The sequence below is a fragment of the Camellia sinensis genome, chromosome 2 (genome assembly GCF_055761805.1).
Source record: "Camellia sinensis isolate YWXY chromosome 2, ASM5576180v1, whole genome shotgun sequence".
NCBI classification, from domain to species: domain Eukaryota; kingdom Viridiplantae; phylum Streptophyta; class Magnoliopsida; order Ericales; family Theaceae; genus Camellia; species Camellia sinensis.
Genome location: NC_138962.1, coordinates 103,730,382 through 103,802,470, shown reverse-complemented (window position 1 = coordinate 103,802,470; position 72,089 = coordinate 103,730,382). Strand labels below are relative to the sequence as shown.

The window sequence follows — 72,089 nt, the reverse complement described above, 5'->3', positions numbered from 1 at the left end:
TGTTCAGATTCAAACGAAAAGTTTTCAATGGCAACCCTTTGCCATTGTTGCACTAGTTTGGACCTTTCCGAACAGGTTCCTAACAGCCTATATAAAGGCAACCCATTTCCAGAATTTATTAATTCAATTCCATCCTGTTTTTTTGTCCTCTCTTGCATTATTCTTCATATTAGTTTTTGAGAGAATTAAGAGAGTTACAGAACATAGGTTCTGATTCACTGTGCAGAATTGAGTGTAGTGCTGCTTCAATATCGCAAAGATCATTGTATCTTGAGAGATAGATGCCATCATACCGTAAGCACTTGTACGGTGGCGAATCTATCTTAAAGACAGAGTGTCATACACTCGACTTGATCATCAACTTTGTTAAATATGTTTTCGGTAAATAAATTCTGTAAGAAAATTTATTTTATTTGTTTGACTTGTTTCTGTTTTTCTTATTATACACAGAAGATTGTTCTAACAGTTTCCAATTGTAAAATATATTTTTATGTATTTTCTAAGTGTTTTGTGAAGAAAATAATAGAAAGGATATGTGGACAGTTTAAATAGCGAAATCAACTAACTATTTTTGTTATTACCTTTTTGTTCTAAAGGGCTTTATTGTTGTGGAAACAAACTTTTGGATGTATTCATAATCATTGTCTACACTACATTGCAAGATTTTGTGCTCTTCTCAAGGTACTTTGGATGTTCTGATTTAAATTAAGGCTTCCTGTCTTTGTAGAAAACTACAACTTTAAATGGAATGGGTTGTTATTTTACGAATTATAGAAATGTCATGAGGTTTTTTATTAAATATATTGATTTACTTTTATCCAGTCATAGTGAAAAATCTCGTATATGATAAAGGAATAAGAGATATATCAAGCAAATTGACAACGAATTTCTTTCCACAGACCACAATTGAAAATCTTCCCTAAGACACACACTTAGGCAAGACTTTTGATAATTTAGACTTCCACGCCTTTGCAAGAAGCAAAACTTTGTATAATTTCACGTTGTGTTTTTAAACCTTTCTCCTTGTATGCTAGACAACATTTGACAATTATGAAGCCACCTAGTTTTGCCTACAACACACTTTTTGTTTAATATATTCTTATAGAGTTTTTTTTTTCTTCTTCAAAATTACATGTTGATCTGTTTAAACTTGTTGGGGAGTGGGCGACATGACAAAGAATGAGAAGAAATCAAAAGGGGAAATTCATTTAATAGTAATAAATGGTCTCTTGATAAAAATGGTTTTCTTTTCCAGATAATGGGGTTGACCAAAGACCAACATCTTAAACACTGAAGAGAAATCCCTGGTTGCTTTGTCCCTCCAGAATTCTTTTGGCAAACTCCAAAACATGACATGGTAAAAATGTTTGAAATGAGAGACTTTCCCTTTGGATACATTTATTCTACTAGATTGTTAGATATTATATATATATATATAAATTGAAGTCATTGTCATTTACCATTTACTAGCTTGGTGCCAAATTAGGAAGCCATTGCTCGTTGTTTGTATTCGTCTAAATTCTATGCCTATATTTGCCATTCATTGATGGAAGAATCAATTTTTGTGCTAAAAATGCAAGGTAGAATATCAACTTCCAAATCTTATTGTAGCTGCAATTACAAAGAAACCTTGTATAATGCTTTCAAAAACGGCATTATGGCAAAACAGGAAAGTATCGATGCCAAGTTGTGTAACACTTCGTATTCCTTGGACTAGTAGGATAGCTCTTGACACTCTTATTATTGTACTTGGGGCCTCTTTGGTTCATTTTGGAATATTGATTGAGGTGGTATCATAATGGTAAAGTATGATTAATCCAAAAACATTGATTCGGATAATTACTCTTTTGCCTTTTTTTCTTTCCACACTTTGAATCTGGATGTAAGGCTAGAACCATTGGAAATCTCGTTTCCGGGGCTTCGATTTAGACACAAGAATGACCCAAAATGGAGTCCAGATGAAGAAGTTTTGCCCATTTGAAATTTGAGAAACTGTGTTAGAAGCAAGTCCACGCGAGCAAACTTTTGATTACTCAAGCGGTTTTTGCGAATTTCAAAGATTCTGGGAGCTTTCTTTCTTTGCTCGAGCCAAGTTTTGACTGCTCGAGTGGTCAGTTTGAAATCTGGCACTTTAAAGTCACTTTTTGGCCTAAACTCTTCATTCTTTTTTCCTTTCTTCTCTCCCTTTCCTCCATACCTGAAACCCTAGACCTCCAAATCTTGATTTCATCCATTTTTCACCAAGAATCGACCATAGATCTTATATTAAAGGTGAATAACAAGAGAAGATCAACATTTTGACTGATTAGATTGCGATTTCTTCGAGGTGTTTCTTTGGGTTTGCATCTTCTTGTCTTCATTCTTGAGGTAGGGGTACTTTTAACTTGATATATTTATGATTTGAGATATATATGTGATATTTTCTTAGTTATAATAATGTATGAGATGATTTTGTGATATAAAGTGGGATTGTTGAATAAAAAGTGGTTTTCCTCCATATTTTGGAAAAGTTTATGCATATCCTTGATTATTGTTAGAAATGGTGAATATTGACTCTTTATGTGTAAAGGAGGGAAAGCCTCAATTTTTTTTCCAAACACCCTAGTCTTCAAATTTTATTTAATAATGGGTTTGGCCAAATTGACTCTTAAATCTTGAAATTGGGTGAAGAATTATGGAAATGGTGTTAAGATATGATATTTTTGAAGCTCTTTGAGTATATGTATTGAGATTGATAAATGTTGAGATTGGAGAAATCTTTTCGTTGTTGATATTATTAATGTTGTTGTGGATTGAACAAATCTTAGGGAAAATTTATTTGAAAACTCATGCATCATGTGCATCATAATTTCTCTTGTGATCCTAAAATTATGTGGATGATTGGAAAGTATTAGAAAGGGCGGTGAATAGCATATGAGTCTAGGTAGTTGAGTCGGGGTTTTGGTAATGGGTTGTGTGTTGTATTTGGTACCCGCTCTAGGAGTTAAGGTGCCCAATTGCCCTGTCTTGTGCATATCACTGGACAAATGTGGGAAAGGTTTTTGGGTGTCCACGAGCCTGCCATTTATAGAGTTGGCGAATGTGGAAAAACTTCATTTTGGTTGTCCACAAGCCCACCATTTCAGGAATCGGCGAAAGTGGAGAGGGAAGGTTTTGGGTACCTATCGCCCCGCCATTTTTAGAGTTGGCAAATGTGGGAATATTTTATGTATATAAATCAATAGATGTATGTATGGTTTTGCAGCTCTTGCTTAGGATGTCATAGCGTATTTACCACCCCATGTTTGTAGACGAGACTTTGAATGTAAATCATGCATTGAACATTTTTGGTTTTAAAAGAGAAAATATGGATTTCATCCTAACAAGTGCATGGCATGATCATATGCATCTCAATTATTTATATGTCTTGTTAATAGTATTTCCTATTGGGCATTAGCTCACCCCCACTAACAACATTTCAGGAATTAATGGTGTGACTCCGCCCAAGTGACAAGGCAGTGAAAATTTTGAATGGAGCACGTGGGCATATTGGATGTTATTTGTTGAAGCTTCGAGCTTATGTGTGCTGGGACTGAATGTCCACCCTTTTGTGTAACCAAGTGGCTTCCCTTGAAACTTGTACGCCATTAGGGCATCTTTATTTTTGTGAACTATAACTTGTATCGTGAACATAAGTTGTAATAGTTTAATATAGTTCAATGAGAACGAGATTTACTTAATGAGAGATAATATTTTTCTTAAAGCATTATCTTACGAGAAATGGATTTATTTGATGGAAACCGGTGAATAATTAATTAAAAATTGACTATATAAAGGTTTACAATTTTTGGGGCGTTACAAGTTGTCTATAACTTCATGTTATCTTTTGAGACCTTTTAAGAAATTATGTCATCTTTTAACAGATAGAGTAGCTAAGACTTTATAGTAATAGCTAATGAAATCATAAACTTTGGTCCTTTACTTGTGTTTTTCTTTAAAAGAGCTTGAGTTTGTTTGCTAATTTTATTTATTTTTTATTAACCAAATTCTCTTGCCTTTTTTGGATTTTTTTCATAGGACATAACTATGCCCTTGCAAGTGCATGGGACTCTCTTTCTTGCGGCCTTGGTTGCTTTGAAAAGTTAGCAGGTATGTTTTGTTCAAAATAGGAAATGGGTATGCTCTAAGAAGCACATACACGGATACATGACATGACACTGACACGTGAACATACAAATTTTCAAAAACTCCAGGACACAGCACATTGGGGATACATGTAAAACATATAATTTTATACATTTGTTATATGTTATATTTTTAAATATTTAATATGTATTTTATGTCAAATATTTAATTTATCCAATTTATCAACCTTAGATATATTTTTTTAATAAACAAAATTATTATATTTTTTTGTTGAAAAAAATAGTCCTCAACGTGTTCTTAGAGTGTCCTCAGCGTGTCCCTAACGTGTTCTCAGAGTGTTCCTAACATGTACTTAGCGTGTCCCAACGTGTTTGCACCGTGTCCCAAGTGTCCCAGTATGTCCGACTCTTTCCAGCGTGTCAGACACCTGTATATGACCTCAGAAGAGGTGTCTGTGCTTCATAGTATGCTTTATTTGTTTTGTATTCTTTTTTTGATAAATAGTTTTCTTTTCTTTTCTTTTTTTTATTTGGGTGGTTTTTGTTTTTTGTTTTCTTGGTAAGTATGTTTGCATATGTGTGTGGATATGTGTGAGGTGGGAGTAGTTGATAATAAATAGAGTTTTTAAAGTTATAATTAATGGTGAAATCTTGCTCCTTTTCTTTTGTTGATCAATGTGAAATCTTGCTTTCTTTGAAAGCCCTGAATGGGATGCTCTAACCTGCTAGAATGTGGATGACTTGGATGGCTACATAGGACTAACTTTACGACTTATATGTAATATGTCAATATTACTGCTCAAATACCATGTGTTCTACCAAATATATTTTTACATTTTCTATATTCTCTAAGGTGTAGAACGGAAGTATAAATGTAGCCCAATTTTTGTTCTTATATAAATCTAGCCATAATTTTTTCGTTATTTACAGGGGCCAAAAAAAAAAAAAGATTTGTTTGTTTGTTTATTGGTTTGTTTGTTCTATTAGAATATAATTTGCTTCTTTGAAATTTGACCCTTTGTATTTTTAGATAATTTATTTTCTTCTTGTTAGGTTTTTATTCTTGGCAATCCCGTTTGACAAAACTCTTTTCAGTTGTAATTTTATTCAGTCTTTTATTTCAGTGAGGCTAAGAGTTTTAGATGTGAATCCAACCCGAATTATGCCCTGCAGAGATGTTTCAGAAGTTAATTCTTTCATGTTTGCCACTTCGCTGACTATGGCAGGGATTGAGCGGCCATTTGTGCACTCGAGTGGAGAATGTTTGGTTCCAGAAGTTTAACCTGTCTGTAAAAGTACTGGAAGTTTGGATTTTACACTCAAGTGAACTTTTCTGCGCTCGAGCGGCCATCCCTACGCTCGAGTAGAGAACATAATTCAGTTTTCTATAAATATGTGTTTTAGTCAGATTTTAGGGTACGGCTTCCAGATCTTCTTTGAGGGTTCTAGGGTTTTCCTCTGGGGCTATTTTGCTAGTTTTTTTTTTTATGTTTAATTAAGTATTTAACTCATGGTTTAAAAAGTATACATCAAAGGATTGTTTGTTTATTCTATACAAAAGAGAGAGTTGTTCCTCGGTGGATTCCGTGGAATTTGGGCCTGAAGCTTTGGTGGATTCTGGAGTGGCTCATCGTTGTGGATTCGACATTGGCGTTGTGGATTCAACGTTGGGCAAGACGATTCCAAGGTGAAGACCGTGGTGGAAGAGGCATATAGGGGTCGGTTTAATTCGGACGTGGATTCGCTAGGTAATTAAGAGTACACTTGTGTAATTCCTTTTGTCTTCTTAGTGGATTGTTTTGTGGCTTTGGCCCGTGATCTTTTTATCACAATTGGAGGCGCTCCAATTGTGATTTTTCCACGTTAAAATCGTTGTGTTGATTTGTCTTGATTGATTGATTGGGATTGTTATTTACTGCTTAAAATTGATACATAATCACAAATCAATATCTAGGGGATTTCTAAATTTTTCAATTGGTATCAGAGCAGGTCGCTCTATCTTTTTTTAAAAATCTTTTAGAACAAGATCTTGTTTGATTTGTGATAATGGATTCAATTCGTGAGGGAAATTCTATGGTTCGACCACCTCTACTTGACGGATCCAATTATTCGTTTTGGAAAGCTCGAATGAGATCATTTTTAAAATCTGTTGATGAAAAAGTTTGGCAATCTGTCATTTATGGGTGGACCGAACCGACGATCACCGTTGATGGAATAACTTTTCCCAAACCAATTGATAAGTGGGACACAATTGATTACCAAAATAGTAGCTGGAATAGTAAAGCTATCAATTCTCTCTTTTGCGCCGTCACACTTGAAGAGTTTAGTTGTATTTACAATTGTGAAGTCACAAAAGAGGCTTGGGATATCTTACAAACTATTCATGAGGGCACTCCTTCGGTTAAACGCTCAAAACTTCAAAGGCTCACGTCTAGTTTCAAAAACCTTTCAATGAAAAATAGTGAGACCTTTGATGAATTTTATGCGAAGTTGAGTGACATTGTAAATTCCAGCTTCAATTTAAATGAAAAAATACATGAATCCAAGGTTGTGGGAAAAATTTTGAGGCCCTTGCCCGATCGGTTCCAACCAAAAGTTACAGCTATTGAGGAGGCTCAAGATGTTGACAACCTCATGCTGGATCATTTGGTTGGAAATCTCCAAACTTATGAGGCACATAGAAATTTCAAAAAGAAACAAAAAGACGATATTACTTTGAGTAGGGCTCATACAGTTGGAAAGGATTCTGATGAGGATTGTGAGATTGACTCCAAGATTATGGATGCTGACTCCAAGATTACGGATGCTTTTGTAAAACAATTTGAAAAGTCTTTTCTGAAAAAGAATCCTAATCTTTTGGAGTCAATTCATAAATCCAAAGGCAAAGATAAATTCAAAATTAATTCTATAACCCAAAAAAAGAAAGGAAAGATACAAGGGAACTCTAAAAGAGTCCAATGCTATGAATACCAAGGATTTGGCCACTTTGCTCAAGAATACCCTACTCGCTTGAGGAAGAAGAAAGCCCTCGCTATCACCTGGGATGATGAATCAAAAACTGATAAAGATGAAAGTGACAACAAAGATCAAGGTGAAGAGGGACATGAACAATTTCTTGCTTTCATGGCAGCTTCCGAAACTGAAGGACGAATAGAGTATTCAAAGAGGCCGGTTGAGAATGCCACTGATAATGAATCCTCGGAGAATGATGACGAAGAGCTTCAGCAATCTTATGAAAAGTTGTATAAGGAATTTCTTAACTTATCCAAATTAAATGACAAGCTCACTACTAATAATGAGTGGTTCCATTTCACTTGGAATGCTGATATTGTTTTTCATCTGCTTCATGAGTACATTCGCCTACTCCACCAAATACAGATACACCTCCATGAGCTTCGACAATATTGTTAACCCTAAAGAGGACAACTTCCTCAGTCTGTTACAAACCTGCAGTTGCAGCTTGTAAAACTGTGCTTTTCAATATTTCTTCAATGATTTGTTGAAAATTTAAATAGAAAAATGTACTAACTATTGTATTTGATTCTTTGTTCTCAGGGCTTTCTTGTTGTGGAAAAAACTTTAGGATGTATGCATGGTCATCGTCTAAACTGCATTGCGAGTTTTTGTGCCTCTTCTCAAGGTATGCCAGAAATTTGCTTTAGTACTTTGGATGCTCTATTCTAAAATAATGTTGTATCCATTAATGTTGAAAACTCTCATGGGTGATAAAGGAATAAGAGATAGAAAAAAAAAAAAAGGATAAAAGGAGTAAGAGATATATCAAGATAATTGAGAAGTCCTTTCCATAATTAAAAAAAAACCTCCCTCCAGCACACTCTTAGGAAAGACTTTTGACCATTTAAATTTCCAGACCTTGCAAAAAATCACATTGTGTTTTCAGGCCTTACTCCTTGCATGCTATTCTACATTTGACAATTAGTAAGCCACCTCGTCTAGTCAAAATCCATGTGGGCAATCCATAGTTACTTTGCCACTCCAAAAATGACAATATGGAAGAATAATTGAAAAGCCTAGCCCACACTTTTCCTTAAAACTCAGGTATGAAGGAGAGGGAAACTAGAGTCTTATAACCAGCATAGATGGGGCAACTTCAGGCGATATGGGACACATTCCAACACCTCCCTAGACCATAACATACAGTAACTGGACAAACGGCATACCAGTTACAGGCCCAGCCAAGCTCTGATACCAAATTGAAAAGTCCAACCCACACTTTTTAAAACCCAGGTATCAAGGAGAGAGAAACTAGAGCCTTATAACCAACATAGATGGGGCAACTCCAAGCGATATGGGACATATTCCAATAAGAATTGGTCATTTCATCTTTTACTTGATAGAGTAGCTAAGACTTTACAATAATAGTTAATAAAATGATGAAGTTTTTGGGATAAGGTAGGATATTTGGCTTCGCTTTGGGCTTTTGTGTCTAGACCTTTCAAAATAAATAGATAAATAAAATGATGAAGTTTGGTCCTTTTTCCTTTAAGTGAACTTGAGTTTGGTTGCTAATTTCAATTTATTTGTTATTAAGCAAATTCGCTAGCCTTCTCATCTCCACTACAATTGTGTTCATGTATATTACTTTGAACCTCTTGTCAACTTATGGTTTTGTTTCCTTATCTTGCTGGTAGCTTTTGAGGATGCTTGAGACTCTACACAAGAGTATGGAGGTTTGTTATAGGAAGACTAAAAATAAAATGGTAGTGCAGGCAGAAATACCCATGCACATCTGAGAATTCCCTTGTCGTCAAAGGCAATAGATTCTGTGTGCAATCTGCAAGAAACTAATTGAAGGGATTTGAATGTCTGGTTTGTGATGGTATGGAAAGTTAGATGGATTCCATACTGATGTTAAAGTTTGCTCTCTTGCTGACGAAAGCACTGGTGTCTGGAATGGAATGAAGTTATCATCAGATAGTGCTTTTTGGATTTTGAAGCTGAGTTGATATGTAAAATCCCTTTTTTCCCAAGCCTTTGTAACGCCCTCAAAATAATAACATTAAACCCAACAAATAAGACATGCATTGATATTCAAAAGTTCCACATTCTTTCATTTCTCAGAGTTTCATTACAAAATGTATTACATGTTAGCATCAAAACAAAATGCCCTACGGGCTTAAACACATTAAGCCCTTGGCTTGAAGTTACATGTAATACATCAAAAGTTAAGCGACAAAAGTATGTCCGCCTCTAGCCTCCCAGCTATGTCCTTGGAGGTGGCATGCTACCTGCACCTGAAAATGATATTCCCATATAGGGTGAGCCACAGCCCAGTAGAAATACACTAAACCAACCATGAACAATGACTAAAAGATTAGCAATTGATAGATGGCTAACACAGATACATTCACATAAATTCCACATTTATGTCATACAACTTATGAGTCTAAGTTACCTTTCATTTTCCCTTTTTCAACAGATAAGCATGCTAGCTCTATCATCATTTCCACAGATATGTATAAAAACTATATCCCACATTCAGATAAGCATATAAGCTATATCCACATTCTCAACAGATATGTATAACAACAATATCCCACATTCACAGATAAGCATATAAGCTGTATCCACACATCACAAAGATAAGCATATAAGCTCTATCTTCACTTCTAGACAAGCATAAGAGCTGTATCTACGGAGTTCATCCCCTATCTTCTCCCAACACTATCCGGTTTAGAGGTACATCCCCTATCTTCCCCTAAACCGCGGAGTACATCCCCTATCTCCTCCTCTACACATAACGTATATAAACACATTGGTTCTATATACAATCACCCAATACATACAGTTAATGTATTCTATCAACCGTCAAGTTCCATGACACATTTCATTGATTAGTTTCGGTTTGCCTAATCATCATGCATTGTCTACAACAATCACGACTATCCTCCACCGATAGCCCAAGCAGTTATTTCTAAACAGAAAATAAATGCACAAATGGATATTCAATCAACATTTCATTTCCTCATTTCTCACCATTAGTTATCCCAATTAATCAAACAATGTAATTAGGCCATTTTCCATAATTACCATTTCAACCCTTAGGTCCCATTTTCATCAATGATTTAACATTTATTCCATTTCTCTTTTCCAAACATGCATCTAGGTTTATTATGAATAAAACCCCAACTTTTGTAAAATTACACAAAAGCCCCAAACTTTCACAAAATTACCAAACCAACCCCAACATCTCAAAATACCAAAATATAAAGACAAAATCCATAGAGAGGAGTAGGATATCCCTACCTCGAAGTTTGAGCCGAAAAGGAGATGAAGACTCGAAGATCAACTTGCTCCAAATCCAAACTTTTTCAGATTAAAACAAAGCTCTCAATGCCCTCTATCTTTTTAACAAAGGCCCTAGGTTAGATTCACACTCTAGGGAGATCAATTCTTAGAGAGAGTAAAAGTGTAGAGAGAGAGGGTCTCGGATCTAGGGTTTGATAAAAAGAAAAGGTGAAAAAGTGATGTTCAAAATCGCTACTGTCCACTGATATAAAACACTCTCGCTCGAGCGAAGACTTGGTCGCTCGAGCGACCAGACACAGAAACTCTTGCTCGAGCCAAGAAGCTCTTGCTCGAGCCAAAAACTCAAAAGTACGCTCGAGCGAAGGAATGCTCGCTCGATCCAACAACTCAAACCCTCAGGTCTGCAACCACAAGCACGCTCGAGCGACAGACCTCTCGCTCGAGCGAAGAACAAACCAGACCGCTCGAGCCAAGAAAAGCTCGCTCGAGCCAAGAAAGGCAACTCTCAGGTCCAGAACCAGACGCAACACTCGCTCGAGCGAAGCCACCCTGGCTCGACCCACCAGACACGAACCTCACTCTCGCTCGAGCGACCAACTCCTCGCTCGAGCGAAGGACCAAAAATCTGGGCAGCAACACTAGGCTCCCAAACACAACCAACCTGAAGCAAACATGCCCAACACATCCTATAACTTAATAAGAAGCAAAAAGGATGCAAACAAGATAATAAACAACTACCAACATCCACGGACACATGTCCGGATCACTGTACAACAAGGGTAAACCCGGGATCGCTATAACCTCCCCTGGTTTGGCACTTTACTAAAAATGGCCTTCTTTTTTCTATTAATCGGCATATCATTGGGAGATAGATTTGCAAAGAACAGAAACATGGGTCAGCTCTTCAGATGGTGAGCAGCAGCTCGTAGACCACCTAAAAAGGAATGAGTTTGAAAGGGCATTTGGGAAGAATATTTGGCTGCTGAAAGTTCTGAATAAAGGGAAAATCTGTTCGAATATCCTTCATGTTCAGTGAAACTTGAGAGGTGCAAAGTAATTCAACTTGATGACTGCTAACTTGTACATTAGCAGAAAATTAGTGTTGTTTTTGGTGATTTGAGTCAGCTTACAATGTGATTGACAGTGTTAGCACTGTAGTCATTCACTTCCACACCCAACACAACTTGTGGATCAATGCAGTTCTGGACCCTTTTTAAGTCTCTTGACACATCTTCATTTGTAGCTCTGCTTAGATGGCTGATTTATTATAATTTAACTTTCTTCTAGTCTATGCCACGGAGGCCTAATTTAGTGTTAACATGTATTCACTTTCCAAGAGCATTCTTGAGAGAGGGTATGCTTTGTTAATTGCTTATATAAATGATGTAGAAGCACAATTACTTGAACAAAGTTCTGATCCTGTATTCAATTTAGTTGATGTTCTAAGGCAACATGCTAGCTTGGCACTTGGAACATAAAAAATAAAAAACCCTATTGAGTCAAGTATAAAATTGTCTAAAGGAAAAAATAAAATTGTCAAGTACAAAATTAGAAAATAAAAAATCCTATTGAGTCAAGTATAAAATTGTCTAAAGGAAAAAGATGAAATACATATATGTAGACATACATAATATATCTGTACCATTTATATATATGTATATACCAAGCCTTAATCTCATATATCTCTCTAATTTCTTCCCATTATTGTCATAATGGCTGATAATATTATTCCTCATTCTATGGCTATCAACTTTAATCTTATTCTAGCATTGTAGTTGTGGAATGATTCTTTTGCTACATATAGATTAATATAATGTTGAAGAGCCTCTTGTTTCTTTATGGTAAAACACGAGACAGAAACCTCTTCTATACTGTTGGATTTCTCGTCTCAAGACTTATCTAGGCACTTTTTGTTTTACCAAGGAATGATATGCGTCTTGTCAAGAGGCTTAGAGTGGGCCTCATTGCCCTTTTGTCACGCCCTCAAATTAAACCCATAATCATACATTCATGAAACAAGAAAGAGATATCATATTCCCAATATCAAAGTATTCTTACAAGAGATATTGCATGTTGACAACAAAAGTAAATGCCCTATAGGCTTATAACTTTCCAAGTCAACACTTGGGTTCAACAAAAAATAGAGTTCTAACTCTTTAGACAGAATAAGCACTTGGCTTGATATACATGTAATACAAAAAGGGTAATCACAAAAGATCTCTCAGCCACTAAGCCTCCTAAGCTACGTCCTTGGAGGTGGCATGTCACCTGTACCTGAAAATGATGTCCCATATAGGGTGAGCCAATGCTCAGTAGAGATATGCTAAACATAATATGAGCAATAACTAAAACATTAGCATTTGATAAATGTTTAACTCATATAAACCAACTTATAACACAATCCAGTTCCATGACAAATATGTTCATGTTTCATTCCACTTTTCTTTACTTAACCAATTTCATTTCATAAACATGGCTCAGAACCTGACCAAACAATTAAATGAGACCACGTCCCATATTAAAAAACTTCCATACTTCACAATTCACATGAGATTGCAACTCATATTAAAACACTTCCATACTTCAAATAATACACATATTTGTTGTATTAATGGAGTCCATCCTCTATCTCCTCCCAAACGGGTTTAAGAGTCCATCCTCATCTCCTCTCAAACCATGGAGTACATCCTCTATCTCATCCCAAACAAGTTTGAGAGTCCATCCCCTATCTCCTCTCAAACCATAAACATATACAAAGTATTTAAACACTTATCATATACAATGATCAAGTAAGCACGTATTCACTGTGTTATTCCATCCGTCATGTTCAATGACATTTCCAGTTGATTAGTTTTAATTCACCTAATCATCATGTAGTGTCTACAACAATCAAGACTATCCTCCACCGATAGCCCAAAGCAATTATTTCTAAACAGATAATAAATGCATCAACAGATAAATTATCAACATTTTCGAAGGTGAGTGATTAATCAATCCAATTCCACCATTTATTCTCATAACTTCTCAATTTCATTATCTCATAATAAATGTCATTAATTACACTAATAACCCAAATAATCCCAGCTAATGTATTTTCCCCTTTTTCTCAATATTGACCCAAAGGCTCAAATATCATCGATAAACATCAATAACCTCATTTTAAGACCCAAAATACACATGTATTGGTCCAAAGAACAAAACCCCTCTTTATACATTTTGAAATCCTAACACCCAAAATTTCCCAACTACAACATTAAATCAAAACGACCACAAGTTTATGTCAAAAATCATAAATATGAGTAGTTATTCCTACCTCAAATTTCGGAGCTCAAAGGAGAAGATGAAGAAATTCGAAGGTGCTCCAAACCTAAAGATTTTCGGATCCACACAAAGCCCACACCAAGCTCTATACTTTTTACAAAGGGATTAGGGATGAGGATCACCAAAACTAGATGATTTTGTAGAGAGAAGTAGTATTCTAGAGAGAGGAGCTCTCAAATGAGGGTTTTGAAAAGTAAGAGAGAGAGAGAGAGTTGAAAAAGTGATTTAAAATGACCCAACTGCAATCTGATATACATATGACCCGCTCGAGCGTCAGACACAAAAACTTCATCCGCTCGAGTGCAAAAAGACCCGCTCGAGCGCCAAGGCACAACAGCAAGACGCTACCCGCTCGAGCGCAAAGGGACCCGCTCAAGCGTAGATTACACTTCTCCAGTACTTTTATAGATTTCGAACACCCGCTCGAGCGCGACCCGCTCGAGCGTAAGGAGATCTGCTCGAGCGTGAAAAACACACCTGCAGTATTTTTGCAGACGCACAAAATGCTGAAAGGATGTAAACTCCGCTCGAGCGCAAACGGACCCGCTCGAGCGGATTATCAAAAATCTGGGCAACAAGAATAGAGACCAAAGCTCAACCAACCTGTTCGAAACACGCCCAAGACATTTCTAAACTCAACTTCAAAGAGTTAAAGGACCGAAATGTAATTCAGACAACAACAAACATCCACGGAATCGAGTCCGGAATACAATAAACAACGAGAGAAAAACCGGGATCGCTATACCTTTACTTGATTTTTCTCTGTTAGGGTAATCAGTACCACATGAATCATATCATTGGCCTGTCTAAGTTGACATTTGATGCAGTGAATATTCAGGAAGAGCAGGTTAACTATGAAGTTGGTAGTGAACGCAGAGACACTCATGAAAGGATTTGAATACTTGAAAAAGCATACCTTTTTCCATTAGAGGACTCAAAATACCAGAAATGAAAAGAAGATAATGAGGAAGTAGAGATGTGAGAAAATGTACAAATTTGTTTTTTGGCTATTCAAATTGGTGCCTTTCACTTTTGTTTTTGTCTGTACTTTTATTCACATACTTGTGAACTTCACTGTCGCCAAACCCATTGTTAACTTCTTCCACTTCAAATTGTGAAGTATCAATTGGCACCCACGATCTCAAGAAAGCTTAAGTTATTGTGAACCTTCGTATGCAGTATAGAAGGAGTACACAAAGTCTTTTTGGTCCTAATTCAAGTGCCTAGAGTAGTTATTTATCGATTTGTGCCCCTCAATGTTTTCCATTGGTAGCATCCCATGTGTGGGTTTCTTCCCCTCGTTTTTTTTAAATAGCATCCAACTGTAATTTGAAGCTTAGGTGACGAAAATGCTACATGCTCCTTATTTTCAGTATACCAAATTTGATGGCCACAATTATGATATTTAAGCTTTGACATAAAAATTTTAATGTTCAGATGTTTGCACTACTAAAAGTTTTGTTGAGCACGCTGTACCAGCTCCGTTACACTTTGCTTTAAGGCCATTCAGTTCACTAATAATTTGCAGCCAAAGAACATGGGGAGGAGAGATGTCTCAGGTTTGTCAGTTCTTCCGAACTTGTGTTCTTGTTATTTCGTTTTTTCCTGGCTTTGGAAATCTTCTCAATTTCTTCACTATGCTATGATTTGTGGGCAGTCGTAACAATATAATTTACCTGCGCAAACACAACAAAGCATCTCCCTGGAAGTGGAAACATGGAGAAGGCTTTAGTTAGTCTGTTCATAACATATATGCTTATGTTTCCTTATTCAAAGTTTAAATGTGTTTACCAAGAACTGTATAACGATATATAAATTAGTTGTATATAACGCTTCTTGACAAGTGCGGAACACAACCATCTCCTTCTGCACCTTTTCAAGGAAAGAAGTTATAGTTTTTTCAAATGTCCAATATGTTGAGTGATAAGGGTCTACACATCATAGCTCGTTTAGTTACAACGTTTGAGCAGCTGGTCCTCAAAAAGATTCACTTCATACTTACCATAATAGTTTCCTACGAACCAAATAGCTTACCAAAATGGGTATTTTCAGTGAGGAGAAGCATTCCTGATTTGACCTGAGTCGGTTTCTCTTCCAGATGTTCTTTCTTAGCTCCATGGAAATCTTTTTCTAGATTATAGTAACACAACCTTTTATATGAGATGTTGAGCGGGTCATATTGAAGCCCTACGCTCTGCGATATAAAGTTTTGCACCGGAGATTTTGCATCAGAATTGTTCAGGAGATCTTCAGTTATTGGCGACATTATCACTATAAAAAATTAAGGCTTTAGAGACAAAAATTTAGAGATAAAATTACTTTTTAGAGACCAAATATTTTTATTACCAAAAATGTTATTATATTTTTAGCCATAGAAATTGGACATTAGTGATGAATTATTATCCTTTTGGGACCAAAATCTTTGTCTCAAAAAATAAACCCTTTTGGGATCAAATTATTTTGTCCATAAAAGCGTATTTATTAGTGACATTTTAAAAATATTGTCGCTAAAAGCCTTGTTTATTACTTTTCAGGACGACCTTTTAGTGACTATGCTTACGACGATAGAAATCATCCCTAAATATTATTTGCAATAAAATTTTCACTTTTAGGGACCACAAAATTTGGTCTCTAAAACTCTTATATGTTGTGAGGAGATTAATATGCTTTTCAACGGCTTGAATTAATCCTTTACGGTGTTTTAGCGATTAATATGCTTTTGATTATTAGCTCACCTGATATTTCCTATCCTTCCAGAGTGTTCCTATTATTAGCTCTCTTTGATTTACCCAAACAAAAAAGGTCATTGCTAGCTAGCTTAATAGTAGTAATAGCACTTGTCAAAAACAATTGGAGTTGTAGCAATTTTATTGTCTTATAGCCAAATCAACACAATTTCTGTTTTATCGACTTCTCTAGTCCATAGACCTCCCACTGATCAATTCTTGTAGCTATTAACTTGTATATTAGGAGCAAATTAGTGCCTTTTTTTTTCTTTGTTGCAGTTCAGCAGTTTCTTTATTGAAACAACATGAATGAATGCATCTGAAAGAAAAAAGTCATGAGCCTTTTTTTTTCAAGTCCCTTGACACACATCTTCATTTATAGCTTCTTAGGTGGCTGATTTATTAGAATTTAACGAGGTTCTACTCTGTGCCACAGGGCCTAATTGAGTGTTCATAAGGTATTCACTTTTTAAGAGTATTCTTTAGGCTGTGTTTTGATCATGGATTTGGGTATCGACTTGGAAAGAGAAGGGGAAAAGGTGCCCTTTCCCTTTCCCTTTCCCGTCTCCTTCCAAATCCCTACCCAAATTCATGAAGGTGCTTCTGGTTATATGAAAAGTTAGAGCACTCCTGGATCTAATTTAGTTTATCTTTTGCTTCAATGACTCTAATTTAGATTGGTGTTTTTTTGTTCAATTTTTAAAAAACAAACTTGATTCTTTTCATTTTAAGACTCATTCTCAACACTCAAGAACCTGTTACTTTTTAAATTTGAAGAATTTTGAAGAATCTCCTTGATATTCATCCCATGCTTCATCCAAAAATTGACGATTATGAAAATGTTTCTCAATTTAATTTCAGTCATTAAAGTAACAACAGGACAATGATCTGAAACTATACTAGCCAAGAACTCAGCTTCAGCTTTTTTGTAAACTTGAACCCACTAGAATTAACTAATAGTCTATCTAATTTTCTTTTACAGTCCACAAACTTCTTTTATCAATAGCTTTAAGAGTAGCTTCATCCCAAGTGGGGATACATAACAACACTTACGTTGTTAAATCCATATATTTATTAAGAAATTAACCTCTGGAAGTAATGATTTGTTATGAGGTTTGCGACTTTGAAACATTACGGTTGTGTTTGGATCAGAGCTTTGAGGGGGGATTTGTGGAGGGAAAGTAAAAGAAAACAAAGCCTAGAAGTAAACCAAATTGTCCTAGTGGTATTTCATTGCCATGGGTAGAGGCAAACAAGTCTGAGTAATAATATTGATGTTTATCAAACTCATTTTATTCTCTAATAATCCTAGAAGGGTGGTCAATTTATTCTCATTTATCAATTTCCTATCATCTCTTTGTTTATTGGGGGTAACACCTTATTTTTTTGATTCAATTGGCCCAAATAGGCAATTGAGCATTGTCTTTACCCGTTATTTTTCTTGTTGCTCTTTGTTTTCAAATCAGGTAGGGGTTTTGTTGACATTGACAGGTCTTTTATTTCTAAGCATGGCTCATTAATTAGCTCTAATTAATCACTTCTAAGTTGATTATTTTCTTCACATTATTTATCAAAAACATATCATCAATATGAATTACTATTCCCTTGGGACCAAAATTTTCGTCTAAAAAGGTAAACATTTTGGCACGAAATTGTTTTTGTCCCTAAAAGTGCTTTTATAAGTGACATTTCAAAATTTTGTTAATTATATATATACCTTCATAGTTAGACCCGCAAAGTTCACCACTTCCACAAGAAATCTCAGTGAATACTGTTACTACTCCTTGAATTGAAATTAATGCATTAGTTGCTACAGTCAAGTGTGAATAAGAAGTCATTTTGTTTTGGACATTTTGTATGATTGTAATCAAATACAAAATGAAGTTAAAATGTATTTGTTGTTGCTGCCCCAAAGACTGCAGCAGCACATTTTTTAGTTGGTTTGCATAGTTCTTATACTGATAAAGATTGACAATTTGATGTATATTTCTTGAAACAAAATGGTAAAACTGTCAATTAAATTTTTAATAAGCCACTGGGTGAGGTGATTAATGAATGATTGGAATGTAACACCAGATCACACAGCTCAAATCTAGGGAAGTTGGTAACTTCGAAATTCTTTGCATACAGTCAGTTTGAGTATAAAACCAGTTAATAAAAACCACTAAACAATTGAAATGACACCCCAAATATACACTGCTCTATACCCACCTACCAAAATTGACTATTGCTTGTGTTAGAAGAATCAATAAGCAAAGATCAAGGATTGGTTTAGCGTATGAGGCGCTTTCTTACCAAACATGACACTTCGATACGAGATTTACTGTGCTATGCAAATTGCCTGGTTCCTCTTCTCTATTTCCTACTTAAAAATTAAAAAATAAAAAAGCAAGTGGAGAAAAAACTAGCTTTTCTTCATGAGTAAGCAGTTGAAGGGGAATTCCTTATTAGAAGAAATTGCATAGTATAGAATATGAGGCAGAAATCATAAATGAATCCAAATCATCCCAACTTCTTGATACCACAATATATATATATATATATAAAGAGACTCCAGGAAAACGTTATGTGTGTTGTATGTGTATATATTGATATAGTTTTGAAGAGAATATATTATAATTGTAAGAATACATGATATCGGAGTAACAATCTCAAAACTGAAACAATTCTACATGGGTGTAGTGTGGGATTTTTTTCCCTTTTTCACCCTTCCAATTAATGAATGTTAAAATTATCGCAGTTGTTAAAATTTGTTTTTTTCTTTTCCTTTTTCTTTTCTATGCAATTCTGAATTTTAAAATTGCGTTACATAGAGCTTCATTTTGTGTTCACAGAAAAATGAGATGTTTGCTTAGGTGGTATTTGATAAAATTGAAAATTGAAAACTCAAAATTTAGTGTTAAGAAGTGAATTCTGAATTTTTTAAGCTAAAAGGTTATTTGATAATGAAAACTAAATGTTGATTTTTTTAAAGCTAAAAAACTATTTAATAAAATTTATGTGCTAAACTAAAACAAATTGTATGATATATATAATATTAAATTAAAAATTTATTATTTTTAAATTATATATTTTTATTTTATATTGTGATAGTGAGTTGGTGGTGGTGGTGGTGGTGGTTATGGTGGTGGAGGTGGAGGTGGAGCAACAATGGTGCCTATAATGTCAATGACAATAGTGGTGGAGGTAAAGAGATAGTGGTTGTGGTAACGGTGGAGGGATAATGTATTTAAGATAAAAAGGGGGTGGCGGCGGTGGTGTAATGATGGTGGTTATTGTGGTGATGGAATGATAATGGTGGTTATTGTAGTGGTAGAAGGGTTTGTATTAGTTATAGTGGTAGTGGTGATTGTGATCATTGTAGTGAAATGATGGTGGCACTTAGAGCATCTCCAGCAAACATAGCTAAAATAGTTATCCAAAATTTTACTTTACTGCTTTAGATAGTCACTTTTTAAACATACACTCCAACAACGCTCTACTTTAATTATATTCTTTTAAAATATTCTTATTCTTTAACCCGGTCGTCCACCAAGATATCCCTAGGTCGTGGTCATTCCCCAAGACAACCACCTTGTGTAATACTTTGTGGTCATCCCCCAGGAGAACCAGCTTGTGTAATACTCTATTGAAATGTTTGTATCGACTTAGCCAATGCTCGAAAACAGAGCTAGGTTAATCTCCTACTACGGCCCTAACAAGAGCAGCAAGCCAGAGCTTAGCCATTTTGCACTGTGGTCATCCCCCAAGACGATCACCTTGTGTAATACTTTGGTGAAATGTTTTGGACATCCTCCCGATCATCTGCCAAGACATCTCCTAGTCTTCCAATTATCATAATTCTAATCTCTTGGCTTTATTTATAATTATTTGATGCCTTAAAAGTACAAAAAGCATGCAAACAAGTAGGCAACCAAAGCAAACCAGGAAATTGGACAACTGAACCAAGGCTGGGGCAACAAAGCAGGAAAAGAGCTTTGTGTGGTCGATCAGGTGGATGACCGGGTGATCAACCTGGAAGTTTTGCTCACTTTAGTGCCAATCTGATAACTATAACTAGTTCAATTTACTGCATTTTTCACAAAAAAAAAATGGACAACAAAAAAAATAAACTATACATTTTTTTATGATAAACATAATAAATTGAACTAGTTACAATTATTGGATCGAACTAATTTTTTGTGTGGATGAAATATACGAAGTATTCAACAAAATGAATGATTTGTATTATCAAAACAGGACCAATGGTAGATTCCACGGGCCGGAACAATGCTCTCCAGTCTAGATTTTGGACTGGAGGGATCCTCCACCTATTAAGTATACAAAAGAAATTAATATAAAGAAAAAGGAAAATAAAATGTATTACTAAAGTTAGTAAATAAACTTAGGGTTTAAAATGAGATCAAACTCAAGTGCATGGAATTTTTCTACATTATGAAATAATACACAAATACCTATTTGCAATTAATAAAGGCTAGAATAATATACTAAAGGTTCTGTGGGGGCCGAGTATTAGGGGATGCAAATAGGCCGAATAGGTGAAAGAATCGAGACATATATATTATATTCGGCCCCGTCTTATACAAATTCAGAAGTATCCTAATCGGCCACATAGCCAGTTGAGCGAGGAGCCGAGTGAAAAGTGATTTGCAACAAAAGGAGCTGAGTAAGTAGTTACACAGTGGATTAAAGGTGGGCCTGACCTTGAGGCCCCAAGAGAAGATATAAATAGAAGAACATCAACCAGAGAGAGGTATATGAGAACGAGTAGATATAACTTAAGACATAAGCAACCAAGAGAGTGGATACTGACTTATCCATCAGAGTGCTAATTCCGGCACCCCCGACCGGAGTGTTCATTCTTTTTCAGGTGACTAGCTGAGAATCACGAGCGCCCCTCAGGATCCGAAGAGTATTTCCGAACCACTTCTCTACAGGTTCGTTGGACCTAATTGCAAATTTTAGCAAAATCGGAAGATGAAATAGAATTAACTAGAATCTTAGAATTTAGAGTACAATGACTAAAAATTAGGGTCTCTGCATGTTTCCATTCCAAAAAAAAAAAGAAAAAAGTATAGGTTTCACCATTTAAGCTATCTACGAATATTTTCTATATTTCTTTCACAAAATACTGAGAAAAATAGAAAAAGGATTTTCCAAGTTGAACAACAAAAGGAAGATCGCATTCAAAGTCACAACTGCACGTTTGTAATAGAGTCAGGAAGTTGTCCACTCAAGAATAAAAATAAAAATAAAAATAGAAATTAGAATTTCAATGGAGAAAATGAAACCACTCATTAGTTCCCATCTTGGAAATTTTGAAGGGAAAATGAACACCACGTACTAATACAAATTACTAAACCAATTAATTTGTAGCTGTTAGAAACATTACGATGAAGCCAATCCATGATATGCCAACATTTGAAATGTTGATGTAACTAATTGATTTTACCAAAATAAATTACATCAGTCTTAGTGGTAACAATGAGATGGAGATCACACAGCATATACTAACCCATAAAACAAAACACTAGAAATTATTGAAATGTACTGTTTTCAACCAACTACCATTGGCACCTAAGAATATACAGATTCAATAGCAAATGAGAATGAAATTAATCCATTCAGTAGAGGTATATAGAATTATAGATAGAAGAGAAAAAGGAAATATTTTAAAGGAAAAGAAAACAGAATGACCATAAAAACAGTGATGTGTGCTGATACAGGTGAAAAATAGAAGCTGGAAATCTGAAGAAATGGACAATTTAGTATGTTATGAGAGTTAGAGTTTAGTTAGCAAAGTAGTTAGTTTGTTAAAGAAAGAGAGTATAAAGCTTCTTTTTGTTGGGATTGTATCAGAGGGATCAACGATTGTAATGAAGGGTTTTTTTTTTTTATTCACAATCTCTCTGTTCTGCCTCTCTTTTCTCCTCTTTGAATTATTCTTCTTGTCTGCTAAACGTAGTTTACTATTTTTTTCTTTGTTTTGTAATATTTTTGGGCTTCATCATGTGTTTAATTTAATCATTGTATTTGGAACCCTTAGTTGTGTTAACGGTCCAAAAAGAAGAAGAAAAAAAAGTAAAGCCTCAGTTGTGATAAAAATCTGAGACGATTTTGGTACTGAGAAAATAAATAATAAAAATGCTACGACGGAATGTGTTATTATTTGTTGTTTTTTTTTTCTTTTTAACAACAAAAAAAAGTTTCACGGGGATAGCATAACTTATGCAGGCCGGTGTAATCGATTGACGGTCAGATTTAACTTAACCCAGATTTAACCCAACTCACTCCACAACAAGTGTCTTAAGATTTTGTGAGTATGGTGCAGTCTTTTGAAAAAAATTACATTCCCAGTATTGAACCCAAACATCTTGCATGGAAGAAAAGCAAAGAACCACTCGACCACCACCCCGGTGGTTTTATTTGTTTGCTTGTGTCTTGAAGTTTGCTGCTTATACTAGTCGGGGGTGACCAGCCATAGATACTCTCTAGGCAGGAATTGGATGATGGGCCAATATTGGCCTTTCCCCGGCCCATTTCTCTAAATATTTCTACAATTTTATTTTCGCAATAAGGTGAATTTTTATTTTATACCCAATATAGAATAAAATGAATTTTGAATGGAAAATTTACCTATAAATCTCATTTTGAGAAATGGTGATAATTTAATCCCAAGATTTTTTTATAGACCAATTAGTCCCATTGATTTTGGAAACGTAGATTTAATATATTATTTAAAAATTAAATTTACGATTATACCCTTATTTCTGTTATGTTTCCTTCTCTTTTTTTCTTTTATACTAGAAAGGTAAGGTACACAATATGTGAGAATTAAATTTGGGATAAATTTTTGTATGAGAATCTTTTTTTATTTAGAAAACATTTCAAAAGGAATACAAAAATGAATTAAAATATGAGATTCTTCAAACATTCTAAAAGGATATGAGATTCTTCAAACATTTTAAAAGGAGCACAAAAACTTCTTAATAAGCTTTGGACAAATGTATAATTTCAAACTGTAACACTCTAATGAAACACTCAAACGTAATATTCCAATGTAACACTCAAAAAAAAATATATATATTAGTGTATTTTTTCAAATATAGCACTCTCATATAATACTTTAAAAAAAAAAATAATTTCCTTAGTGTAACACTCTAATATAACACACAAAAAAACTCCTTATTGTACTTTTCCCAAACTCCAATATAACACTCTAAAAAACTCCTTAGTGTAACAATTAAATGTAACACATAAAAAAACCCCTTAGTGTACTTTTATCAATCGTAACACTCTAATTTAACACTCCAAAAAAAGCAAACCATTTCAAAAGGAATACAAAAATTCCTTAATAAGTTTTGGACAAATTAATAATTTTAAATTGTGAGGGTTACGTTTAGAAAAAGTACACTAATGAGTTTTTAGTGTTTTTGTGTGTGTTATATTGAAGTATGTTACATTGAAATGTTACGTTTGTGATTACATTGATTGGAGCATTACGTTTGGAAAAAAATACACTAAGGAGGTTTTTTTTTTTTTTGTGTGTGTGTTACATTAGAGTGTTACGTTTAGGAAAAATGCACTAAAGAATTTCTTTTTTTAGTGTTACATTGTTATGTTTAGAAAAAGTACATTAATGAGTTTTTTAATTTGTTACATTAAAGTGATACGTTATTGGAGTGTTACATTAGAGTGTTACGTTTTTGTTCGTAATGTGGAATTTGTTCTAGAAAGAAGGAAAATCCCAAACTTCTATATTGCGAATTGCCCAAATGTGTAATTTTATATTTAGAGAAACCCACTTTTATCCCTGAAAAATTAAATCCAAACATGTAAGTGACTACCCTTTTGTATAATTTCCACTTTAATGAGACCTTTGGATTCAAAAGAAAAAAAATGAAGGAATAAACAATTCAATAAAATCACATTGTGAGATTTATTGGTGTTTCACCCATTTTGAAAACACATTTTTTCAATTTTAAAATTGATTAGAATAGTATTAAAAATACGTCATAAAAAGTATGTTTTCAAAACATATTTTTGATTAAGACTCTGTTTGTTTTGATGTAAAATATTATTGTCAAAATTATTTTACTCGTTTTTCGTAATGTGGTTGAACAAAAAACAAGTAAAACATTTTTTAAGAAAAATATTTTTGTATTATTTTCTCAAAAATGACTTGCCATTAAAAATTTCGTAAATTAATTTTTACAAAGTTGACTCTTATTCACTACGTTTTTAACACACTTAGCCTTTTTTAATAAATATATTAGCTCACTAAAAATTCATAAATGACATTTTATTGATCAAAATTTATCTTTTCGACAATAAGTTTTTTTTGTTTTAAGTGTCAACCAAATGTCAAAAAACAAAAACCAAAGCATTTTTTTTTTGTGTAAAATAATTTACAAGAAAAATATTTTTTGCGTAAAATCTTTCAAATTGAAACGGAGCCTAAGTTATGTTAAAAATTTTAATTAATCAAAAGCGGATTTTGTAAACATGATTTTACGAAAATTATAAATAGCACTAAAAATATTTTTATATTTTTATATTTTTTATTTTCTAGCTAAAATATTTGTATGTGTAAAGCGGGTTTTGTAAACATGTTTTTACATTTAAATATTTTTTCTTTTATTTTTTTAATAAAAAAACTAACATGAAAACATTAGCCATTTTTTAATATTTCAATGGAAGTGTATGGATTTAAAAAAAAATAAAAAAAAAATACTGAAGTGCACTATTAGCCATTATTGTCAACCATTTTAAATGTCATTATTAGTCTCATTTTGATAATGTTTGGCTTTTTTGTTTTAACTAATAAAAGGTCACATGCAGTGCACATGAATATTAATCTGGTAGATATATTTTATATTTTTCGTTAAAGATAAATGCATTTCAATGCATATAAATTCTCACTTTGTCTCGCAATATAAACGAAATGGTTGCAGATATAATCATAACAACAAGACTACAAACTCAAATTTTTTTTATCCATAATTTTTTCATAAATAGAAATTAATAATTCAAATTCATTTCACTCATGAATTGCACATTTCATCAATTTAATTTCTACCATACAAACTCATTCTCAATAAATTATGGTTTCTAAGTCTATTTCCTAACATTTTTGTAATCACAATTGTTGCTACAATCTCCTTCATGTTTTCTTTACATAGACATCTCATTACAAGTTGTTCAAGTTTTTAACCCAAGCCTTAGAACTTGTAGATGTGTTGTTCAAGCATCTAAACCCGAAATTTAGGCAATATAAATTATCTTTAAAAGATAAATAAAAAGGCTTTATAGTTGTAGTAGATGGTAGATTTTTTTTTTTTATTTATAAAATTGGTATAAAAAATAAAGTGGGTTTCAATCCCACAAAAAAAGAAAAAAGAAACAAGAAGGGAAAAAAAAAAAAAAAGAGAAGGAAATAAGTGGTACTTGTTAAGAATGCTTTCAATAGTGGATTTCAATCCCTCTAAACAATTATGTGTTGTAGTAACTAAGTTTTATTTGTGGTAGGATTTTTAAAGTATTGGTGGTAATATGCTTTTGATTTAATTTTGTTTGACAAAAAAATGTTTTTGTTTTTAATTTTGGTTATGTTAATCATGTCATATGATTGCAATGAATATTATGCAATTTGTTGTCACATTGTGTTGTCATGGGTAATTCTTTTGCCACATCATTTGCTCTCAGTACATATCATTTATTTATTTTTGTTTTACTCCTTCCACACACCAAAGGAGGAATGATCAAATGAGATTGATCATCAATAGGCATTCACACAAAGAAGATGCAAAGAAGGAATCCAAATGAATGGATCGAATCTTGCGAATGCTATTAAGGTTCAGGGTCAGCTCTGACTTTTTAGAGGGCCTAAGACGAACTCAGAAGATGGGTCTCGATTCTCATACAATTGTTAAAATATATATATACATTGTTAAAATAGTAACAATCTTAAATTTATTTTTATTTTTTGCTTGTACCTTCTATAAATTTGTTGCATATAGTACACATAATTATTGACGTAAATCATAATTATTGAGATAAATTTTAAATATTTTTTATTATTAACACTATTAATTTATTCACACTTTTTCCTAACGTAGTAAATTAAATTGAAAACTTGATTAATTTCAACTTAAAAAAAATTTATTTCTCCAAAAACAATTGTAATTTGTATAGTCAAACAATATTAGGTAAATTATACAAATAGTCCCTGTAGTTTACACGATGTGTCAATTTGGTCTCAGTTGTTTGAATTTACTTGGTTTTGTCTCTTAATTTGACAGATTGTGTCATTTTAGTCTAATAAATAACGGTTGTTAAGTTTGGTGGGCGGAAAGTCAAACTATGTGTCAATTTAGTCTTTGTAGTTTACACCATGTGTCAATTTGGTCGCTGTCAAAATCGAGCAAATGAAAACAGCAGGGACCAAATTGACATATTGTGTAAACTACAGGGACCAAATTGACACATTATGTAGATTTTCCGTTCACTAAACTTAACAACCGTTATTTATTGGACTCAAATGACACAATCTGTTAAATTAAGGGACAAAATCGAGCAAATTGAAACAACAGGGACCAAATTGACACATCGTGTAAACTACAGGCCATTTGCATAATTTACCCAACAATATTCTATAAATAATTCATACATTTGTCTAATAACCATCCATTATTTTTAAATAATTCACCAATTCAATTGTTTGTTTAAAATTTCATTTTTAAACTAGAGCAAATTGTGACAATAGTCCCTGTATTTTGGTCCTTACGTCATTTTGGTCCCTGTAATTTCAATTGACTCGATTTTAACCTTGAATTTATGATTTTGCTCTTAGCATTTTTTATGATGATCCAGAATTTAAAAAAAAAAGAAAAAAGAAAAAAAAAGGCCCTCAAATACACATTACACAGATGCACACACCCAATTTATATATACATGGATATGTAGCCTAAGAGATTTGTGTGTGCTAACATTTCTCTATAATTTATATATATATATATATATATATATATATTTGTGTGTAAAGATAGGCAACCACGTGGGGGGGGGGGGCTGCCCCTTCACTCCTTTCCCCTCATTCCTTTTTCTTTTTTCTTATTCTTCTTGTTTGAAGCATCTACAATGGCCTGGTCTACAAAACTTGAGAGAGAACCCAGTCAACCACAACCGTTTCTAGGGACCCTCCGGTCCCCAATCATTGGCACTTTCAGGATTTGATGAAGTAAATGATGGCCCAATGGCATTAAGTTCTTCTCTAGCAGAGATGGACGCTTTGGTTCTCAACACTGCTGACCCTTTAACCAAATCGAAGCTCTCTTACATGGCTTATTCTCTCTGGCCTCTCTCTCTAGTTCTGATCTCTAAATTCACTCTCAATTTGTATGTGCTCGATCTTTCCCTCATCTGAAGAAGAAGAAGATGGATAAAGAAGCTTTTCTTGGGGGAGAAAGCAGTGGTGGTAGGAGTAGAGATCGGTCATCGCACTTCCCTCGAAGATCAGACGCCATCGCTTATGGCTCACCTTACCAGAAGGCCGCTACTCTTGTTGATCTGGCTGAAGATGGTGTTGGTCTTCCTGAGCAAATTCTTGATCAGTCAAGCTATGAAACTGCAGCAAAGTTTTAGTTCATATTTGTTCAATTTGATTTACTTTGGTCCCTTAATTTCTTTGCTTTGATTGTTCTAAATTTCCTTGAGAAGCCGTTGTGGTGTGCTGAGTATTCTGCATATTCTTGCAGTAATAGAGAGTACTATTTTCTTGGACAGTTGCCATACTTAACTGGTGCAGAGTCTCTTGTTTATGAGGGTGTAACTCTTATCATTCTCATGATACATACGTACTTTCCCATTTCTTATGAAGGATTTCATATCTACTGGAAAAGTCAACTTAATTAATTAAAGGGAATTACGGGAGAGCATCCTCATCTTGGCTGGAATGCTTAGCATATAGCGATCCCGGTTGTCCCTTTTCTGTCCTGTTGTATTCCGGACTCGGTTCCGTGAAGTTGGTAGTGGTATCTATCTTGTTGTCGTCCTTTAATTCCACTTGATTGAGTTTTAGGATGTTTATGGGCTTGTGTTGAACAGGTGGGTTAAGCCTTGGTCTATATCCTTGTTGCCCAGGTTTTTGGTGTTACACTCGAGCGGGTCTTTCTGCGCTCGAGCGGAGTTTGGTTTCTAGTCTAGCGCTCGAGCGGAGATTGCACACTCCCAGTATTTCGTGTCCCTGTAAAACTTCTGCAGAGGAGTTTTCTACGCTCGAGCGGGTTTTCCTGCGCTCGAGCGGGTTGCGCTCGAGCGGGATTGTTGGCGCTCGAGCGGGTAGTACTGTCTTGGTGAGGGTTCTAGGAGAGGGAGATTTGCGCTCGAGCGGACTGGTTTTCTCGCTCGAGCGGAAGTGCTTTATTCTTGTGTCTTGACGCTCGAGCGGGCCTTATTGCGCTCGAGCGTGTTCAGATTTTTGTTCTTGGCGCTCGAGCGTTGTGTTTTCCGCTCGAGCGGGTCCTACGTATATGAGTTATCCGCTGGGTGATTTTAAATCACTTTTTACTTTTCTTTCTCTCTCCTACTTTTTCTAAAAACCATTTTGAGAGCCTCTCTCTCTAGAAATTCCCTTCTCTCTAGGGTTTGATCTAGTTAGAGTGTCCACCTTCTCTTCGGCCTTTGTAAAAGTTGTGTGGATCGTCGAGGGCGTCGTTTTGATCCGAGAATCTTGGTCTTTGGAGCATTTTGGTTTTGGCTTCTTCTCCATCCGAGCTCTAACTTCGAGGTAGGGATATCCTACTCCTCTTTATGAGCTTTGTCTTTAAATTTTAGTATTTTGAGATGTTGGGGTTGGTTTGGTAATTTTGTGAAAGTTTGGGGCTTTTGTGTAAATTTACAAAAGTTGGGGTTTTAGCTATAAAAAAACCTAGATGCATGTTTGGCATGGAAAAGTGAAATTAATGTTAAAACATTAATGAAAATGGAACCTAAGGGTTGTAATGTTAATTATGAAAAATACCCTGATTACATTGGTTAATTAATTTGCATAATTAATTATGAGAAATGAGGAATTGATTTGGAAAGGTATGGGATTAGAGGGTGTAGTTGGATTACTTATCGCTCACCTAGTTGAAATGTTGATTACATATCCATTGTTGCATTTATTTTCTGTATAGAAATAACTGCTTTGGGCTATCGGTGGAGGATAGTCTTGATTGTTGTAGATAATGCACGATGATTAGGCAAACTGAAACTAATCATTGGAATGTGTCATTGAGCATGACGGTTGAAAGAATACATTAAATTTATGTGTTGTGTGATGATGTGTATAATTATTGTTTATATGCATTGTGTTGTGTTGGAGGAGATAGGGGATGTACTCCACGGTTTAGGGGAAGATAGGAGATGAACCTCTAAACCGGATGTTGTTGGGAGGAGATAGGGGATGGACTCCGTAGATAGAGCTCATATGCTTATCTAGTAATGTGTTGATAGAGCTCATATGCTTGTCATTGGAAGTGTGATAGTGATCATATGCATATCTGTGGAAGTGATGATATAGCTTGTATGCTTATCTGCTGGTGTGTGATATAGCTAGTATGCTTATCTATTATGAAATGGGAAAGTGCTTAATATGAGTTGTTGTCTCATATGAGTTGTTTGGCCAGGTTCTGAGCCATGGTTATAAATTGAGAATTTGAAAGGAATTGGAAAATGAATTGTAATATGGACTTGTATGTCATGAAACTGTAAAGTGTGATAAGGGAAAGTATCAGTGTTGGCCATGTATCAACTGCTAATCTTTTAGTCATTGTTCATATTTGGTTTAGTGTATTTCTATTGGGCTGTGGCTCACCCTATATGGGAATATCATTTTTAGGTACAGGTATCATGCCACCTCCAAGGACGTAGCTTGGGAGGCTAGAGGCAGGCGGACTTTTGTTGCTTTATTTTTTTTGATGTATTACATGTATATTCAAGCCAAGGGCTTAATGTGTAAATCGAGTTAGTACTCTTTTGTTGTAACCAAGTGTTAACTTGGAAAGCTGTAAGCCTTTAGGGCATTTGCTTTTGTTGTTAACATGTAATACTTTTGGTAATGGAACTATGATGAATAGAAGAATGTGGAACTTTTATATATCAATGCATGTCTATATTGATGGGTTTAATGTTGTTATTTTGAGGGCGTCACAACTTGGTATCAGAGCGTACCGGGTTCGAATACTTTGGGTACGTGGGAAGTGATTAGGATCACAATGGGTTTGTCTCGCTTGATAGAGACCTAGATGTAGTGTTATATGCTATGTGCTTAATTGATAACATGCTTATATGACTATGTGGGTATGGGATTTAGTTTCTAGGATGTTGATTGGATCCTTGGGTTTCTGTGAGTCTTGTTGGAAAGGCACTTGATCAATACTGTTTCTAACCGGAACTCTAGTAACGCCTCGGGACTATCATTATCCGGAAATGAAATTCGTAAGTGCTTATGTGTTTATATCCTTACGTGGAATGAATTACTGTTGTCCATACATTAGGACGTGAGTGTTATAGCTTCAGCACATTTATGAATGTGCTAATAGTCTTGGTTGCCTTTATTAGGATGTTAGGACGAGGACGCGGTAGGTGTGACAGGTATGGTAGGCAGGAGATGCCTTTACCAGAGGAGGTTCCGGCAGTGCAGGAGGGGGTTGGTTAGGCCAATGTGGCCGAGCCAGCGGGTCAGCAGGCTATGAGTGCCTTGGCACGAGAGATAGCAGGAGCTTTGGGTATTCTCAGAGCTGGGAATCAGGCAGCTGAGGCAGGGCCTTCTTTCTTGAAGAGGGAGTTCTTTCGGTCTAACCCGGATGAGTTTGTTGGGGATCCAAAGGAGCCACTGAAGGCTGACGAGTGGTTGGAACAAATGAGTAAGACGTTCGAGATGCTTGGCATCGAGGACGGGGCACTGAAAGTGACCTTGGCATCCTTCCAGCTGAAGGGAGATGCGGGTCAATGGTGGAAGTACGAGAAGGCTCGTGTTGGTGGTACATGGGAGGCGTTTGTAAATGCTTTCCAAGAGAGGTTCTTATCTGCAGTGGCTAGGGAGAAGTTGAGGGATCAGTTTAGCCGGCTTAATCAGCAGGGTATGTCTGTGGCAGAGTTTGAGGCCACTTTCACTAGTTTGTCCAGGTTTGCACCTGATTTGGTGGCGTCCGAAGAACGCCGTTGCTATGAGTTTGAGCGAAAGTTGAGGCGGGGCCTTAAGTTGAGAGTTGGTGGGTCTTGCATCCGAGAGTATAGACATTTAGTGGATGCTGCAGCTCATATGGAGCTCATGATGCAAGAGGAGGATGAGGGGCAGAGAGGCTCCAAGAGGAGCCAAGATGGCCAGGGCGATGGCAGGAGACAGAGGGGTTCTAACCCTCAGCAGTCGCAGGGTGGTGTGGCTAGATCGACCTTTCCAGTGCCGAGTGCGGGCTCTGGGAGAGGTAGTCAGGGGGATTTTACCTGTTACAAGTGTGGCCAGCTGGGTCACAAAGTTTCGGTTTGCCCGCAGAAGGGAGGGGGTCAGCGAGCTGCTTCTTCATCAGCTAGACCTCAGGGCCAGAGTCAGGGCAGAGGCCAGCCTTTGTCTTGCTATTAGTGTGGTCAGCCTGGGCACCTGAAGAGGTATTGCCCGCAGTTGGGTGCAACTTCAGGAGCGTCTGGTTCTAGACAGACGCAGAGTTATCAGCCAGCTCAGTCTGTGCAGGCCTCGAGGGCCAATCCGGGAGCTTCGTTATCCCAGTCAGTGCAGCAGTCGTATGCTCCTAGAGGTGGGCAGGTGGATCAGGGGCCTACAGGGCGCGTGTATGCTGTTACTGCGCAGGATCTAGTACCGGCTCCATCAGTAGTGAGAGGTACCTTTTTGTTTTGTAACTCGGTTGCTAATGTGTTGATTGATACGGGTGCATCTCATTCTTTTGTAACTGCTGCATTTGCATCTGTTTTGGAGTTGGAGTTAGCACAGTTAGCATCTCCTATTTGTGTAGTGTCACCTCTTGGGGGTGAGTTGATCTTGAAACAAGGTGTTAGAGGTTGTGATATAGAGGTCGCCGACCATAGGCTTCCTTTTCCATTTGTTGTCATGCCCATGAAGGGCTTTGATGTTATTTTGGATATGGACTGGCTATCGTCATACCAGGCTGTTATCGATTGCTACCGCCAGAGGGTCACGTTATGTACCTTGAGCGGAGAGTGGTTCCATTTCTTGGGAGACTGGGTTGGTAGTATTTTGCCACCGGGGTATGATTCGCGAGGGCGGAGTGAGCTTAGTGGTCTACTTGCTAGCTTTGAGAGCGGTGAGTGTGGTGAGGCCCAGCTTATGTTGCCAAGGGTGGTTCGTGAGTACTCGGATGTCTTTCCCGAGGACCATGTTAGTTTGCCACCTCACCGAGAGATAGAGTTCTCTATTGATCTAGTGCCCGGCACGGCGCCAATTTCTATGGCACCTTATCGTTTTGCTCCAGCAGAGTTGGTTGAGTTGAAAGTTCAGCTCCAGGAATTGCTAGATAAGGGCTTTGTTCGCCCTAGTGTTTCACCGTGGGGAGCACCGGCCCTCTTTGCTAAAAAGAAAGATGGTGCCTTGAGATTGTGTATCGACTACCGAAAGTTGAATCGGGCTACGGTCAAGAATAAGTACCCTATGCCCCGTATAGATGACCTGTTTGACCAGTTGAAGGGTTCCCGTTGTTTCTTTAAGATAGACTTGAGATCGGGTTACCACCAATTGAGGGTCAGGGAGGAAGATATTCCTAAGACGGCATTCCGTACGCGGTATGGCCATTATGAGTTTCTGGTGATGCCATTCGGGCTTACCAATGCACCGACAGTCTTTATGGACTTGATGAACCGGATCTTCTGGGAATTCTTGGATCGATTTGTAGTCGTTTTCGTGGACGACATTCTTATCTATTCGCCTTCTGAGGAGGAGCAAGAGGAACACTTGAGAGTGGTGCTTGAGTTGCTTAGAGCCCATAGGCTGTATGCCAAGTTTGGGAAATGTGAGTTCTGGCTAGGAGAGGTGAAGTTCTTAGGCCATGTGGTATCCAGGGAAGGGGTGTCTGTTGATACATCCAAGGTAGAGGCAGTGCAAGATTGGGCATAGCCCAAGAGTGTGTTTGAGATCCGCAGTTTTCTGGGATTAGCTGGGTATTACCGTCGGTTTGTAAGAGATTTCTCCAGGCTAGCTTCGCCGTTGACTAGATTGACGCGGAAAGGGATCAAGTTTGTATGGAGTGAGACTTGTGAAAAGTCGTTCCAAGAGCTAAAGGTTAGATTGACCACCACTCCAGTTTTGGTTATTTCGGAGAGAGGGTTGGGTTACGTAATTTATTGTGATGCCTCACGAGAGGGTTTGGGTTGTGTGTTGATGCAAGAGGGGAATGTGGTAGCTTATGGCTCACGTCAGTTGAAAATACACGAGAAGAATTACCCTACACACGACTTAGAGTTAGCAGCTGTGATCTTTGCCTTGAAGATTTGGAGGCACTACCTTTATGGTGAGAGGTTCGAGGTGTTCTCGGACCATAAGAGTTTGAAGTACCTGTTTACCCAGAGGGACTTGAATTTGAGGCAGAGGAGATGGATGGAGTTCATTGAGGACTACGATTTTGAGTTGCATTATCACCCGGGAAAGGCCAATGTTGTGGCCGATGCCCTTAGTAGGAAATCCATTAGTGATGTAGCTTGTATAGCCATCCAGGAATGGGGGATGTTGGGTGTACTTGGCGAGTTCGATTTGCATCTGGGCAAATCTGTTGAGGCTGCGGCCTTGTTTTCTGTTGTTGCGCAGCCTGCACTTGTGACTAGAGTGTTAGAGGCACAGAGAGGTGACCTTGAGGTAGAGTCCTACCGAGAGAAGATCTCCAGTGGGAAAGTTGAGAAGGGTTTGACGGTGTATCCCGACCTGAGTGTGAGATACCGAGACCGTTTGTTTGTGCCAGAGTCTTGCCGAGAGGAAGTACTCCGAGAGTTCCATCATTCGCGCCTTGCGGTGTATCCGGGAGGCACTAAGATGTATCGAGATTTGGGTTGCCAGTTTTGGTGGCGAGGTATGAAGAGAGATGTGGTTGTTTTCGTATCGAAGTGCCTTACTTGCCAGCAGGTGAAGGCTGAGCATCAGAGGCCAGCGGGTTTGTTGCAACCCTTGCCTATTGCCGAGTGGAAATAGGAGCATGTCACTATGGACTTCGTTGTAGGTCTTCCGAGGACTCAGCGGGGTAGTGATGCCATTTGGGCGGTTGTAGACCGGTTGACTAAGTCGGCGCACTTCATTCCTATGCGCGTGAGAGATTCGGTAGATCATCTTGCCGACTTGTATATTCGGGACATAGTGAGATTACACGGGGTCCCAGTGACGATCGTCTCAGATAGAGACCCTCGTTTTACTGCTAGGTTGTGGCAGAGTTTGCAGAGTGCTTTGGGCACTAAGCTGACCTTTAGTACGGCCTATCATCCTCAGACTGACGGGCAGTCCGAGCGTACTATCCAGATCCTTGAGGATATGCTTCGAGGTTATGTCCTTGACTTTAATGGGACGTGGGAGAGGCACTTGCCTTTGGTGGAGTTTGCCTACAACAACAGTTTTCAGTCTAGCATCGGTATGGCACCGTTTGAGGCCTTGTACGGCCGACCGTGTAGGTCTCCAGTGTGTTGGGCCGAGGTGGGTGATGCACCTTTGTTGGGTCCGGAGTTGGTTAGAGAGTCGACGGAGAAAGTTGAGCTTATCCGTAGGAGGCTTGTTACAGCCCAGAGTCGCCAAAAAAGTTATACCGACCGTAGGAGGAGGCCTTTGGCATTTGAGATAGGTGATCATGTCTTTCTGAAAATATCACCTAGGCGAGGTTTGATGAGGTTCGGGAAGAGTGGAAAGTTATCCCCTCGGTTTATTGGTCCCTTTGAGATCCTCGAGAGGATTGGGGAAGTGGCTTATCGTTTGGCTTTGCCGCCGCAGTTGTCTGGAGTGCACGACGTCTTTCATGTTAGTATGCTTCGGAAGTATGAGCCGGATCCGTCCCATGTGTTGGATTGGACCGACTTAGAGGTAGATGAGGATGCCTCGTATGAGGAGAGACCGGTTCGGGTCTTGGATAGGCGGGATCAAGTCCTGCGTGGCAAGACCATCCCTTTGGTAAAGGTTTTGTGGAAACATCACGAAGTGGAGGAAGCCACTTGAGAACGTGAGTTGGAGGTCCGCGAGAAATATCCGAACTTGTTTATTGATGAGTAATCTTGTATTTAAATTTTGTAATATTGTTGGACTTAAGAGCTTTGTATATGTCTTAAGTTGTAAAACATTGGTAATGTTTTGGTTTAATGGAAGTATGTTGTAGAACTTGCCTCGATATGGGAGTTGATTATGATATTGCATATGTTGGCTATATTATAGAACTGGAGTTGTATCATGTATATTGATTATGATATGAACTGTGAACCATGTATGTTGGAAATGGTTGGAAATGGAAGAAAATTGCATGTTAATAATGAACGTGTAATATATGTTGTGAAATGCCTCTTGAAAAGAGATGGAATTGACCGGTAATGGGTCGGATTGTTTAATATTATGTTGTAATATTGTTGAGAATGGAGAAAACCTGTTTTTGAAAAACTTGTGTTTAATTTCGGGGACGAAATTCTTTAAGGGGGGGAGATTATAGCGATCCCGGTTGTCACTTTTCTGTCCTGTTGTATTCCGGACTCGGTTCCGTGAAGTTGGTAGTGGTATCTATCTTGTTGTCGTCCTTTAATTCCACTTGATTGAGTTTTAGGATGTTTATGGGCTTGTGTTGAACATGTGGGTTAAACCTTGGTCTATATCCTTGTTGCCCAGGTTTTTGGTGTTACGCTCGAGCTGGTCTTTCTGCGCTCGAGCGGAGTTTGGTTTCTAGTCTAGTGCTCGAGCGGATGTTCTGGCACTCGAGCGGAGATTGCACACTCCCAGTATTTCGTGTCCCTGCAAAACTTCTGCAGAGGAGTTTTCCTGCGCTCGAGCGGGTTGCGCTCGAGCGGGATTGTTGGCGCTCGAGCGGGTAGTACTATCTTGGTGAGGGTTCTATGAGAGGGAGATTTGCGCTCGAGCGGACTGGTTTTCTCGCTCGAGCGGAAGTGCTTTATTCTTGTGTCTTGACGCTCGAGCGGGCCTTATTGCGCTCGAGCGTGTTCAGATTTTTGTTCTTGGCGCTCGAGCGTTGTGTTTTCCGCTCGAGCGGGTCCTACGTATATGAGTTATCTGCTGGGTGATTTTAAATCACTTTTTGCTTTTCTTTCTCTCTCTTACTTTTTCTAAAAACCATTTTGAGAGCCTCTCTCTCTAGAAATTCCCTTCTCTCTAGGGTTTGATCTAGTTAGAGTGTCCACCTTCTCTTCGGCCTTTGTAAAAGTTGTGTGGATCGTCGAGGGCGTCGTTTTGATCCGAGAATCTTGGTCTTTGGAGCATTTTGGTTTTGGCTTCTTCTCCATCCGAGCTCTAACTTCGAGGTAGGGATATCCTACTTCTCTTTATGAGCTTTGTCTTTAAATTTTAGTATTTTGAGATGTTGGGGTTGGTTTGGTAATTTTGTGAAAGTTTGGGACTTTTGTGTAAATTTACAAAAGTTGGGGTTTTAGCTATAAAAAAACCTAGATGCATGTTTGGCATGGAAAAGTGAAATTAATGTTAAAACATTAATGAAAATGGAACCTAAGGGTTGTAATGTTAATTATGAAAAATACCCTGATTACATTGGTTAATTAATTTGCATAATTAATTATGAGAAATGAGGAATTGATTTGGAAAGGTATGGGATTAGAGGGTGTAGTTGGATTACTTATCGCTCACCTAGTTGAAATGTTGATTACATATCCATTGTTGCATTTATTTTCTGTATAGAAATAACTGCTTTGGGCTATCAGTGGAGGATAGTCTTGATTGTTGTAGATAATGCATGATGATTAGGCAAACTGAAACTAATCATTGGAATGTGTTATTGAGCATGACGGTTGAAAGAATACATTAAATTTATGTGTTGTGTGATGATGTGTATAATTATTGTTTATATGCATTGTGTTGTGTTGGAGGAGATAGGGGATGTACTCCACGGTTTAGGGGAAGATAAGGGATGGACCTCTAAATCGGATGTTGTTGGGAGGAGATAGGGGATGGACTCCGTAGATAGAGCTCATATGCTTATCTAGTAATGTGTTGACAGAGCTCATATGCTTGTCATTGGAAGTGTGATAGTGCTCATATGCATATCTGTGGAAGTGATGATATAGCTTGTATGCTTATCTGCTGGTGTGTGATATAGCTAGTATGCTTATCTATTATGAAATGGGAAAGTGCTTAATATGAGTTGTTGTCTCATATGAGTTGTTTGGCCAGGTTCTGAGCTATGGTTATAAATTGAGAATTTGAAAGGAATTGGAAAATGAATTGTAATATGGACTTGTATGTCATGAAACTGTAAAGTGTGATAAGGGAAAGTATCAGTGTTGGCCATCTATCAACTGCTAATCTTTTAGTCATTGTTCATATTTGGTTTAGTGTATTTCTACTGGGCTGTGGCTCACCCTATATGGGAATATCATTTTTAGGTACAGGTAGCATGCCACCTCCAAGGACGTAGCTTGGGAGGCTAGAGGCAGGCGGACTTTTGTTGCTTTATTTTTTTTGATGTATTACATGTATATTCAAGCCAAGGGCTTAATGTGTAAATCGAGTTAGTACTCTTTTGTTGTAACCAAGTGTTAACTTGGAAAGCTGTAAGCCTTTAGGGCATTTGCTTTTGTTGTTAACATGTAATACTTTTGGTAATGGAACTATGATGAATAGAAGAATGTAGAACTTTTATATATCAATGCATGTCTATATTGATGGGTTTAATGTTGTTATAGAAGAATGTAGAACTTTTATCCCCGTCATAATCAGCGAAGTGGCAATCTTGAAAGCTTTATCATCACAAACTTCTCTGAAAAAGCACCATTCGGGTTGGATTCGCATCTAAACACTCATAGCCTCACTGAAATAAAAGTGCGAAAATAAATACAACTGAAAGGAGTTTTGTCAAACGGGATTGCCAAGAAATAAAACCTAACATATCCCATAAAAGAACTAGAAAATGATTTTAAAAACAAAAATAAAAAAAGACTAGAAGCCAAGAAGTCCAAGGAGAATAAAAATTCAGCAATATTAAACATTATTCATAAAAGGCCGGCCTCTCTGTCTCTCTCTATTCCTATCTCTTCCTGATCACATCCACCAATTATACAGAGAAATTAATAAAAAAGTAGGTAGCAAACAAACTGGTGAAATGGCCAATGAGATGAGACTCCATTATTGTTGATTTCTAATTTCTTCATAACCTTTCTTTCACCACTTATTTGCTTTTGGTCAAAACTTACAATCTTCAGCTACTGCACATTTGCAGAGCTTCTTCAAACTGTTTGTTTGTTTTATCTCTGTATTGCTTTGTTTTTGAAGAGTTTCTGGCTTTTCATATCCTTCATAATTCCAAAGTTGTTTGAAGTTTGCTTCGTTTCAGCATGTTTTTGATCTCTGTATGCTTCGTTTCTTACCTTTCATATCTTTTATTTGCCAAAGTTATTCCAAGCTTGTAGAGGTTCTGCCTGTTCTTGATCTGTGTATTGCTTCATTTTGACTCAATTTCTTACCTTTACCACCAAAGTCTATTTATCTGTATTTTGCCGTAAACCTGTTCTTCAATTTCTTACCTTTCCTTCTTTCAGAACAAACACCATGGATGTATTTGGGATCTTTATCTCTCCATTCATACAAGCTATGGTTGATAAATTGTCCTCTTATTTTAGCAACTTAGTGAGCACAGTGGACGTTGGCACTGGCATCCACAATCTGAAGAAGGCATTAGAGGATTTAGAGACTCTGTTGGCTGATGCAGAGAACAAACAGATATACCACAAGGATATCAAAAAGTGGCTTGAAGAGGTTTACCATTTGGCTTACGATGCAGATGACATATTGGATGATTTTGCCACTGACGATCTCGAAAGGAAGCTAATGGCAGACGAGACGACGATCAAAAGAAGACCAGCTAAGTTTCCACGCCTCTCCGATATTGTTCCATTCAATTTAAAAAATGGGTCAAAGCTAATTGAGATTACTAGTCAACTACAAGAAGTTGCTACAAAAGGAAAAGAACTTGGTTTAGATAACAGACTTGTTGGGAGGATGTCTACAGATTTACGGCAGAGATCACAAACTACATGTTTGAAGGAGCCTCACATTCATGGCAGAGATGAAGACATCAAGCAAATTATCGAATTGCTGCTTGCGGATGCTTCTGCTGGAAACCTTTTTGATGTAATTCCTATCGTAGGAATGGGTGGGATTGGCAAGACTACACTAGCTCAGCACATTTACAATGATGACCGAGTGGAAAATTATTTCAAACTAAAAGCATGGGTATGTGTATCTGATGACTTCGAAGTTACGAGGATAACAAAGGCAATTCTCGAGTCGTTCACTCACGGTTCATGTAATTTTAGTAACTTAAATGAGGTTCAAGTTCAACATAGCAAAACGGTGGCAGGGGAAAAGTTTTTGCTTGTCCTAGATGACGTGTGGGACTATGGACGTGACGGGTGGAATTTGTTACGATCCCCATTTGGAGCTGGAGCACCTGGAAGTAAAATCATTGTGACAACGCGAGACAGAGGTGTTGCAAAGCAGATGGGAATGGATAAATATCACAATTTGCACAACTTATCATATGGCGATTGTTGGTTAATCTTTTCCCAACATGCATTTCAGAACAGAAATATTGAGGAATACAAAGAATTGGAATCAATTGGTAAGAAAATTGTTGAGAACAGGTGCAGAGGCTTACCTTTGGCGGCGAGGGCTCTTGGCAGCTTATTGTGCTGTAAACAAGAAGAATGTGAATGGAAAGAGATACTAAACAGCAATATATGGAATGAGGAAAGTGGCATTCTCACAGCATTGAAATTGAGCTACCTTCATCTCCCTGTCCAGTTGAAGAGGTGCTTTTCCTACTGTGCAATTATCCCAAAGGACTACGGATTCACGGAGGAGGAATTAGTCTTGCTATGGATGGCTGAAGGTTTAATTGAGCAACCAAAAGGTGGAGACCAAATGGAAGATTTAGGCCGCAAGTATTTTCACGAATTGGTGTCAAGATCATTTTTTCAACCGTTAAGTGGTAACAAATCCCTATTCATAATGCATGACCTCATCAATGATTTGGCTCAAGATGTAGCAGGGGACAAATGTTTTAGGTTGGAAAATAATTTAGAAGGTGGCAGGCAGAGCAAGATTTCTGTCAAAGCTCGACATGCATCTTATGTTGGTAGCTACATTGATGGAATCAAAAAATTTAAAGTTTTTGATGATGCCAAATGCTTACGAACATTCTTACAGTTTTTTCCACTGAGTTTCCATGCAACGAGGTACTTGTTTCATGATTTGTTGCCAAAGTTAAAATGCTTACGTGAGTTGCGTTTACATTATAATAGCATGGATGAACTACCAGATTCCATTGGAGATCTAAAGCATTTGAGGTACCTTGATGTATCCTGTTCTGGGATTACAAGGTTACCTGACACGGTAGTAACTCTTTACAATTTACAAGTCTTGTTTATGAAATTTTGTCGTCGACTTCGGAAGTTGCCTCCAAACATAGGGAGGCTAGTGAACTTGCGCCATTTTGACATGACTGGAGTGCATATTCCATCATCAGAAGAGATGTCGCTACATATAGGTAAATTAACTAATCTCCAAACATTGTCAAATTTTATGGTGGGTAAAGATTGTGGGCGTAAAATAGGAGAGTTGAAAAACCTATCGCACATTCGAGGGGCAATACACATATCAAGACTGGAGAATGTCAGTGGTGTTAAGGATGCAAGGGAGGCCAATTTTATGTCTAAGGAGGAGTTAAAAGAGTTATCACTAGAATGGGGTAAATCTCACCGTTCACAGAATGACATAGTTGAGAGGGATGTGCTAGATGTGATGAGACCTTTCAAATTGTTGGAACGACTCACCATCAGATGGTATGGCAGTACAAAATTTCCAAACTGGGTTGGAGATGTTTCGTTCTCCAAAATGGTGTCCGTGCAACTAAAAGGTAGCAAATGTTGCAGATCTTTGCCACCACTTGGACAACTACCCTTGCTTAAAGACCTTTACATTGAAGGAATGAGTGCAATAAAGCACTTGGGTTGTGAGTTCTATGGGCAGCAGTGTGGTGCCAAACCTTTCCCCTCTCTAGAGAGACTGAGCTTTGAGTTTATGCCAGAATGGGAGGAATGGTCTGCTTTTGAAACAGAGGGAGTTCAGCCGTTCGGTCATCTCAGTGAGCTTTCCATAAAAAATTGTCCCAAACTTGTTGGAAGATTACCAAATGATCTTCCTTGTCTCAATTCTCTCAAAATTGATGGTTGTTCGCAGTTGTTGATTGATGTTTCGAGCCTCGTTCAGCCATCACTTGCGTCCTTGTCAATGAATAATGTTATTCTCCCAAGAGAAAGCCATGTTACAGTTCTCAACTCCCTCTGTGATCCAAGCGCAACTGATGAAGAGTTACTGGCTAATGAAATGTCTAACCATTTGACTTCAATAACTGCCTTGAGCATTTCTGATATTGAAAAACTGGCATTCCTATCGACATGGTTTACTCAAGATTTGATGGGACTCGAGAAATTGGACATTAGTAACTGCCAAGAACTCATAACATTGTGGCGGAATAAGGTGAGAATACAAGTATGTCTCCCTTCCCTCTGCCATTTGAAGATTTCTCATTGCCCTAAAGTCGTTTGCTTGTTCGAAGAAGAGCAAGAAAAAGGAGGAGAAGGTTGGAAAAAGCAGCAACATGAGGGGCTGCCTTGCATGACGAGACTCGAGTATTTAACAATTGAAGAGTGTGGAATGCTGAAGAAATTGCCACAAGATCTGCACACATACACATCTCTTGGGGTGCTTAGAATCCACGATTGTGCAAGTCTTATCTCTTTTCCAATGAAAGGTTTGACATCTATGCTGAGAGAACTTAGGGTTTCAAATTGTGATGCTCTGGAGTCGCTACCCGAGTTGATGACACTCAGTAATCTGCAAGAGTTGCTGGTTTCTGAATGTGCATCACTCACATACTTATTGTCAAGAGGTGGGCTACCATCCACACTAAAACAACTTGGGATTGAGTTGTGTGAAAATCTGGAGTCACTTTTTGTAGCGGAAGGGATCAAAATTGACTGTCCATCTCTTGAAACTATTTGTATCGAATTTTGTGGGAGTCTCAAATCTTTACCTGAAGCCAATAATCTCAGGAATCTCAGTGAATTGCAGATAAACTATTGTTATAATTTGGAGCCCCTGTCACTTGGTGGTTATGATGAGAACAACAACAACAACATGAACCAGCTCAGTTCGCTTCAAAAGCTGTGTTTATATAAATGCAGAGCAGGAATGGTCTCCTACTTTGTCAAGGAAGGGAGTTTCCCCACCAACATCACTTCACTTGAAATCGGGAATTTGAGAGGGGACGACGTCGGTCAACTTCCACTTCCGTTAAAGTGGGGTTTGTACAAACTCTCTTCTCTTACAACACTCCAACTTCAAGGCCGAGATTGGCCGTGGAGAGATACGGTGTCCTTTCCAGAAGAAGGGATGTTCCTGCCCACCTCTCTTCTCAATTTGACCATCCTCCAGTTCCCAAATCTGGAAAGACTCTCTTATGAGGAGTTTCAAAACCTCACCTCTCTCCAAACACTTGAAATCTGGGGTTGCCCTAGGCTCGCGTCCTTTCCAAAGGAAGGGTTGCCTCCCTCTCTTTTGCTTCTATCGATCTATAACTGCCCTGAGCTTGCGACCTTTCCAGAACAAGGATTGCCTCCCTCGCTTTTGTCACTGGACATCGGGCGATGTAATCCAATACTGAAACAGAAGTGTGAAAAGGGAGAAGAATATTGGCCCATCATCCAATACATTCCCAATGTAGATCTTAGGTAGCCTACTGCAAGGTACAAACAAACAAACACAAAATCTGTCATACCATTTTTATTTTGTATTTATTTTTTCATTATCAATATCATCTTAGATTTTCATCACAATTGAGAGGTTACTATCTATTTCTTTTGAATCGTAAGAGGAAAAATTTAATTAGCTCAATGTATAAATTCAATGACAATTATATTCTAAATAAAAATGACTATAATAAACATTCAGCAATACCTATAATATTATATAGAAAAATTTCTTATTCATATCTTTTAAAAATTATGATTTAATTTTTTGACCGGATGGGTCTTGGCAATGAGCTTCTGTCAATTGTTATTTTTATTCTTATTAATATTCATTTTATTATTGGAAGTTAGAAGGTAGGAAAAACTAGTTTAAACCAATTTGACTAGCAACTAGGATGCTTTATTTTTTTTATTTTTTATTTTTTAGGGCAAGGTAGTCTGCCCTCGAGCGTCTCCGTCTTGAAATCTAATATCTAATTTGGTCTCTGCAACAAACAATGGATTTGTGATGCTCTGATTTTGAATGGGTAGCAACACTGAGGGAGGTGCTACCTTGCTTCAAAAAAAGAGAGCACATAGACCGAAATAACCTATCTTTTATGCCAATAGAGTGCACATAGATCCGAAAATTATAAGTGCAATAATAAATATAATAAGAAAATGGAAAGATTTCTTACATTCAACACTATTTTGGAGGATTTACAATGGTCTTCAATGGAGATTTAATGGAGGTCTTTTGTGACGCCCCAAAATTTGCGGACATTATAATAAGGTTTAAAACTTAAAATCAATTTTCTTAATTAAGAATTTCTAATCATTGTTACCACCAAGTTTGTCATCTTCCATTAATTAACAAAAATAGAAATTAAAGGCTGTGTTTGGAGAAGCTCTCCAAACACATTTCTACCCATTATATTGGAGTGTGTTGTTTGTTTACAATTTTCAAAAATTAATTCCACACTCACTTTTGAAAACTCTTTCCAAGGTGAGAAAATTTGAGCTAACCAGTTGTCCTCCCGGACGTCCAGTCATCCTCCCGGACGCCTGGTCAGTTGACCAGAATAGTGCTTTTTTTTTTAACAATTGGCACCTGGTATTTTTTATATTTTAAATAAAATTTTTTTTGGAATTTTATAAGTTTTGAATATAATTTTGAGTTGTGTGTTTGGTTATAAGTTGTAAGTTTTTGTATCAAATATCACATGTCACATCAAAAATTTTCCACTCAATTCAAAACTCATTCACCAAATAAAATTTCCACACTCAAATCATAATTCCAAAACTTACAAACTCAAAATACAACTCTATTCTCAAATCATATTTAGAAAACTCCACCAAACGCTACCAAAAGTTCTTAAATTACAACTCCAATCAAACTTAAAACTTAGTCTTAGTACATTCATGAAAGAAAAACACAAATATAAAAAAGAAACCTAGAGAAAAACTAGAAAACTCAAAAAAATGGTTCATGGGACATGGGCACACTTCAAGCTAATCAAGGCTGAATGTCGCCTTCCAAGACCTCGGTGTTTCCTTCAGTTTCTTTGGTACCGGACATAAAATGTCAGGGCAACGGGAATGCCAATGAGCGACGAGCTCAATAAGATACTATAACCCGAAATACCCACCCCGATAATAATACTCACAGTTAATGAATATTGTGTAGTAATAGAGTAACAAGCAGTGTTTAATATGCATAACAAGAATGCTATTAGTTGAAATAATAACAATAGACAATAAGAACAATGACAAGCAGAAGCAGTATTTCATCATAAGGAAGATGCCAACTTTTCTTTATAATTCACATAGATTAGTTTATTGAGTGAGTTTAAGTAACTCCCCGTGGAGCATTATTTCTACTCAACCGCTAAACAATGGCCACGGGCAATTCTGACTCCCCCTTGGTAAAATATTCAAATGTTACTTGCTGTAACTACCAATGATGCCCACGCACCAGGGTTACGTACTCGAGTCGTGACATCACGGTCTGCCCCAAGGGAACAATATATGTTGTGACACCCGCACCACCAACCTTATATCGCCTATACTGATAAGAGCCGAAATACCTTCCCGTGCCATGTTAGGGTTCGCAACTCACTTGCGCAAGACTCTAAACTGGGCTCACCCCATCAGTTTTAAACTTTAATGCATATGTTCAATTTCGTGTTTCTTTACTTTGTCAAACTCACATTTTGATGCATGTGCGAGTTCTAGTTTGAAAACCATAGTAACATAAGGTTTATATAGCACAACACAACCATGTATGACAACCAAAATAAGTATTACTAAATGTCTTAGGAGTCATCACAAAATTTCTTAGAATTTCCCACACTTCTTATTTTCAGCACTGAATGATCGGACTAAAATTAATGAAACCCATATCAAACGAAATTCAATTATTACGATATTTTAACTGGTACTAGTTAACTGAGTTAGGAAAATATTTTGAGAGAATACCAGGGCTAAAAATGATTTTAAAATGGAGAAATAAAATTTGGAAGAAAACTGTTTTCTGGGACAGTGAGTTACAGCAACTTCCAGCACAGGTGTTCTGTGTTTGAAAAATAAAAAGGGGCCTCAAACAGTGTCAAAAAGAGGTATGGTCAGAATGGTTTGCTAGATATTTGAGTTTAGAACATATGTACAGAAGAGTTTGAAAACTGAAAACCAATGGAAGATGATCAAATAATTTTTCTAAGAAAATTGGACAGATTCTGTCTCATTTTAGTAAAATTGCGATTTCTCCTCTTAGACTTATCCATTTTTTGTGAAATCAGCGAAAAATGAAAGATAACTCTTATATCTAACTATCCCAAGTGGTCGTGCAAAAAAATAATATTTTCAGAGAAAATGGAACTTATTTGAAATCACTGTTCCTACTGTGTTGTAAGCAACACTTAGAACAAATATTTATTTCGGTAAGAACATGGTGTCCAATGATTTTAGAAAAAATTTACACCGTATAGAACACCTATATATACTCCTAGTAAAAACAGATTTTTGACCCAAGAATTTTCAATTTATTTGAGCATTTTTCATCCGATAAAAATCTGAAACAGGGAAGAAAATATAAGTTTCAAGTATAGGTGAATCAACTGTATCTAATTTTACTCTCATGCAAGATTATTTCAAATAATGGAAAATGTTTGAGCACGTAAGAAGATAAAATCAATTGCTAAACCATCTAATCTATGCTTGCAAGAAGGAATAAAAATCATATAATCATGAAATTCTTTTTCTATCAAAATGTAAACATGCATTGAGCTATTCTTGCTATGTATGTATTAACAATACATACTCTTGCATACATTTAATATATAGGTTCAGTAAAAAAAATATTTAAGGAAGGATAGAGGTTGAGTATTCCTACCTCAAGAGCTTTTGCAAACTATTCTCAAGATTAGTTTTGAAATGGTGACCAACAAGCACCCTCTCATCTTCCTCTCTTTTTCTTTTTCTTTTCTACTCTTTCTCTCTTTTTTTTCTCTTTGCTCAGCCGTAGTAGTAGAATGGATGAATAGTGTTCTTATTTGTAGGAGTTTGGAGGCCTATTTTTATTTTATTTTTTCCTCTTGGCTTGGGAAATATTACCTACATGTATAGGCTTAGAGTGTAAATGTATGCATGCCCTCCAGCAGCCTTCTTGGAAAGGAGGGGGCCGAATTTCCCTGCCCAAAATCTGATTTCATATCTTTTTTTTTTTTTTTTTTGTGTACAAAATAAAATCAGTTTATATATAACCTATTCACTAGATGTTTTGCTTCCTACTATCCTCTAACTAACTTAGTTATTATTTGTTTAAATCATTTAGTTTTCCACAACTGTATTTATATACAGTCACAAAAAGATAAATAAATTTATTTAAAGGAGTTTAATATTGGTATTAATTATAATGCTATTAACATTATAATTTAATAATTTAATAATCACTATTAATTGACTTAATATTGTTATTAACAAACTAATTAGTTGTCTAAAAATTCAAGTTCTTACATCTTCTATGCAAGTCTTCAATGGAGGAAATTTCACTTCAGACCAAACTTTTCAAGGGCATGGGTGGGTCAATGTGGAAGTAGGGTCAATCAAAAGTGTGTAGGAAGACGGTTAGTTGTGTGTGTACAATGGTTATGAGTGAATGGTGTAATTGTAACTTTAAGTGTGTAGATTAAGAAAATTAATTGGTAATCAAATTAATAAGTGAATGTATTGAAAAAATATGTGCCCTGAGCTAATTAGATGTGTGAAAATAGAATTTCTCTCGCAAGAGAGTTCCAGTTTGTTGTGCATGTTGAAATTACCAATACATTATTGATTAATTAAACACACTGCTCTGTTTTTCAATTCATTATTTGTCTTTTCCTTTCAAATATTTCCTTTTCTCTTAATTTTCCCTTAATAATTGTGACATCCCGACTCTCTCATATGCTTTAAGTCTTTACTTATATGTGTGATTATATGCTTGATGTGAAATTACATGTTTAAATGTATGACTTACATGATTATGAAATTGTATCTGTCGGCTATAAGAAAATCTGTTGAAATTACGACATTTGGACTGAAAATTGAAAATCTTAGAGGCACGATAAACCGAAATCGACTTTATAGTTATGATTAGCATAATTTTTAGGACATGATATAAAAATTTGTAAAAATTTGATTCGTAACGAATTAATTGGGTTTAATTGTACTAAACTCTTAATTAAGCTTGACTTTAGACTCAAATAAGCTAATCCTTAGTTAGACGAGAGATATATACATGAGCTTAGTCTTAAAACTTAGACTCCAACACAAAAATATCTCCTAGAGGAGAGCTAGAGGAAGAAAAGAGAGAGAAAAGAGGAATTTCACCTAAAGCTTGGAGATTGAAGAAATTGAAAGAGTAATTCAAAGAATTAGCTCAAGCTAAGTGTAAATCAACTAAAATACCTTAAATATTTCTTCAATTGGTTAAAATCAACACTTAAGAGGAAGCTTTGACACTCATAAAAGTTAGGGTTTATGGATTATGATCTTAACTGCACAAATCTCATGAAAGTGAACATGGAATCCTTGGGTTTGTTTAATTAAAGGGTTGATTCTTTTATTTTGGGCTTGTCTTGTGTTAGATTGTGACAAATTGCTTTCTAATCTTGAGTCTTTGCATGATTTGAACTCATGTAAGCAAATATAAGCATGGACACCATGAAAAGATAAGGAAAATGAAGGAACTATGGAAATTAGGGTTTTCTATTTGGAATTAAAGTAAATTATGATCTAATTGAGCTTGAATGTCATTCTTAGTATGTTCATATATCATGTTTTTGAAGTGAATTTTCTTGAATTGAACCTTAGAAATGAGTTTGGGAACTTGAACATTGAATAATCTTCGGACTGCACAAACAGGGCAAGAACCGCACGTGCAGGGCTCACAACCGCATGTTCGGAAAACAGGGCAATTCAGAGCATTGGTTATGAAATAAAGGCAGATGTGGTAGGGGTCTTCCACACGTGCGGAAAACGGGGGGAAAAACTATTAAATTTTGTTCATCTTTTCGACCCTCTGAATCTGTTAATGAGTGTGTTTAAGCCCTCCGAAATGCTTTAAGATAAATAGAAATTGAATGAAACAAAAAAATGATTAAGTAAAAGAGGCTAAGAAAAGAATGAATTGCTTATTAAGTGGGATGTGTGTAATGTGTAGGTCACTCGCCAGAAGGGACCACTGCACGACCAAAATCACTGTGAGTAGTAGTAGTGTAACGATATGTTATGACTTATGTATTTTCGATCGTGAATGATATGCTTTATACAAGTTGTGTTTTGTTTGAAATGATTGAGCATTTGCCCACAATGGCATATGAAATGGACTCGAGGTCGTTCTGTTTCTGTTATATATGATGGGTCCGAGGCCGTTATGTTTGGTACGGATTGCTTATGAATTATGGGCCTAAGGCCGTTCCGTTCTATATAGGAGATGGAGACATGTTGATGTTCCATCTACTCTATGATACGAAATGTTTGGACCTAAGGTCGTTTAGAATAACTATTACCATGTTGGGCTTGAGACCGTTCCATATTATGGTGGGCCCAAGGCCATTCCGTCTTATGTGGGCCCGAGGTCGTTCTGGAATGCAATCATGAATGATAAATGTATAAGTTATATATATATATATATATATAGATTTCTCAAGACACATGCTCATTCATTTTAACCTCCTTACATTATTATTACTCATTGAGCCTTGCTCACTCCGTATTTTTATATATATGTAGGTGATCAAGTCGGAGACCAGCCTTAGGTCGGCTTCAGGAGTCATTTTTGATGGACCTGCGTTTATAAGCCTCCAAAATGGAGCCTTTTGTCTTTTTGGGAATTTCTATGATGATAAATGTTTGTTCAGTCTTTTGCTGACTTTTGTTTGGACACTTTGTGAGCCTATAACTTTGAGTTGCTGACTTCTTGTATATATCTACATGAATTGTACTTGTATGTATGAACTGTGTATGCAAACTTTCAGCATATGACATGATGTCTAAATTCAGGCATATAAGCACTGCTCAATGGACGTTTTGTTATTTTATTTGCTTCCGCTTAGGCTCCTTTATTATAAATTCTCTGTAATCTGTTTACGGCTGTAGGTAATCTGGCTGATCATGATCCAAACTTTTAGGGGCGTGTTTGGGTCGTGACAATAATGAATGGATAATTTTCATTCTCATTTGTTATTTTATCTTGTATTATTCATAGGTGCTGATGGAAAAATTGCCCTATTCGTTTTGAAAAGAGTTTTGAATTGTGTGTTTGGTTATGAGTTTTAAAAATAGTTTTTGAATTGAATTTTGAGTTGTGTCTTTGATTATGAATTTTGAAATTTTTTGATTAGAATCACAATTCCAAAAGTAAACCAAACGCAACCTATTTTTCTATAAAATGTTTTCTCTAGAAAATGATCTCCTATGTTTGATTGCAACTTGAAACTAATGTATTAGTGGTTGCATTAGCAGTGGTGTTGGTTACAGTGGGGGTGCTGGCGGCTGTGGTGGTGGTGCTAGTGTGGTGGTGGTGGTAAGACTTTAGACCAAAAAATGTTTTACACTTCAGGAAAAAAATTTCACCTTCAACAGTGAAAAGCATTTTTCACTCAAAAAGGTGTGTTTTTTATTGACCATAGAAAACATTTTCCATTTAACTTTCATTTTCTATCATACTAACCACCGAAAAATGTGACAAACACTTTTCCAAAAAACATTTTCGGCCAAAACAAACAGAGCATAAGAGATGAATTTTTTCTAGGTTTAGCAAATATTCTGTCAAAGGGGTGGCTATTGATGACTGTTTGGTTTCAAGTTTCTGTATCAAGTTTGTTCGCTGTTTTTACTCACCCTGAGCTCAATTCATGCATAATCAACTGCCATTCTTCTAAAATTCTACTTGTTCCCACAATAATTCATCCATGTTTAAGTAAACAATAGAATCCTTGCACTTTTGTTCTACAAGTACCTGAATGGAAGGAAAAATTTTACTTCTGCACCATGTTTCAATTATATTTTGAGTTTGCATTGTTGTTAGGACCTTAAAAGAATCTTTATTTTACTGTTGTTCATTTAACATGGATTCCATCTCATTCTGGAGAAAAAAAAAATGCATGTACAAGCTTTGAACTTTGTAAAATAGTTTTTTGAAGTCTATTGAAAAGTATAGCATCACTTTTTGATACTCTTCATGATAGTAACTCACTCAAACATAATTCTTCTATTGTTACCATCATTGTAATTTTTAGTTGTTTCAGGTTCTAGCTTTCGTAAATTTTAAATTTACTAATGACAAGCTTATGCATAAATTTTGAGTTTCAGATTTTATGGTCTTGCTTAGAATGAATAGCTGGCAGATTGAAGAATTTTATTATCCTTAAAAGACAACAATGCTTCTCTCCCAAACCGTATAAGTGACAATCTCTAAAGATGTGGAGCTCATCAATCATCCAAAATCTTAGTCACTATGTTCATGGTCTTCTATACTTACCTACGGATGACAATCAAAATCTACTCTGTAGGTTGTGATGGTTCACTTTTACTTTAGGAATACATTAGTTCTCTAATTCATCCTTGTCACCAACTCAAGCAAAAATATTTTTTTTCCAGGTTCTTTATTCACAATCTAAGCTAGACGGTACCTTTTCCCTTGATCTTTCATTTTTCCTGTATTGCTGCTTCGATTCCAGATAATTGGCAAACAAAATTTCCTTTGTCTTTAATTTCATTATGTTATCTATTTGTAGTCCATACCATGGTTTCCAGTTTCACTTCAATAGAATTAGAATTATTTATTCCACTTATGCAATTTTTTTGACTTAGGTGGGACATGAAAATTTAGTGTGTCCCATTTATGTAGGACATATAGTAGTGTCAGAGACAACATAATGTATAATACCCATGGCAGCATGGAATATATTTTGGCAGCATGATGTATTAGCTAGCTGCATAATGTTTCCAATGGCTACAAAATAAATGGTTCAGTAATTTGTATTAGTTCGAATTATTTCTTCTTTTTTGAAATTGCCAAGACGAGAGCTAATGAGTGGTTCCATTTCACTTGGAATGTTGACATTGTTTTTCATCTGCTTCATGAGTACGTTCGCACATACTACACCAAATTCAAACACACCTCCATGAGCATCGACAATATTTTTAACCCTAAAGAGGACAACTTCCCCAGTCTGTTACAAACCTGCATTTTCAATTTGTAAAACTGTGCTTTTCTGTATTTTTTCTATGTTTGTTGAAAATTTAAATAGAAAAATGTACTGACTATTGTTATTACCTTTTTGTTCTGATGGCTTTGTTGTTGTGGAAACAAACTTTAGGATGTATGCATGCTCATCATCTAAACTGCATTGTGAGTTTTTACGCCTCTTTTCAAGGTATGCCCGAAATTTGCTTGATAAGTACTTTGGATGCTCTATTCTAAAATAAGGCTTTATCCAGTAATGTAGAAAACTCTCATAGGTGATAAAGGATTAAGAGACAGAAAAAAAAAATGATAAAGGATTAAGGTTAAAAAAAAAAAACGATAAAGAAGTAAGAGATATTTCAAGATAATTGAGAAGAAGTCCTTTCCATAATTGAAAAAACCTCCCTCCAGCAGACTCTTAAGCAAGACTTTTGATCATTTAAATTTCCAGACCTTGCAAAAAATCAATTTGTGTTTTTAAGCCTTTCTCCTTGCATGTTATTCTACATTTGATAGTTAGTAAGCCATCTAGTCTGGTCAAAATCCATGTGGGCAATCCATAGTTATTTTACCACTCCAAAAATGGCAATATGGAAGAATCAATCATTTCATCTTTTACTTGATAGAGTAGCTAAGACTTTACAATAATAGTTAATAAAATGATGAAGTTTGGTCCTTTTTCCTTTACGTGGTTTGGTTGCTAATTTCAATTTATTTGTTATTAAGCAAATTCGCTTGCCTTCTCATCTCCACTACAATTGTGTGCATGTATATTACTTTGAACCTCTTATCAATTTATGGTTTTGTTTCCGTATCTTGTAGGTAGCTTTTGAGGATGCTTGGGACTCTCCACAACAATATTGAGGTTTGTTATGGGAAAACTTAAAAAAAAAATAAATAAATAAAAAAAAAAATAGTAGTGCAGTAATACCCATGCACATCTGAGAGTTCCCTCATCGTCAAAGGCAATAGATTCTGTGTGCAATCTGCAAGAAAGGATTTGAAGTGATTTGAATGTCTGGTGTGTGATGATTTGGAAAGTTAGACGAATTCCATGCTGATGCTAAAGTTTGTTCCATTATTAATGAAAGCACTGATGTTTGCAATGCAATGAAGCTCTCATCACATAGTGCTTTTTGGATTTTGAAGCTGAGTTTATATGTAAAATCCCTTTTTTTCCCAAGGGTCACTGATGACAAGCTGGTTTGGCACTTTACTAAAAATGGCATTCTTTTTTCTATTAATCGGCATATCATTTGGGGGTGGATTTGCAAAGAAGAGAAAAATGGGTCAGTTCTTCCGATGGGGCGAGTTTTGAAAGGGCATTTTGGAAGAAGATTTGGCTGCAGAAAGTTCTGAATAAAGTGAAAATCTTTGGATGGAAAATCTGTCTGAATATCCTTCATGTTAAGTGAAACTTGAGTAGGTGCAAAGTAATTCAATTTGATGACTGTTATTGTACATTAGTGCTATTTTTGGTGGTTTGAGTTAGCTTACAATGTGATTGACAATGTTAGCATTGTAGTCATTCACTTCCACACCCAACACAATTTGCGGATCAATGCAGTTCTAGGCCCTTTTTAAGTCTCTTGACACAACACATTTTCATTTGTAGCTCTGCTTAGGTGGCTGATTTATTAGAATTTAACTTTCTTCTTGTCTGTGCCACAGGGGCCTAATTGAATGTTCACATGGTATTTACTTTTCAAAAGCATTCTTGAGAGAGAGTATGTTTTGTTACTTCCTCACATAAATGATGTAGAAGCACAATTACTTGAACAAAGTTCTGATCCTGTATTTAATTTAGTTATGTTCTGAGACAAAATGCTAGTTTGGCACATGGAACATAATACCTGCTCAAAAAAAATAAAAAATAAAAAATTCTATTGAGTCAAGTATAAAATTGGCTAAAGGAAAAAGACGAAATACGTATATGTGGACATACATAATATATCTATACCACATATATATATATATGTGTGTGTGTGTGTGTGTATTCAAAGCCTTAATCTCATTTATCTATTCTAATTTCTTCCCATTATTGTCATAATGGCTGATAGTATTATTCCTCATTCTATGGCTGTTAACTTTAATCTTATTCTAGCATTGTAGTTGTGGAATGATTCTTTTGCAACAAACGAATTAATATAATGTTGAAGGGTCTCTTGTTTTTTTATGGTTATATGGAGAGTTAAAAGACGTGGATCTAATTTAGTTTCTCTTTTGCTTCTAATGACTCTCAAACTGAAGTTAGAGTAGTGTTTTTTGTTCACTTTTCTTAGTACAAACTCAAGTCTTTTAATTTTAAACTCATTCTCAATACTCAGAGAACCTGATACTTGTTGAATTTTGAAAAATCTCCTTTTTGTATCCATGCTTCATCCAAAAATTCAAGAATTTGAAAAGTTTTCTCAATTTAATTTTGGGTATTTAAAGTGATAACTGGAAACATTAGGACAATGATATTTAAAAACATGAACCCATTGGGTATTATTAACTAATACTCTATCTAACTTGCTGGTTTTTTTTCTTTTTTCTCGTTTTTTAGTCCAAGTGAACCAAACTTTGGCATTAATATAGCGACCTCGGTCTTTTCTCTTTAAATTATTGTATCCGGACTTAGGTTCCGTGGATCCTGTCATTACTTATTGGTTGTCGTTGTCCTTTAATCTCTTTGTATTTGAAGTATAGGTTGGGTTGGGCGGGTCTGTTACAGGTTGGTTGATTTTAGATGCCAATAGGTGATGCCCAGATTTTGGCCTTTACGCTCGAGCGGAAGTTTTAACGCTCGAGCGGTCCCTTCGTTGTTGCTTCTCCGCTCGAGCGGTAATTTTGACGCTCGAGCGTGATTTTCCATCTTCCAGTATTTTGCTCTGCAGTTCTTCCGCTCGAGCGGTAGTTTTTACGCTCGAGCGTGATCCCTTGTTTTTGCTCCTCCGCTCAAGCGGTGAGTTTGACGCTCGAGCGGGTGCCAGCGCCTGCAAAACTTCTGGAAGGGTGCAATCGACGCTCGAGCGGCTTTCTTCACGCTCGAGCATGATTCTGTGTCTTACGCTCGAGCGGCGCTTTCTACGCTCGAGCGTAGAGTCGATTATATCAGTCCGTGATTTCACTTTTTGGATCACTTTTTGACCTACTTTTCCTTCATAACTTTTTAAAAACCGCCCCTGGAGTGTTTTTATCTCTCTCTCTCCCTCTACACACCTTCTCTCTTTCGATTGATCTACTTAGAGTGAGTTTCTACCTTAGATCCTTTATTAAAAAGTTAGAGTGGGTTGAGGGCTTCGTTTTAATCTGAGAAACTTGGGATTTGGAGCACGTTGGTCTTTGGTCTTCATCTCCATCTTCTCAATACGGGTTATTTTCTTCGAGATAGGGATTTTCCTACTCCAATTTATATGTTTTGTTCTAAGTTTGGTATTTTGATAGGTTGGGGACACTTTGAAAATTTTGGGAACAAAACCTAGTTGAATTGCTAAATTGATTTGAGTAATTAATTTAAGGAAATTGGGGAATTTGGTTAAATCCATGAAATTAGGGAATTTATTGATTAAATGGTGTAGTTGGTTAATATAAATCACTCGCCTATTGAATTGTTGGTATATTTATTTTTCGAGTTTAGAAATAACTGTTTTGGGCTATCGGTGGAGGATAGTCGTGCTTGTTGTAGACATTGCATGCGGATTAGGGAAAATTGAAACTAATCAATTTGTTAAGTCATAAATTTAGACTATTGAATTAATACAGAAATTACATGTATTGATTGAGCATTGCATATGCATATTGTTTGGGAGGAGATAGGGGATGTACTCCACGGTTTAGGGGAAGATAGGGGATGGACCTCTAAACCGGATTATTGTTTGGGAGGAGATAGGGGATGGACTCCATTAGCACCATATTTATGTGTGCTTATTATATTGAAGTGTTTTTACATGATTATTGATACAGCACTAAAATGTGTATCAAATGGGAAGTATGAAGTGTTTTGATATGAGCATGAGTCTCATTTGTTTTGTTGATATTGGAAGTAATGTGAAGATGATATATAATTCACTGTTGTAAGTTTGGCCAGGTTCAGAGCCATGATTGATAATAATGGAAAGTGAAATATGTCTTAGACATTAGTGTCATGAGACTGTTTAATGATAAAATTGATTATCTTGGTTAACCATCTATTGAATGCTGTAGCTTTATTCAATGCTTATATTTGGTTTAGTATTTTTTCTACTGGGCTGTGGCTCACCCTTTATGGGAACATCATTTTCAGGTTTAGGTGATAAGCTACCTCCACGGACTTAGCCTGGAAGGATTTGATATTTGGGATTTTGAAGACTTGTCTTTAGTTATATGTTTTACTTTGTTATTTTTTTGAGATTTCATGTAAACATTCAAGCCTAGGGCTTAACTTATAAGTGAGTTAGTACTCATCCTTTTTGTGTCCAAGTGTTAGCTTGGAAAGATGTAAGCCCTTAGGGCATTTATTTTGATGTTGCAGGATGTTACATGTGATGTCTTTCAATAAGAATACTCTGATGAATAACCCAAATGATTCGTTTTCTTTTATAAATGCATGTTAATGTTATGGTTATTATGGGTTTATTTGAGGGCGTCACAACTTGGTATCAAAGCGTACCGGGTTCGAATACTTTGGGTACGTGGGAAGTGATTAGTATCACAATGGGTTCGTCTCGCTTGATAGAGACTTAGATGTACTGTTATGTGCTTATATGATAGCATGTTTATGTGAATATGTGGGTATGGAACGTAGTTTCTTGGATGTTAATTGGACCCTTGAGTTTCTAGTAGTCTTGTTGGAAAGGCACTTGATCAATGCTGTTTCCAACCGGAACTATAGTAACGCTTCGGGACTATTATTATCCAGGAATGAAATTCGTAGGTGCTTATGTGATTATGTGCTTACGTGGAATGAATTATTTTTGTCCAATGCATTAGGACGCGAGTGTTTAGTTTCAGCACATTTATTAATGTGCTAACGTCTTTGTTTGTTTCCTTTATTAGGATGTCAGGACGAGGACGAGGACGCGGTAGGCGTGGTAGGCCGGGTAGGCAGGAGGTACCGGTGCCAGAGGAGATTCCGGCAGTTCATGAGGGAATTGGCCAGGCCAATGTGGCCGAGCCAGTAGGCCAGCAGGTTATGGGCGCTTTAGCCCGAGAGATAGCAGGGGCATTCAGGGAGTCAGTAGGCATTCTTAGGGCTGAGAATAAAGCCCAGGTTGTTGTTGCGGATGCAGGACCTTCCTTTCTGAAGAGGGAGTTCTTTCGGTCTAATCCGGATGAATTTGTGGGTGATCCTAAAGAGCCGCTTAAGGCAGATGAATGGCTCGAACAGACAACGAAGACGTTTGAGATGCTTGGCATCGAAGACGAGGGGTTGAAGGTGACCTTGGCATCATTCCAGTTGAAGGGGGATGCGGGTCAGTGGTGGAAGTTCACTAAGGGGCGTATAGGAGGTACATGGGAGGCTTTTGTGAATGCTTTCCAGGAGAAGTTCTTATCTCCAGCAGTTAGGGAGAAGCTGAGAGACCAGTTCTGCCAGCTTAAGTAGTCGAGTTCTTCAGTGGCCGAGTTTGAGGCTGCATTTACTAGTTTGTCCAGGTTTGCACCTGAATTGGTAGCGTCTGAGGAACGCCGTTGTATTGAGTTTGAGAGGAAGTTGAGGCGTGGCCTCAAGCTGAGAGTTGGGGGAACTATGATTCGGGATTATGGGCGGTTGGTTGATGCTGCAGCCCACTTGGAAATCATGATGCAGGAGGAGGAGGAAGGACAGAAGGGCTCCAAGAGGAGTCAGGATGGTCAGAGTGATGGTAGGAGACAGAAGGGTTTTAATCCCCAACAGTCTCAGAGTAGCTTTTCTAGATCGACTTTTCCTGTGCCGAGTGCTAGTTCGGGGAAAGGCAGTCAAGGAGACATTACCTGCTTCAAGTGTGGCCAGCTGGGCCACAAGTCTCCAGTTTGTCCTCAGAGAGGAGGAGTGCAGAGAGCAGCATCATCTTCGGCTCGATCTCAGAGCCAGAGTCAGGGTAGAGGCCAGCCACTCTCGTGTTATCAGTGTGGTCAGCCAGGGCATATGAAGAGGTATTGCCCGCAGTTGGGTGGCACACCTGGTGCATCTGGTTTGAGGCAGATTCAGGTTCAACAGCCAGCTCAGTCGGGTCAGGCCTCGAGGGCCAATCAGGGGGCTTCATCGTCTCAGTCGGTGCAGCAATCTTATGCTCCTAGGGGTGAGCAGGTTGATCAGAGGTCATCTGGGCGCGTGTATGCTGTTACCACGCAGGATCTTGTACCGGCTCCATCTGTTGTGAGAGGTACTTTCTTGTTTTGCAACTCGGTTGCTAATGTTTTGATTGATACGGGTGCATCTCATTCCTTTGTGTCTGCTGCATTTGCATCTGTTTTGGAGTTGGAGTTAGCACAGTTAGCATCTCCTATTTGTGTAGTGTCGCCTCTTGGGGGTGAATTGATTTTGAAACACGGTGTTAGGGGTTGTGATATAGAGGTTGATTACCATAGAATCCCATTTTCCTTTGTAGTTATGCCTATGAGAGGTTTCGATGTTATTTTGGGTATGGACTGGTTATCGTCGTACCGGGCAGTTATTGATTGCTACCGCCAGAGAGTCACTTGTTGTACCGTGAATGGTGAGTGTTTTCATTTTCTGGGGGATCGTGTTAGTAGTGTTTTGCCACCGGGGTATGTTCCGCGAGGACGGAGTGAGCTTAGTGGTCTGCTTGCTAACCTTTCGATTAGTGAGGACGGTGAGACTCAGATCGTGTTACCAAGGGTGGTGTGTGAGTACTCGGACGTTTTTCCCGAGGATCTTGTTGGTTTGCCACCGCATCGAGAGATTGAATTCTCTATTGACTTAGTGCCCGGCACGGCGCCGATTTCTATGGCACCTTATCGTTTTGCCCCAGCTGAGTTAGTTGAGTTGAAGACCCAACTCCAGGAGTTGCTAGATAAAGGCTTTATACGTCCTAGTGTTTCGCCTTGGGGAGCACCGGCCCTCTTTGTTAAAAAGAAAGGTGGTGCTTTGAGACTTTGTATAGATTACCGGAAATTGAATCGGGCTACGGTTAAGAATAAGTACCCTATGCCCCGTATAGATGATCTGTTCGATCAGTTGAAAGGTTCCCGTTGTTTCTCGAAGATAGACTTGAGATCAGGTTATCATCAGTTGAGAGTCAGGGAGGAGGATATTCCAAAGACGGCATTCCGTACGCGGTATGGCCACTATGAGTTTTTGGTGATGCCATTTGGGCTTACCAATGCACCGACAGTATTTATGGATCTGATGAACCGGATATTCCGGGAATTTCTAGATCGTTTTGTAGTCGTCTTCGTGGACGACATCCTTATCTATTCACCTTCAGAGGAAGAGCACGAGGAACACTTGAGGGTGGTGCTTGATTTACTTAGAGCCCATCAGCTTTACGCTAAGTTTGGGAAGTGTGAGTTCTGGCTAGAGGAGGTGAAGTTCTTAGGCCATGTAGTTTCTAGGCAAGGGGTGTCTGTTGATACATCCAAGACAGAGGCAGTGCAAGATTGGGTACAGCCTAAGAGTGTGTTTGAGATCCGCAGTTTTCTGGGATTAGCTGGGTATTATCGCCGGTTTGTAAGAGATTTCTCCAGATTAGCTTCGCCTTTGACTAGATTGACTCGGAAGGGAGTCAAATTTGTTTGGAGTGAGACTTGTGAAAAATCGTTCCAGGAGTTGAAAGTTAGACTGACCACTGCTCCAGTCTTGATTATTCCGGAGAGAGGGTTGGGTTATGCAGTCTATTGTGACGCCTCACGAGAGGGTCTTGGTTGTGTGTTGATGCAAGAGGGGAAAGTGGTTGCCTATGGCTCACGTCAGTTAAAAGTTCACGAGAAGAATTACCCTACGCATGATTTAGAGTTAGCGGCTGTAATATTTGCCTTGAAGATTTGGAGACATTATCTTTACGGTGAGAGGTTCGAGGTATTCTCAGATCATAAGAGTCTGAAATATTTGTTCACACAGAAAGACTTGAACTTGAGGCAGAGGAGGTGGATGGAATTTATTGAGGATTATGACTTTGAATTGCATTATCATCCGGGAAAGGCCAATGTGGTGGCTGACGCCCTTAGCAGGAAACCTGTTGGTGACATAGCTAGTATAGCCATCCGAGAGTGGGAGATGTTAGGTGCACTTGGAGAGTTTGATTTGCTTCTGGGCGAATCCGTTGAGGCTGCGGCCTTGCTTTCTGTTGTTGCGCAACCTACACTTGTGACTCGAGTGTTAGAGGCTCAGAGGGGCGACCTTGAGGTAGAATCCCTCCGTGAGAAGATTTCTGGTGGGAAGGTTGAGAAAGGTTTAACGGTGTATCCCGACCTGAGTGTGAGATACCGAGACCGTCTGTTTGTGCCGGAGTCTCATCGAGAGGAGGTACTCCGAGAGTTTCATCATTCACGCCTTGCAGTGCATCCGGGAGGTACTAAGATGTATCGGGATTTGGGTCGCCAGTTTTGGTGGCGGGGTATGAAGAGAGATGTGGCAGCTTTCGTGTCTAAGTGCCTTACTTGTCAGCAAGTGAAGGCCGAACATCAGAGGCCAGCGGGTTTGTTGCAACCCTTGCCTATTGCCGAGTGGAAGTGGGAGCATGTCACTATGGACTTCGTTGTAGGTCTTCCGAGGACTCAGCGGGGCAGTGATGCTATTTGGGTGGTTGTAGACCGGTTGACTAAGTCGGCGCACTTCATTCCTATGCGCGTTAGAGATTCAGTAGATCATCTTGCCGACTTGTATATTCGGGACATAGTGAGGTTGCACGGGGTTCCAGTGACGATCGTCTCCGATAGGGACCCTCGTTTTACTGCCAGATTATGGCAGAGCTTGCAGAGCGCCTTAGGTACTAAGTTGACCTTTAGCACAGCTTATCATCCTCAGACTGACGGGCAGTCCGAGCGTACTATTCAGATCCTTGAAGATATGCTTCGGGGTTGTGTTCTTGACTTTAGCGGGTCATGGGAGAGGCACTTACCATTAGTGGAGTTTGCCTACAACAACAGCTTCCAGTCTAGTATCGGTATGGCACCGTTTGAGGCCTTATACGGCCGACCGTGTAGGTCTCCTGTTTGTTGGGCCGAGGTGGGTGATGCACCTCTGTTGGGTCCGGAGTTAGTGAGGGAAACGACGGAGAAGGTTGAGCTTATCCGTAAGAGGCTTGTTACAGCCCAGAGTCGTCAGAAATCTTATGCCGACCGTAGGAGGAGACCTTTGGTGTTTGAGGTGAGTGATCATGTCTTTTTGAAGATATCACCAAGACGGGGATTGATGAGGTTTGGGAAGAGCGGGAAGTTGTCCCCTCGATTCATTGGTCCTTTTGAGATCCTTGAGAGGATTGGCGAGACTACTTATCGTTTAGCTTTGCCGCCGCAGTTGTCCGGAGTACATGACGTGTTTCATGTGAGTATGCTTCGGAAGTATGAGCCGGATCCATCACATGTATTGGATTGGACCGATTTAGTAGTTGATGAGGATGTCTCGTATGAGGAGAGACCGGTTAGGGTCTTGGATAAGCGGGATCAAGTCTTGCGAGGCAAGACCATTCCTTTGGTGAAAGTTTTGTGGAAACATCACCGGGTGGAGGAAGCCACATGGGAACGTGAGTTGGAAGTCCGCGAGAAATATCCGGACATGTTTATTGATTTGTAATCTTGTAGTTAGATTTTGTAATATTGGCGAACTTTAAAGCTTTTTATATATGTCTTAAGCTGTAAAACATTTAGAATGTTTTGGTTAATGGAAATATTTTGGAACTTGCCTCGAAATGGAAGTTTAAGGGAACATTGTATATATTGAATATATTGAAAATTGTTGAAATTGAAAGAAAATTTCATAGTGTTAATGCAGGTTGAAATATATGGTTGTTTTTCATATTGTGGCATGCCTCTTTGTTAAGAGATGGAATGGCCGGTGTTGGGTCAAGTTGTTTATTAGTGAGTTATCATATTGTTGGAATTTGAGAAAAACTTGTTTTCGAAACCTTGTGCTTAATTTCGGGGACGAAATTCTTTTAAGGAGGGGAGATTATAGCGACCTCGGTCTTTTCTCTTTAAATTATTGTATCCGGACTTAGGTTCCGTGGATCCTGTCATTACTTATTGGTTGTCGTTGTCCTTTAATCTCTTTGTATTTGAAGTATAGGTTGGGTTGGGCGGGTCTGTTACAGGTTGGTTGATTTTAGATGCCAATAGGTGATGCCCAGATTTTGGCCTTTACGCTCGAGCGGAAGTTTTAACGCTCGAGCGGTCCCTTCGTTGTTGCTTCTCCGCTCGAGCGGTAATTTTGACGCTCGAGCGTGATTTTCCATCTTCCAGTATTTTGCTCTGCAGTTCTTCCGCTCGAGCGGTAGTTTTTACGCTCGAGCGTGATCCCTTGTTTTTGCTCCTCCGCTCAAGCGGTGAGTTTGACGCTCGAGCGGGTGCCAGCGCCTGCAAAACTTCTGGAAGGGTGCAATCGACGCTCGAGCGGCTTTCTTCACGCTCGAGCATGATTCTGTGTCTTACGCTCGAGCGGCGCTTTCTACGCTCGAGCGTAGAGTCGATTATATCAGTCCGTGATTTCACTTTTTGGATCACTTTTTGACCTACTTTTCCTTCATAACTTTTTAAAAACCGCCCCTGGAGTGTTTTTATCTCTCTCTCTCCCTCTACACACCTTCTCTCTTTCGATTGATCTACTTAGAGTGAGTTTCTACCTTAGATCCTTTATTAAAAAGTTAGAGTGGGTTGAGGGCTTCGTTTTAATCTGAGAAACTTGGGATTTGGAGCACGTTGGTCTTTGGTCTTCATCTCCATCTTCTCAATACGGGTTATTTTCTTCGAGGTAGGGATTTTCCTACTCCAATTTATATGTTTTGTTCTAAGTTTGGTATTTTGATAGGTTGGGGACACTTTGAAAATTTTGGGAACAAAACCTAGTTGAATTGCTAAATTGATTTGAGTAATTAATTTAAGGAAATTGGGGAATTTGGTTAAATCCATGAAATTGGGGAATTTATTGATTAAATGGTGTAGTTGGTTAATATAAATCACTCGCCTATTGAATTGTTGGTATATTTATTTTTCGAGTTTAGAAATAACTGTTTTGGGCTATCGGTGGAGGATAGTCGTGCTTGTTGTAGACATTGCATGCGGATTAGGCAAAATTGAAACTAATCAATTTGTTAAGTCATAAATTTAGACTATTGAATTAATACAGAAATTACATGTATTGATTGAGCATTGCATATGCATATTGTTTGGGAGGAGATAGGGGATGTACTCCACGGTTTAGGGGAAGATAGGGGATGGACCTCTAAACCGGATTATTGTTTGGGAGGAGATAGGGGATGGACTCCATTAGCACCATATTTATGTGTGCTTATTATATTGAAGTGTTTTTACATGATTATTGATACAGCACTAAAATGTGTATCAAATGGGAAGTATGAAGTGTTTTGATATGAGCATGAGTCTCATTTGTTTTGTTGATATTGGAAGTAATGTGAAGATGATATATAATTCACTGTTGTAAGTTTGGCCAGGTTCAGAGCCATGATTGATAATAATGGAAAGTGAAATATGTCTTAGACATTAGTGTCATGAGACTGTTTAATGATAAAATTGATTATCTTGGTTAACCATCTATTGAATGCTGTAGCTTTATTCAATGCTTATATTTGGTTTAGTATTTTTTCTACTGGGCTGTGGCTCACCCTTTATGGGAACATCATTTTCAGGTTTAGGTGATAAGCTACCTCCACGGACTTAGCCTGGAAGGATTTGATATTTGGGATTTTGAAGACTTGTCTTTAGTTATATGTTTTACTTTGTTATTTTTTTGAGATTTCATGTAAACATTCAAGCCTAGGGCTTAACTTATAAGTGAGTTAGTACTCATCCTTTTTGTGTCCAAGTGTTAGCTTGGAAAGATGTAAGCCCTTAGGGCATTTATTTTGATGTTGCAGGATGTTACATGTGATGTCTTTCAATAAGAATACTCTGATGAATAACCCAAATGATTCGTTTTCTTTTATAAATGCATGTTAATGTTATGGTTATTATGGGTTTATTTGAGGGCGTCACAATTAAGGTCTTCCATAAGTAGTTCAACAAGGCAACCATTGAACTCATGCATTGCAGCTCATCAAGATTGCTAGTTCTAGTGTTTCACTTTGAAACTTTTAAGGCTATGTTTAGATTAAGAATTCTGGGATTATGGAGGGGGAGAAAAATAGATAGGGAAGTGAAAAAATTTAGACTGTGTTAGGTGTGAACTTCAAATCAAGTTTCCACCCTCATATTTGAATGCTATGTTTGGTTTGAGTTTTCAAATTTTGATTCCAAATCAATTTCAAAACACATTTTGAAAACACGTTTGGTAAACTAGACAATTTTTGAATTTTTGGTCTACCCGGTAGTGTGGCCGCTTGACCGGAAGAGTACTCTCTTTTTTTTTTTTTCTTTTTTTTGCAATTGTCAATCGCCACCTGTTATTTGGAATATATATATATATATATATTTTTTTTAAATATACAAATTATTTTTTTAGACCAAAATGACAAATTATTTTTTGGAATTGAATTTTAGAAAGAGTTTGGTTATGAGTTTTGAATAGAATTTTCAATAGAGTTTTGAGTTGTGTATTTGGTTATGAGTTATAAGTTTTTGAATTAAGTTTTGAAAACTCTTTTTAAACTCGTAACCAAACAACTTTTCTCATTTCATATGTCACATAAAAAATTCAAAACTCAATTCAACACTCTTTTCAAAACTTATAACCAAACAAATTTTCTCTTCTCAAATCATAATTCCAAACTCACAAACTCAAAATACAACTCTATTCTCAAATCATAATTCTAAAATTCTGCCAAATGCTACCTTAGCTTCTATTTCATACATTTTTTCCCTTCTTTTTTTCCTTCCTTCCACAAATCCCGTGCAAATCCTTGATCCAAACGCATGCTAAGAATATCCTCATCCCAAGTGAGGCATGAATCATGTCATGTTGCGTCGTGTCATTGTGGGTTCGTGTCCAAAACACCCAACACTAACATGATCCATTTAATTAAACGTGTCAAATATCATGACACTAACCTAACCTACTTGTGATCATATCAATCTGAACGTGACACGGCTAACATGGTTAGCATTAGAATTTATTTTAGATTATAAACAGTTTGTGCAACCTAAATCAAGCAAACTTGTTTCAAATCACATATAAGGGTAACTTATATAAATATTAACACCCACAACATAAAATATAGAAGAAAATACATTAAAGTGTGAATAACTTAAAGTAATTGCACTTATATGGAGATGCAAGTCGGAGCAATGTGAGAGGTGTATCCCATGCCACATATTCCACATGCAGCTCATCATGTGTCACTTTTATTGATTTTGTATGCTTGTAAGGTGAGTGTGGGGGGAGCCATCGCATTTGTCTTGAGTTATGCGGTTTATGCATCTGTTGTTGCTGCGAATGAGATTTTGAGGAAACATGCTCGGAGGTTGAAATTGGATGTTGTTACGTTGTTGCTTCCTGTCAAAGGAAGTGTGTTCTCTCAATGGAACCAAGAGGGTGACTCTATCTATAGTACTTTGCTTGACATGGACACAGAAAGTGATACAATCATATCCCATAGTGCATTGCCTCAGTAGATGTGGGCATCAAATGTCGCAATATATTCAAATCAGTCAACTAAGGTGTCTAATAATGAGAGTCTTGTGTGGGGCTGGACTGATGATGGCATAGAAATTGAGCACTCATTATTCTCCTATTCTAAACTATGTTTGATAATGGAGTTGCCTTTAAAAGTGCCATGCCGGTTGACAATTCCTCTAGTTGAGGAGGAATCTTGATCAAAAGTCTCTACGTTGTAGGCAGTGCTTCACTTGCTCCCATTCTTTTGGCATTTCTCTAGAGTACTCAAGACTGTGGGTTCTGAAAGCAGAAAGGTTTCTTATACGCTTGGTGTTTCTATTGGTTGTGCACTAGGTGTTCTTGCATTTAGGTACACTAGATCACATCGTCCACCTCAAAAGTTTTTACTTCCATTGGTTTTGGATGGATTTTTGATAAGTATCGTTTGGTTCTACATGATTGCAAACGAGCTTGTTGCTTTGTTGGTAGGATTGGGTGTAATTCTAGGGGTTAATCCATCAATCCTTGGATTAAATTTATTGGCATGGGGTAACTCGATGGGTGATTTAGTGTCAAATGTTGCATTGGCAATCAATGGTGGGGATGGTGTGTAGATCACCTTGTCTAGATGCTATGCAAGTCTGATGTTCAACTCACTTATTGGTTTGAGGATCTCTCAATGCTGCTTGAATCCTGGTCAGAGAAACCTGGCTTGTACATTGTTCCACAAGACAGAAGCCTCTTCTATACTATGGGATTTCTCATCTCATTTGGCCACTTGTTTTACCAAGGAATGATATGCGTCCTACAAGGAGGCTTGGAGTCGGTAGCATTGCTCTCTACTTGATATTTCTCTCTGTTAGGGTAATTAGTGCCACAGGAATCATATCATTGGCTGGTCTAAGTTGACATTTGATGTAGTGAATATTAAGGAAGAGCAGGTTAACTATAAAGATTTTTGAAGATGATGATGTGTATTTTGTCTTATCTATTATTGTCATCTTGAAGCTGTTTCTCATGAAGGACTAGGAGAAGAAAAAAACCCATGATCATGATCAGTTATTGTACTTGCAAGTTGGAAATGGGTAATCAATTGTTGTACAATTAAATTCACTACAAGAAAAAAGGGATATGGCAATGCTTTTGTATGCTTTATTCTGATTTATGATTGCTAGTTTTGTACAAAGATAAGATGATATATTTTGAATTTACCATCCTCTACTTTTATGTTGTGATTTCCCTGTTTCAGTATAATTTGAAAATCAAACCAAACATGAAATTTGAAAATCAAATTTGAACACCGGAGGTAAGTAGTATTCTGTTAAAATTCTATTGGTTTCACTGAAATTGCGAATGCAATCTTTCTCAGTATAATATGAAAATCAAACCAAACATGAAATTTGAAAATCAAATTTGAACACTAGAGGTCAGCAGCGTTCAGTTAAAATTCTGTTGGTTTCACTGAAATTGCAAGTGCAATCTTTCTTTACTTTCAAGATTTTTGTAGGTTAATTATTGACTTCATTTTCATATCAGACAATGCTTATGTTAGAGAACATATTCTTCTCATTTGGAAATTGGATTGGTTGCTTAATTATTATTGGGGGGGAGAAAAAAAATTTGGGGTGGTTAAAATTAGTTGGATTTTTGTTTGTTAGGTAAGTAGTCGTTTTTGTATTATTGATGAAATTTTTTGTTACTTTTTTGGGTGGTTAATATGTATATTTATCTGTTTGTGATTAATTAGTCACTGTTATTTGTATAGTGGCAACTGCATTTTCTATTAGGTGCAAAATCAAACTTCAAATTATAGTAGTGTCTTTTGGCTTCTATTGCTGGTATGTGTTATTCTGTTTTATCATATTAGTTTTTATGTTTATTTGTATTATCTTCAAGGCCTGCTTGCTCACTTTGATCTTCTCTCTCTTCACTCAAAAGTTTGCACGAAATTTCTGATTTGAATATATATATATATATATATATATGCAGTGATGAAGTTAATATTCCAGATCTGAGTATATATTGCAGATATGAAGGGCCATGAGTTTTGGAGTGGCCCCTTGACTGAGTTTTGGCTCAATGAGATGTGTATATTTTGCAGTGTAATTGATTTATTTATACATATGTAGCTGATTTTTTCTTTTTGAATTTCAAAATGGCAATTTTAATAGATTTGCACTAGCTTATAGATGGGCCACTCCAAAAGCATTAAGTTCCATAAATTCTATTAAAAAAAATTAAACTAAACAACATTTACTTTGTTTGGCTTTGAATGATTTTGAGTTTTCAAAAACAATTTTTATTTTTTTATTTTTTGTGTTTTGTTATCTTTAGAGGGGGGAAGTATATATTTTTTACTTTTTAGATGTACCTGACCTATATGCATCTAAAAAACAAAATATTGGTAATTATTTTTTAAAAAAATTCAATGAATACAAAAAAAAAAAAAAAAAATTAAAATATACTATTTATTTATTGTAAGTAAGTGAAGTTTTAAAATATTTTTCATAAATATTTTACTTTTGAAATGTATCTAAGTGTGTAGATTAAGTGAATCCACAAAGTAAAAAAAAAATTACTTAAAATATTTAAAAAGTTCACTAAAAATGAAAAATAAAAAACTCAAAAACTATTTTAAATAATTGTAAGAGTGATTTAAACTTCTCAAAACAATAGATCGTGAATTTATATTTGATGGGGGTCTCTTAACTTTTTAATGAGATTAATTTATATCAAACAAAATATTGGTAACATAAATAAATTTTTTTAAAATTTTTTTGATAGTTTGATGGGTTACTCGGACCCCATCGGTTACTATGTGGAGTCGCCCCTAAACAAGATACATCTCCACTACTTAGTGACGATGGTGGACATTGATCACATTGGCGACTACGATTGGGGTGGTGCTGCTCTAGTCACCCTCTACAGATACGCTAGTGTTGTCATGCGTAGCTGAGAGATGACCATCGAAGGGCATTAGAAATGATGGAAGGTACAATTTACTGTTTTATGCCATTTCTACATTGCACATGTCATTTATGCATTTATTCTAAAATTTTTGCCTCATCTTGTACTAATCAACTCTCTGAATTGTAGATCTAGAGCTTTGAGTATTTCAAGGCTAATGCCCTTGACGCTCAGGAGATGGACTAGCACGTCATCCCTTGGTCCCGACAATACTTTTGTTAGCATCGCCACCAGTCCCCACGGTTGTCGAGCTTTTACAAGTTTAGATAGTATTTCGACATAGTCACCCCCGATCAGGTAATTGGCTTAATCCCTGTTCAATCATGTACTATATATATTGCTTTCATTCATTATGCTCTGAGATTTCTAAACTTCAAACTTGTCTTGTTTGTGACTTGGGCGTTGTGGGCAGCTATGGCATCGGATATCGTGATGTGCTTCATCGCAGTGCTCAACATCACTCTGGTGAGTTGGAGAGGATTTTGCTAAAGGGCCCCTTCTGTCGAGTTTGGTATTTCGACAAGCCGGGATGATGCTAGTCTATGGGGATGGCTGCCCCCAGAGTGCCTACCGTGGTAACAGATTGCATGCGAACTACAGACACCTTGACTCTAGAAGACATCATACCAGCCATAGAGGGCACCGATATAGAGATCTTCTATGTTGTGGCATCTAATTCCTTCATGACCATGACTTCCCTACTAAGAGAAGGCAAAGAAGCATATATGGCACAGAACAATCTATCCATCCCCAATATTATGATTAATTCATCAGGCATGCACCTTGTGTGAGATAAGAGTTTGTGCTTGTGTGTGACTACGTCCCTTTTTTATGAAAAATGCTAGGAACCCACACTTACGGAACCCAAATTTATCTCAAATGGGTTTTTGTGTAGTAGAGATTGAATTAATGAAGTATGAGGTCTACATATGAAATGAATATGAGCCATTGATTTTTTTTTTTTTTTTACTGGTAAATTCTAGGTTGATAAGGGTGGATTTGTAGTATTGTGGCTTTTTTATATGAGTCAGAGTTTCTATTTCATCTTACCAGTTATTTTATTTATTTATTTATTTTTTCCATAATTCAATTTTTACAAGTTTTTATTTCCAAAACCACAACGTTGTAAATTTTAGCCAATTGAGATTTTACTATCTTAACGTTAGCTTAGACAATAAAATCCAACCACCACCATCACTAACCATCACAATAATCATAGATGAAATATCATTTTGCCCCCCAAACTTTCACTCATTTTTTAATTTGACCCCTAGACTTCAATTAATATCAATTTTACACCCAAACTTTTGAAATTTTGATCAATTTGACCCCTACTGTCACATTTCGTCTACAATTAGACAGAATGTGCTGATGTGGCACCAAAGTTCATTAGAAATTTTATTTTACCCCCAAACTATATCTTAAAAATCAATTTGCTCCCCAAACTATACCTTAAAAATCAATTTACCCCTTTTACTATGTTAACGTTAGCTTAGACAATAAAATCCAACCACCACCATCACTAACCATCACAATAATCATAGATGAAATATTATTTTGCCCCCCAAACTTTCACTCGTTTTTCAATTTGACCCCTAAACTTCGATTAATATCAATTTTACATCCAAACTTTTGAAATTTTGATCAATTTGGCCCCTGCTGTCACATTCCGCCTACAATTGGACGAAATGTGTTGTCGTGGCACCAAAGTTCATTAGAAATTTCATTTTAGCCCACAAGCTATACCTTAAAAATCAATTTGCTCTCCAAATTAAAAATCAATTTGCCCCCCAAACTATACCTTAAAAATCAATTTATCCCCCACGTCAGCACATTCCGTCCAATTGTAGATGGAATGTGATGGCAGGGGCCAAATTGATCAAAATTTTGAAGGTTTAGGTGTAAAATTGATATTAATCGAAATCTGAGGGTTAAATTAAAAAACACATGAAAGCTTGGAGGGCGAAATGATATTTTGTCATAATCATTACACATTTTAATTATTATATCAAATTTCTTATAATTTGAAATATAAAAATCAAACAAACAAAACCCAAAATTGATTAAAAAATCAATTTGTTCCAAAAATCATAAAATTAATCAAGATTTTCGAAGCAAATCAATTTTTTAGGAACCACCAGAATTAATTTATGTATATTGCACATACATATGACTCCCTACATTAAAGACTCCAACATGAAACCCATGCTTTGATGTGCATACCATGCCTTTTTGGTGATTATTAATTTTTTTTTTGTGAGAAGCAAAGAAATAGATATATATTAGCTTCTGTAGCCATTAACTTGTCTAGCTAGTACATGAGTCTTGATTACCTTTAGAAATAGAAAGAAAATCAAAATCCTTACTAATTAGCTTAATATCATTAATAATAGTCACAATGCTCCAATCAGGGATGCCTTGCCCTTGCAAAGTAGATATCAAAGCTTGACTATCCGTAAAAATGGAGATACTTAACAAATGCTGGCCTTTAGCCCAATGAATAGCTTCCCAGCACACTTTAACTTCGGCCAACAATGGAGAAGGAAGCTACATCCTAGAAGCATAATCTTGAACCCGCGATTGATCTATATTGAAACAAACACATGCCACACCCGCACTTTGATTAGCTGCCTACTGTGAACCATCTATGACAAAAGTCCACACCTTGTAATCTGTCATATTAGACAGAGGATTTGCAAGCATACATATATCATCATCATTACAAACATCAGCAATAGATGTTGAGGTATTAAAGCCTGCTCTAAACATAAGGATGATCTTCGAGTAACATTAGAGGTAAGCGTTTCAGCAAGAAGATTTGCTTGTCCTTGTGTCATATTCATGCCTTTAAACACAACTATTTCTCTAATGCCAAACGGCCCAAAGAATAGCAATGGATTGAACAATAATTTCATGATCCCAAACCTTCTTAATCTATTGTTTGAACCAATTTCGAAAAAACATGGGATTTCCTCTACAAAAATTAGGCCTAATGAAGAAGCTCACCAAACTCGTTGAGAATACTAGCATTCAAAGAAACAGTGTTCCACAATCTCAATCCCTTTATCACATCGTGGACAACTAGGCTCAGTGGTAACTCCTCACATATAACACCCATCAGACCGAAAAGATATAGTGAAGACACTTCTATAAGAAGAGTGTCCTCTTAGGTAGTCTAAGATTCTACAATTGCTTCCAAATGAGATCACTAGAATGGTAACGTGTACCAAGATTCTACAATTGCTTCCAAATGAGATCACTAGAATGGTAACGTGTACCCCTAC

General features: G+C 37.0%; 1 protein-coding gene and 1 pseudogene across 1 annotated transcript; both read left to right on the top strand.

Moving 5' to 3' along the window:
- Positions 1 to 27,877: 27,877 nt before the first annotated feature.
- On the top strand, positions 27,878 to 43,445 carry LOC145816744 (putative disease resistance RPP13-like protein 1). The gene is made up of 3 exons (XM_082912695.1): positions 27,878 to 28,077; positions 28,198 to 28,296; positions 39,188 to 43,445. Exons 1-3 carry the CDS (start codon positions 27,878 to 27,880, stop codon positions 43,443 to 43,445), a joined length of 4,557 nt encoding a protein of 1,518 aa, XP_082768821.1.
- Positions 43,446 to 65,546: 22,101 nt separating this feature from the next.
- LOC145816738 (cation/calcium exchanger 4 pseudogene) lies at positions 65,547 to 66,747 on the top strand (annotated as a pseudogene).
- The last annotated feature ends 5,342 nt before the right edge of the window (positions 66,748 to 72,089 follow it).

Coding starts and splice junctions, on each gene's coding strand:
- LOC145816744 (XM_082912695.1), top strand. CDS start 27,878: ATGGATAAAGAAGCTTTTCTTGGGGGAGAAAGCAGTGGTGGTAGGAGT. Junction 28,078..28,197: donor AGCTATGAAACTGCAGCAAA/GTTTTAGTTCAT, acceptor ATATTCTTGCAG/TAATAGAGAGTACTATTTTC. Junction 28,297..39,187: donor ATCATTCTCATGATACATAC/GTACTTTCCCAT, acceptor TCCTTCTTTCAG/AACAAACACCATGGATGTAT.